The sequence below is a fragment of the Phoca vitulina genome, unplaced genomic scaffold (genome assembly GCF_004348235.1).
Source record: "Phoca vitulina isolate PV1807 unplaced genomic scaffold, GSC_HSeal_1.0 scaffold160, whole genome shotgun sequence".
NCBI classification, from domain to species: Eukaryota; Metazoa; Chordata; class Mammalia; order Carnivora; family Phocidae; genus Phoca; species Phoca vitulina.
In genome coordinates, this window is record NW_022589863.1 from 1 (window position 1) to 72,089 (window position 72,089).

At 38.9% G+C, this 72,089-nt stretch overlaps 2 protein-coding genes and 1 pseudogene across 9 annotated transcripts; all 3 read right to left on the minus strand.

Annotated features, from left to right (window-relative positions):
- Nucleotides 1–6,093: 6,093 nt before the first annotated feature.
- Nucleotides 6,094–33,535, minus strand: ARMCX5 (armadillo repeat containing X-linked 5). Of its 8 annotated transcripts, XR_004298680.1 has the most exons (5): nt 33,186–33,278; nt 32,896–32,954; nt 30,845–30,944; nt 28,992–29,048; nt 20,422–20,456 (listed from the first exon to the last, which is right to left on the minus strand). XR_004298680.1 is itself a non-coding variant. In XM_032399277.1 (3 exons), exons 1-2 carry the CDS (start codon nt 30,447–30,449, stop codon nt 20,418–20,420), a joined length of 1,497 nt encoding a protein of 498 aa, XP_032255168.1. In that variant the 5' UTR covers nt 30,450–30,568; the 3' UTR covers nt 6,094–6,128; nt 20,416–20,417. The 8 variants fall into 8 exon arrangements, 1 of the variants encoding a protein (XP_032255168.1); XR_004298685.1 differs by lacking the exons at nt 28,992–29,048; nt 30,845–30,944 and adding an exon at nt 6,106–6,128 and having other exon boundaries at nt 20,416–20,456; XR_004298683.1 differs by lacking the exon at nt 30,845–30,944 and having other exon boundaries at nt 20,423–20,456.
- Nucleotides 33,536–52,507: 18,972 nt separating this feature from the next.
- LOC116628974 lies at nt 52,508–53,770 on the minus strand (annotated as a pseudogene).
- A 3,598-nt stretch (nt 53,771–57,368) lies between these two features.
- On the minus strand, nt 57,369–60,016 carry LOC116628970 (nuclear RNA export factor 2-like). The gene is given in 10 exon segments (XM_032399276.1): nt 57,369–57,533; nt 57,692–57,799; nt 57,917–58,000; nt 58,074–58,078; nt 58,129–58,198; nt 58,319–58,399; nt 58,516–58,622; nt 58,731–58,812; nt 59,381–59,510; nt 60,012–60,016. Coding segments are annotated over 10 exon segments (837 nt in total).
- Between the last annotated feature and the right edge of the window lie 12,073 nt (nt 60,017–72,089).

A 72,089-nucleotide genomic window follows, 5' to 3' on the forward strand; every position in this document is an offset into this window, starting at 1 on the left:
AACACAAATGAAAGAAATCTCTGTTCTTGTGGAAGCTACATTTACTTGTAGTTTCTTTCTTATTCAAATTCTTATCCTAGAATTTTATGGTCATACCAGCATAATGTTGTCTGGTAATTCTCAAGGTGATCCAGTATTGAATCCAAGATATTTACTGACAGGGGAGTGGACCTACCACAAGCTGAGAGAGTACACTATGAAAATTTGAAATTTTGTTGGACAATTTGTTCTCAATTCATTTACTGAACAGGCCCTATGGCTGTTTAATAGTTATTAAACTGAGAAAAGTCCTCTTTTAAGCTCTGCATGTGTTAGCACTTTATGTGTATATATCAGATTACTTAAATGTCATCTTTAATATCGGAGAGCATATAAAGGATTGAAACAGGATGCTGACCTATGTCTTTGTGGCTGCTAAGTAATAGTCTATTTACTTCCTTCTAAAATGGATTCTGGTCTGATTACAATAGCCATAGTTTCACTCCCCAGTGTCTCCACTAGCACCTGTATAACACTGACTAGCCTCTGAAATCTAAATTTCTGTAGTGTAAGTACTTGCCATTGAACTTTTGATTGCCAAGGCATCCACTTCAAAAGACATCCATTATACTATATATAGAAAACTCTATAAATAGTCCAGCAAGAATGGTTAGAACTGATAAAGAAATTCAGTAAAGTCAAAGGATACAAAATCAATGTATGGAAATCTTGCATTACTATATAGCAATAATGAAGCAGCAGAAAGAGAAATTGTGAAAACAATCCCATTTACAATTGTACCAAAATAATAAGATACCCAGGAATAAACCTAACCAAAGATGTGAAAGACCTGTACTCTGAAAACTATAAAACACTGATGAAAGAAGTTGAAGACAACATGAAGAAATGGAAAGAAATTCCATGCTCATGGATTGGAAGAACAAATATTGTTAAAATGTCTATACTACCCAAAGCAATCTACACATTTAATGCAATCCTTACCAAAATACAACAGTAATCTTCACAGAACTAGAACAAACAATTCTAAAATTTGTATGTAACCATAAAAGACCCCAAATATCCAAAGCAACCTTGAAAAGGAAAAGCAAAGCTGGAGGCCTCATAATTCTGGACTTCAAGTTATATTACAAAGCTATAGTAGTCAAAACAGTATGGTATTGGCACACAAATAGACACATAGAGCAATAGAACAGAATACAAAACCCAGAAATAAACCCGTAACTATATGGTCAATTAATCTTCAACAAAAGAGGCAAGATTATCCAGTGGGAAAAAGATAGTGTTTTCAAAAAATGGTGTTGGGAAAACTGGACAGCAACATGCAAAAGATAGAAACTGGATCATTTCCTTTCATCATATATAAAAATAAGTCCAAAATGGATTAAAGACCTAAATGTGAGACCCGAAACCATAAAAATGCTAGAAGGGAACACAGGTAGTAGCTTCTCTGACATCGGCCATAACAAGTTTTTTCTAGCTAGGTCTCCTGAGGCAAGGGAAACAAAAGCAAAAATAAACTATTGGGACTACATCAACGTAAAAGGTTCTGCACAGCAAAGGAAACAATCAACAAAACGGAATGGGAGAAGACATTTGCAAATGACATATCCAATAATGGGTTAGTATCCAAAATAGATAAAGAACTGATACCACTCAACATCTAAAAAACAAAAAATCAATTAAAAAATGGGCAGAAGACATGAAAGGATGTAGAGAGCAAAATGGAGTCTCTCATGTTAAGCAGGAGTCTGTGTTAAGCAGGGGCCTGTGTCAAGCAATGATGCAAGTAGTTAAAGATACTGCAGCCACAAGATATTGCTGGGATCGGCATCAGCTGACACCCCAGAACTGATAACAAACAGAACTAGAGGAGGTCTGCAGGGGCCCAAGACCGATTAAATCCCTTTAAAAAAGGGGGGATTTTTGCAGCAAAATGTCAGACTCTTCAGACATGACCCCTCTATGTCTGACCACTTAAAAAAGGCAATTGCCACCAAAGTCTCTGCCCAAATGATCTCCGAACAGAACTGAGATCCTTCACTGCTTGAACATCAGAAGCAGTTAGTGCCAAGAGCTGACCTGGACTGGACCAAGACCTTATCTCAACTGCACACCCACAGACTGACTTCGTGTTTGGTTCATTAACTTCCTACACCCTTCTGTTATCTTGTTGTGTGGTTTGTCTTCTGTTCTGCTCTGTGTGCTATTTAAGAAGCCAAGTTTAATCACATGGTGAAATGTCACTGAGTTTAGAATCTGGAACCTGCTTTATAATTGTGATTAACTTTGTCTTATGATTGAATAAAACTGACATTGTGGAAAGACACAAATTGTGTGTGCCTTCATAGTGTGCTCATCATAACAGACATTTTCCCAAAAAGACATCCAGATGGCCAACAGACACATGAAAAACGCTCAACATCACTCATCATCAGGGAAATGTAAATCAAAACTACAATGAGATTTCACTTCACACCTGTCAAAATGGCTAAAATCAACAACGGAAGAAACAACAAGTGTTGGCGAGGATGTGAAGAAAAAGGAACCCTCGGTATTGTTGGCAGGAATGCAAACTGGTTCAGCCACTGTGGAAAACAGTATGGAAGTTCCTCAAAAAGTTAAAAATACAACTACCCTACAATCCAGCAGTCTCACTACTGGGTATTTACCCAAAGAATACAAAAACACCAATTTGTAGGGATACATGCACCCCTATGTTTATAGCAGCATTATTTACAATAGCTAAAATATGGAAGCAGCCCAAATATCCATCGGTTGATGAATGGATAGAGAAAATGTGGTATATATACAATGTAATATTATTCAGCCGTAAAAAGATTGAAATCTTGCCATTTGCAATGACATGGATGGAGATAGTATAATGTTAAGCAAAATAACTCAATCAGAGAAATACCATATGATTTCACTCATAGGTGGAATTTTAGAAACATAACAAATGAGCAAAGGAAATAAAAAGAGAGAGAAAGACAAACCAAGAAACAGACTCTTAATTATAGAGAAAAAACTGATGGTTACCAGAGGAGAAGTGGGTAGGAAGATGGGTTAGATAGGTGATGGGGATTAAGGAGTGCACTTGTGATGAGCACTGGGTGGTGTATGGAATTCTTGAATCACTAAATTGTACACCTGAAACTAATATAACACTGTATGTTAACTAACTGGAATTAAAATAAAAACTTAAAAAAAGACATCCATCTTGAATAGACACGTGAGTCGGTGTATGACCCACCTACTAGCAAAACAACCAGATAAGGAACTTGGCCACCCCCATCCATGAAGTTACCTTTCAAAAATGTCCTACTGAGCCCTTGACTCATCCTGCTTTTTCCTTCCCAGCCCTAATTCCCATTCTCATGCCTTAAATTAGCCATAAGGAGTGTACTTGTGGAACCCTAGGCTCCCCATCCTCAGAGCCTAATAAAGGAAGAGTCCTAGGTCTGTTCTCCCTCCCACCCCCCACCATATGCTTGGGTCCTATGGAACAACTTTAGAACAAAATAATCCTCCAAGCATTAAGCCAGGGATACAGAAGAAGCTGTGCCCCCAGCCCCACCCCCATCTTCCACATACACACATGTGAACTTTCTAACTAGCATATCCCTTACTTGTGCCGGTCAAATGATTTCCTCTTGTCTCTCTCAATCATTGGAATCATGGACCTGCTTTTTGCCCATTTAAGTTAATTTGCCTTTCTTCTGTCCTTCATGTGCCTCAGGCAAACGTTCCTTCTGGGATCTCCTTTTTGTCTAAGATTGAGCCAAAATCTGTGCATTCTTAGAATTTATCCATTCTCCTATCCCTGAGTTTCAGGAGCTTTACACAGGAACTCAAGTCCCTTACATTAGGACCAAGCAAGCTGGGTTGGATTCTTGTGAAGTATCTGATGAAATTGGCTCAAGAAGCTTACAAGCCTCAGGGAAAGATCTCAGCCTGTGTCCACTACTTGAGACAAGGCACATCTAGAAAACTTGTGGGGAGGCCTGACCCAAGAATATTTTCAGGTCACATTTGGAGTGGGTTCTGCCTTAAGAGAATTTATCTTGAGGGAAAACAGAGCCAGGCACAATGACCTCAGTCCAGAAACAACATCTTGTCATTAGGGGAGTATAGCTATTTTAATGGCCACACTGGGATTAGGACTTCTATTTTTGCCTGGTCTAGCAGATGCCCTCAACTATATGTCTGTTACAACAAAGGCAGGTAAAACAAAACAAAACAAAAACAAAAACAACAACAACAAAAAGCAGGTTATCCCAGAAAGAACTGTTGCAGATCCATTCTGTAACACTCTGGTGTGCAGATCCCATTTATAAAGTGTAACATAAAGAGGGGAAAATATACTCCTCTACAACATGGATTTAAAGTTTAGAGTAGTACTCAGTTCTGACATCATGAAGACTCTGAGATAAGAAAATTAGAGGGAGCATTGGAGGGACTTAAATGTTTGTGACAGTAAAGCTTAATGTGGCAACACCTGGAAAAATCATGTAAAAAGCATCAAAATTCAGGACATAGGAAATACCCCTTGAGGATTTCTAGAATTAAAGGGGCTGGTAAGGTTAGGTTATTAACTTCGAAGGAATAAGAAATCCTGAATTTCCACAATGTCAGCAAATACTAACAGTTAACTGAATGTCAAATTACTTTTTAAAATAGAAAAAAATATATAAGTCCATAGTACATTTTGTATGTTTCTCATTTCCTAACCATCATTTATTGCCTCACTATGACAGGGCATCATCGATGTCTGCTTCCAGACAGCAAAAATGGGAGGGGGGGGAAGAGTAGAGGTAGTCCACACACTTCTCAAAATCCTTGGTCAAGAAATGCTTACATTTCCACTCACATTCGATTGACTGGAATTCAATCACCATTTATTTAAAATACTGTCTGTTCACAAGCCAGGACAACTAGATATCCACATGCAGAAGAATAAAGTTGTCTCAGCAGACCAGGAATACAGCAAAACTTCCTTGACTTGATAAAGAACATCTACAAAAACCCTATAGCTAACATCATACTTAATAGTGAAAAACTTAGAAGATTTACCATTAAGATCAGGAAAAAGCCAAGGATGTCCCTTCTCACCACTCCTTTTCAACATTGTACTGGAATTCCCAGTTTATGCATTAAGACCATGAAAGAATATAAAAGGAATACAAATTGGGAAGAAGAAATATAACTGCCTTTATTTGCAGGTGATATGATTGTCTATATAGAAAACCTGAAAGAATAGACAAAAAACAATCTTGGAAGTAATAGGTGATACTAGCAAGGTTTGAGGATAGGGTTAATATACAAAAGTCAATTGCTTTCCTATATACCAGCAATGAACAAGTGAAGCTTGAAATTAAAAACAACAATATCTTTTATATTAGCACTCCAAAAAGGGACGTACATAGGTATAAATCTAACAAGTATGTACAAGATCTATATGAGGAAAACTACAAAACTCTGATGAATGAAATCTCAGAAGAACTAAATAAATGGAGAGATATTCCATGTTCATGGATAGGAAGACTCAAGATGTCAGTCCTTCCCAACCGGGTCTATAGATTCAATGCAATCCCAATCAAAATCCCAGCAAGTTATTTTATGGATATTGACAAGCTGATACTAAAGTTTATATGAAGAGGCAAAAGACCCAAAATAGCTAACTCAATATTGAAGGAGAAGAACAGAGTCAGAGGACTGATATTACCTGACTTCAAGACTTATTATAAAGTTACAGTAATCAAGATGGTGTGATATTGACAAAAGATTGGACAAATAGATCAATGGAACAGAATAAAAAGTCCAGAAATGTACAGACATACAGTCAATCTTTGACAAAGGGGCAAAGGCATATGATGGAGCAAAGATAGTCTTTTCAACAGATGGTGCTGGAAGAAATGAACATGCACATGCAAGAAACTGAATTTAGGGGCGCCTGGGTTGCTCAGTCGTTGGGCGTCTGTCTTTGGCTCAGGTCATGATCCCGGGTTCCTGGGATCGAGCCCCGCATCGGGCTCCCTGCTCTGCAGGAAGCCTGCTTCTCCCTCTTCTACTCCCCCTGCTTGTGTTCCCTCTCTCGCTGTGTCTCTCTCTGTCAAGTGGATAAATGGAGTCTTTGAAAAAAAAAAAGAAAAGAAACTGAATTTAGACACAGACCTCACACCCTTCCAAAATTAATTCGAAATGATCACAGAGCTAACTATAAAAAGGAAAACTATAAAACTCCTAGAATATAGGAAAAAATTTGATGACCTTAAGTGTAATGATGACTTTTTAAAACAGTTTTATTGAGATACAACTGACATATTAAAAACTGCATATATTTAATATACATAGTTTGGTTAGTTTGAACATATGCATACACTCGTGAAACCATCATCACAAAGTAATAACATATTTATTTCCTCCAAAAGTTTACTTGTGCCCTGTTGTTGTTGTTGTTGTTATTGTAGTTATAAGAATACATAACACAAGATCTACCTTCTTAACTAAATTTTAAGTGCACAATACTGTATCGTTAATTATAGGCATTATGTTGTACCATTCTCTAGGACATATTCATCTTGCACAATTGAAGCTTTCACATCCTCAACAACTCCCCATTTCTCCCTCCCCCCAACCCCTGGCAACCACCACTCTATTCTCTGCATCTATGAGTTTGACAATTTTAGATATCACATATATGTGGAATCTATCCCAGTCATGATGTGGAATCATGTGGTATTTGTCCTTCTGTGACTGCCTTATTTCACTTAGCACAGTGTCCTACAGGTTCACCCATGTTGTCACAAATGGCAGGATTTCCTTCTCTTTTAAGGCTTAATAATATTCAATTCTAGGTATACTGTATTTTCTTTATTATCCATTTGTCAATGGACATTTGGGTTGTTTCCATATCTTGGATATTGTGAATAATGCTGCAGTAAGTAAGAGAACAGAAATCCTTTTGAGATCTTGATTTCAATTTTTTTGGATGTATACCCAGATGTGGAATTGCTAGATGATATGGTAGTTATATATATATATATATATATATATATATATATATATATATATGTATGTATTTATGTATGTATGTATCTATGTATTTATTCATGTGCGTATGTTTTAGGAACATCCATACAGAATTCTATAGTGGCTGCACCATTTTACATTGCCACCAATGATGTATAAGTATTCCAATTTCTTCAAATCCTTGCTAATTGATTACCACTTGTGACTTTTTTTTTTATAATAGCCATCCTAACAGGTATGAGGTAATATCTCATTTTAGTTTTGATTTGCATTTCCCTGGTGGTTAGTGATGTTGGGCACCTATTCATATAAATGTATGCCATTTGTATGTCTTTTTTTTAATTTTTTAAATTCTTTATTTAAATTCAATTTAGTTGACATATATTATATTATTAGTTTCAGGGGTAGAATTTAGTGATTCATCAGTTGCATGTAACACCCAGTGCTCATTACATTGAGTGCCCTCCTTAATGCTCATCACCCAATTATTGCTTCCCCCCACCTACCTCCCCTCCAGCAACCCTCAGTTTGTTTCCTAAAATTCAGCATCTCCTATGGTTTGCCTCCCTCTCAGTTTTCATCTTGTTTTATTTTTCCTCCCCTTCCCCTATGTTCATCTGTTTTGTTTCTTAAAGTCTACATATGAGTGAAATCATATGGTATTTGTCTTTCTCTTACTGACTTATTTTGCTTAGCATAATACCCTCTAGTTCTATCCACAACATTGCAAATGGCAAGCTTTCATCTTCTTTATCCATTTATCTGTTGATGGACATCTGGGCTCTTTCCATATTTTGGCTATTGTGGACATTGCTGCTACAAACTTTGGGATGCATGTGCCCCCTTTGAATCACTATGTTTGTATCCTTCAGATAAATACCTAGTAGTGCAATTGCTGGGTCATAGGGTAGCTCTTTTTTTAACGTTCTGAGGAACCTCCATACTGTTTTCCAGAGTGGCTGTACCAGTTTGCATTCCCAACAGTGTAAAAGGGTAGAGAAATGTCTATTCAAGCCCTTTGCCTATTTTTCATTTTTTTTTTTTTTCTTTCTTTTTTTTTTTTTTTTTTTTTGCTATTGAGTTGTGGGAATTCCTTATATATTTTGGGTATTAGCCCCCTAGATATATGGTTTGTCGACATTTTCTCTCATTCTGTAGTTCGCCTTTTCATTCTGTTATTTCCTTTGTGGTGCATAAGCTTTTTATTTTGATGTAGTGTCATTTGTCTATTCTTGCTTTTGTTGCATGTGGCTTTGGTGTTATATCCAAGAAATCACTTCCAAGAACAATATCAAGAAGACTTTCTCCTATGCTTTTGTCTAGGAGTTTTACAGTTTCAGGTCACATGTTTGAAGTCTTTAATCCATCTTGAGTTGATTTTTGTGTATGTTAGGACACTAACGTATCTTTTTTGGAGGACACAATTCAACCCATAACAGATGATAAAAATTTTTGAGGGGCGCCTGGGTGGCTCAGTCATTAAACATCTGCCTTCGGCTCAGGTCATGATCCCAGGGTCCTGGGATCGAGCCCCATGTCGGGCTCTCTGCTCAGCGGCAAGCCTGCTTCTCCCTCTCCTACTCCCCCTGCTTGTGTTCCCTCTCTTGCTGTCTTTCTCTCTCTCTGTCAAAATAAATAAATACATCCTTAAGAAAAATTTTAAAAAGGGGCGCCTGGGTGGCTCAGTTGTTAAGCGTCTGCCTTCGGCTCGGGTCGTGATCCCAGGGTCCTGGGATCAAGCCCCACATCAGGCTCCCTGCTCCGCAGGAAGCCTGCTTCTCCCTCTGCCCTCCCCCTGCTTGTGATCCCTCTCTCACTGTGTCTCTGTCAAATAAATAAAATCTTTAAAAAAAAAATTAAAAAAATAATTTTTGAAATAGTGGTAATGGATGTATAACTGTGAATGTAATTAATACCACTTAATTATTCACTTAAAAACGGCTGAATTGGAAAATTTTGTCACATATATTTCACCTTTAATAAAAAAAAAAAGATATCACACCTTCTCTTCTCTTCTCAGACCCCAATTACTTCCTATCTCAGCTGATGACCTTGCTTATTCCATTGAAAAAGCAAAAGCAATTTGAATAGAACCTCCACAGACTCCTACCACCATATCTACTCACCACTTGCATCTGTGCCCATAAATTCTACCTTTTCTAATATTCTGTGAATGAACTGGCCATGCTCCTATCTTTAAAGTCAGCCTCTACATGTGTCCATTGGATGATGTCCCATCTCTTCTACTCATGGTCATTGTTCCAAAATTTTCTTCTTTCTCTCCTTTATCATAAAAATTTCCCTCTCTAGGGATGCCTGGGTGGCTCAGTTGGTTAAGCATCTGACTTCAGCTCAGGTCATGATCCCAGGATCCTGGGATTGAGCCCCGCATCGGGCTCCTTGCTCAGCGGGGAGCCTGCTTCTCCCTCTGCCTGCTGCTCCCCCTGCTTGTGCGTGCTCTCTCTCTCTCTCTCTCTGATAAATAAGTAAATAAAATCTTTAAAAAAAATTCTTTTCCCTCTCTAGTGAAACATCCCTATCAACATTCAAACACACTGTACTATCTCCTACCCCATTTCTTTAGCTGCAAAATTCCTCAAAACAGTGGTCTATAGCTACCATATGACACTGTCTCCTCCTTTTTCTTTGTTTTTTTTAAAGATTTTTTTTATTATTTATTTGACAGAGAGACATAGCGAGAGCAGGAACACACTGCTTACTTTTCATCTCCATGTGTATATATAAAAGGCATCTCAAATTCAACATGCTCTAACCTGAGCTCCTGAGATTCCCCCTAAAACCTGCTCCTCCCAGTCTTCACCCATCTTAATAAATGATTACTCAGTTGCTCAGCTTCAAAATCATCATTGATCCCTCTTTTTCTCTTACTTTATATTCAATTCATCCACAACATTAATTGGTTCTACCTCCAAAATACATGCCAAAGCTGGACACATATCACCATAAGTGTCTAACACCTTAGTCCAACACCTAACAGCTAACACCTTAGTCCAAGCCACTATCATCTCTTACCTAGACCACTGACTGCTTCCTACCTCCAAATTTTTCTCCATTTTCATTCTTGTTTCCCTAGGGTCCATTCTCTTCACAGTAGCCAGATTTATCCCTTAAAAACATAAGTCATATCATGCTGATCCCCTTGTCAAAATCCTCTAATGACTCCCCATAACCTTTAGAATAGTACCCAAACTTCTTTCCATGGCCTACAATATCTCATAAGATCTGGCCCCTGGCTACCACTCTACACTCATGTCCCACCATTCTCCCTTTGCTTGCTCCATTTGAGCCACACTGGCCTCCTTGCTATTTCTTGAACAAGCCAAGCATATCCCTACCCAAGGAGCTCTGCATTTGTTGTTCCCACTGCCTATAATGCTTTTCCCTAAGATAGCTTCATGGCCCATTCTCTCATTTCATTCAGGTACTTGCTCAGAGTGAATTTCTCTGATTATCCAATCTAAAACTGTATTCCCCTTTGAATATCCTTTATCCCCATACTTTGTTTTATTTTTCTCCATAGCATTTATCACTATTAAATGTTATATTGCATATTTTATATATTGACTTTATTATCTGTTTCCCTCCATTCTTAAATGTAAGCTCCACGAATATTCTATTCTATATAATCCCAACAACTAGAAATAGTGCCTGCCACATAATAGATTGCTCAATAAATATTTGCTGAATATATAAATGCCTCTGGAACCCTGAGGTGTTTTTTGTTGTTGGTTATATAAATCATATCAGTTTACACCATAATTTAAAATCTGGGCAGAGTTATTATGCTTTATGCTTCTATCATTGACCAAATAGACTTAGAAGCACCCCATTAAAAAATCTTTAGACTATTTTGTTGGGAGATAATATTTTGTGCTGGTGAAGGTGAGAGTGTCCCACACAGTGTTTTCCCCCCCTATTCTGCCATCTAAAGCAGGTGGAAAGCTAACACACTGGAACATAATACTAAAAAAAAAAAAGCTGTAGGTTTGGTAAGATTTATACAGTTTGGAATTTTAAAGAAACTTCCACAAAATTCTACCCATTTACCACAAAGATGGGGCTTCTTTTTTCTCAGGCTGATGTATGATGCTGAGCCAATAAATGAAAGTTTGAGGATGTATAGGTTTGCTGGGGCTACCATAATAAAATACTACAGACTGGGTGGCTTAAACAACAGAAATTTATTTTTTCACAGTTCTGGAAGCTGGAAGTCTGAGATCAAGGTGTCAGCAGGTTTCGTTTCTCCTGAGGCCTCTTTCTTGGCTTTCAATGGCCACCTTATTGCTATGTCCTCATATGGTCTTTCCTCTGTGTGCATGCATGTTTGGTGTCTGTGTGTTCAAATTTGCACTTGTTATAAGGGCACTTGTAGAAATGGGTTAGGGCCCAGTCTAATAGCCTCATTTTAACTTAATCACCTCTTTGAATGCCCTGTATCCAAATATAATCATATTCTGAGATACCAGAGGTTAGGGCTTCAACATATGAATTTGGGACAACTCAGCCCATAACAGTGGGTTATCATGGAAAAGAGAGTGTTAAAATGAACCCCTATCATATTTCCAGGAACTCCACCAAAGGACATGTTTCCAAGTTGTTTTATAGTTCATTGTGAGGTGAAACTTAGAGTGGTCAAATTTCACTTTGTTAAGGAAATCTGGGGAGTTTGACACTCATCTGTTTTTACTTATTATAACATACCCTTTTATGAATTCATGGATGGTGACATGGTGATGACTGGATGTAAGTCTGTCATTATTATAACATACCCTTTTATGAATTCATGGATGGTGACATGGTGATGACTGGATGTAAGTCTGTCAAAGATGTCTATATAATGCTCAAAACCCAAAGTATATGAGTAGCCTGCTTTACCACAGCACTTATTTACCCATCTGGAACTTGCTTTACCTTTTCTGTGACTACTGCCTTTACTGTAAGTAGTGTGGTAGGTTAAATAATGCCCCTCCCCAACAAATATGTCAATGACCTGATCCCTGGAACCTATTAGTATGTTACCTTACATGGCAAAAAGCTACTTTGCTAATGTAACTAAATTAAGGCTCTTGAGATGGGAAGATTAATTATCCTGGATTATGCAGATGAGCCAATGTAAGTACAGGATCCTTAAAAGAGGGAGACAAGAAGGTAAAAGATAGAAGACAGAGATGGGGCAATGGAATCAAAGGTTAGAGTGATGCAAGGAAAGGGCCATCAGCCAAGGAATGCAGGCAGACTATAGAAGCTCAAAAAAGGCAAGAAAATGGATTGTCATCTCACAACCTCTAGACGGAACCAGCCCTGCTGATACCTTCACTTTAGCCCTGTAAGACTAATTTTGGACTTTTTTGACTTACAGAACACTAAGATAATAAAGTCATATTTGTAGTAATTTGTTATAGGAGCAATAAAAAGAAACTCAGTCAAAAACTGTTAGAAGAGACAACATTATATATTGAAAATAAAGGGCCGATTCACTAAGGGGATGTGACAATTATGAACATATGCACAAAACATCAGATTTCCAAAATATATTTAAAAAAATCACAGAATTGACAGGAGAAATGGACAGTTCTATACTAAGATATGAGTAACCCCACTTTCAATAATGGATAGAAAACCAGACAGAAGATCAATAAAGAAATAGAGGACTTGAATAACACTATAGACTAACCGGATCTAATAGACACATACAAAACATGCCATCCAACGATAGCAGAATACACATTTTTCTCAAGTACACATGAAACATTCTCCAGAATAGACCATATGTTAGACCACAAAACAAATCTTAATATTTTTTTAAAAGGATGACATCATACAAAATACCATTTCTGATCACATTGGAATGAAACTAAAGATCAATAATAGAAGAAAACTGGGAACTTCACAAATATGTGAAAATTAAATAATACGCTCTTCAACAACCAACAGGCCAAAGAAGAAATCACAAAGGAAATTAGAAAATAACTGAGGAAATGAAAATTAAAACAAAACATACCAATACCTATGGGATGCAGGAAAAGCAGTGCTATAGTTCTAATTACTTACATTTAAAAAAGAAGAAGGATCTCAAACCAACAACTAAACCATATACCTTAAGGAATTAGAAAAAGAATACCAAATGAAACCCAGAGCCAATAGATGGGAGAAAGTAATAAACATAGAGAATAGAAAAACAACAAAGAAGATCAATGAAACCAAAACTTAGTTCTTCAAAAGATCAACAAATTTGACAAACCTGTGGCTAGATTAACTAAGATAAAAAAACCAGAAGACTCAAATTACTAAAATCAAAAATGAAAATGGAAACCTTACCAATTTCACAGAAATAAAAAGCATTATAAAGGGATACTACGAACAACTGTATACAAAGCAAATTGGATAATCTAGGGGAAATGAATACACTCAAACAAAAAACAAACACAACCTACCAAGACTGAATCATGAAAAAATAGAAAATGTGCATAAACCTATGTTTAGTAAAAAGACTAAATCAGTAATCAAAAACCTCTTCCTTCCAAAAAAAAAAAAAAAATCACCCTGGGCCAGATGCCTTCACTACTGAATTAACAGTAAAAGGAGAATTACAGTAAGCCTTCCCAAATTTTTCCAAAAAAAATGGAGAAGGGAACACTTCCTAACATTCTAATAGGCCAGCATTACCTTGGTACCAAAGTCAGATAAAGACACTGCAAGAAAAGAAAATTACAGGGGCACCTGGGTGGCTCAGTTGTTAAGCGTCTGCCTTCGGCTCAGGTCATGATCCCAGGGTCCTGGGATTGAGCCCTGCATCGGCCTCCCTGCTCAGCAGAGAGCCTGCTTCTCCTTCTCTCTCTGCCCCTGCTTGTGTTCCCTCTCTCGCTGTCTCTCTCTCTATCAAATAAATTAATAAAATCTTTAAAAAAAAGAAAAGAAAATTACAGTCAAATATGTTTTATATTGTTGATGCAAAATTCTCCAATAAAATGCTAAAAAAGCAAATTTAGAATATTTAAGGAATTCTACACCATGGCCAATTGGGGTTTACTTCTGGAATTTAAGGATGACTCAACATATAAAAATCAATCATATTGCAACACACAACATTAACAAAATGAAGGCAAAAAACATATCATCATCTCAATTCATGTAGAAATAGCACTTGATAAAATTCAACACCCTTTCATCAAAACACTCAACAATCCAGGAATAGAAGGAAACTTCCTCCACACAATAAAGGCCAAAAATGAAAAGCCCACATCTGAAGATCATATTCAATAGTGAAAGACTGAAAGCTTTTTCCTTAAGATAGAGAATAAGACAAGGATGTCCACATTCCCCACTTCTATTCAATATAGTATTGGAGGTTTCAGCTGTAACAATAAGGCAAGACAAAGAAATAAAAGACATCTAAATTGTAATGGAAGAAATAAGATGATCTGCGCTCACAAATGGCATGGCATATATGTAGAAAACCCCAAAGATTCTGCAAAAAAATCTTAGAACTAATAAACGAATTCAGCAAAGCTTCAGGATTCAAAATCAACACACAAAATAGGTTGCATTTCTATACAATAACAATGAACAATCTAAAAAATTAATTAAGAAAGCCATTTCATTTACAATAGCATCAAAAGAATATAATACATAAGAACATAATGAAGTAGGCCAAAGACTGTACACTGAAATCTACAAAACATTGCTGAAAGAAATTTAAAGACATAAATATATGGAAACATATCTCGTGCTCATCAACTGTAAGATTCCATAACTACCCAAAGTGATCTGTAAGATCCACTGCAATCCCTATCAAAATCCCAATGATAGGGGTGCCTGGGTGGCTCAGTTGGTTAAGAGTTCAACTCTTGATTTAGGCTCAGGTCATGATCTCAGAGTTGTAAGATCAAGACCTGAGTTTGACTCTGAGCTCAGTGTGGATTCTGCTTGTCCCTCCCCCTCTCCCGCTGCCCCTCCCCTTGCTGGTGGTGGTGGGAGGCGCTCTTGCTCTCTCTAAAATATTAAATAAATAAATAAATAAATAAATAGAATCTTTAAAAAAATCTCAATGACATATTCTGCAGAAACAGAAAAACCTATCTTAAATTCATATAGAATCTCAAGGGATCCCAAATTAACAAAATAATCTTGAAAAAGAAAAAAAAGTTGGCACTCACTCTTCCTAATTTCAAAGTAAAGGTATTCTGGCACCAATTCCAATGTGTGTGTGTGGGAGGGGTTCCAAAACCACTAAGAGATGCTTGGACACCAGCAGGGTGCCCTACAATTCAACTCAATTCTGATACTATCAACCTGGAAATAACATGAGATCCCACAGGTTAAGCGCTCAGTCCTACAGGACTGCACTCCCCCACCCTTTGAATTACAGTCTCAAATCCAGATTACCATTTCTGCTTCCCACTGACAGGCTATAGATGGGAGGTTTCAATGACCCCCTCCTTAAGTTTGATTAATTTGATGGGGCAGCTCACAGAACTCACAAAAACATTTTATTTATTCGATTACCATTCATTAATAAAAATATATATGTAACTCAGGAATAGCCAGATGGAAGAAATGCATAGGGCAAAGTATAGGGAATGGGTATGGAGCTTCCATGCTCTCTCCCAGCACTCCAGTCTCCCAGAATCTTCATGTGTTCACCAATGCAGAAGCTCTCTGAACCCTGTCCTTCTGGGTCTTTATGGAAGTTTTATTACATAGGCATGATTGATTAAATTGTTGGCTGTTGGGGATTGATTAAACTTCTAGGAGTTCCAGGAAGGAGTTCCAGGAAGTAGGGGTGGGATGGGGCGGTGGGGGGTTGGACTGAAAGTTCCAACCCTCTAATCACATGGCTGGTTCCTCTGGAAATCAGCCACCATCCTTAGGTACTTTCCAAAAGTCACCTCATTAACATAAACCCAATTGTGGTAAAAAGGTACTTGCTACGAATAACATGATACCCATTTCATGTTAATGGCTCTAAAGTGAATTTCAGGAATTGAGGACAAGAGACCAAATATTATGACAAAAGATGTCCCCATAGCTCTTATCACTCAGGAAATTCCAAGGGCTTTTGGGAGCTGTGAGCCAGGAATCATGGATAAAGACCAAATATATATTTCTTATAAACCACAGTATCACACAGAGCTTCCTACAATAACTTCAGTAATCTAAACAGTACGGTACTGGCATAAAAACAGACATATAAACCAGTGAAATAGAACAGAGATGCCAGAAATCAACCTTTGTATATATGGCCAAATAATTTCTGACAAGAGTATCAAGACCATTCAATGGGGAACAGATATTCTTTTTAAGAAATGGTATTGGGAAAACTGGAAATCATATGCAAAAGAATAAATTTGGACCCTTACCTTACACAATATACAAAAATTAACTCAAAACCAATCAAAGACAAACTTAAGAGCTAAAGCTTTGAAACTTTTAGAAGAAAACAAAGGGAAAAACTTCATGACATTAGGTTTGGCAATGATTTCTTGGATATGACACCAAAAACATAAGCAAAAAATAGATAAATTGGACTTCATCAAAATTAAAATCTTTGGCACATCAAAAGACCCTTTGAAGAAAGTGAAAACACAACTCACAGAGTGGGAGAAAAAATTCTGAATCATAAATATGATAAGGGGTTAATATAAAAAATATATAAAGAACTCCTAAAACTCAACAATGACAACAAAAAGACCAAACAACTCTATTTTAAGGGTTTATTTTTAAGGGCCAAACTCTTGGATGGGAACTTTTTCAAAGAAAACATACAAGTGGCCAATAAGAACATGAAAGGATGATCAACATCATTAGTCATTACGGAAATACAAAGCGAAACCATGAGATACCACTTCACACACATTAAGATGGGTATTATCAAACCACTGAAAACAACAAATGTTGGCAAGGATGTGGAGAACTTGAAACTCGTGTACTGCTGGTAGGAATGTAAAATGGTGCAGCTGCTTTGGAAAACAGTATGGTGGTTCCTCAAAAAATTAAACACAGAATTAACATATGATGTAACAATTCCACTTCTAGTTATATACCCGAATGAACTGAAAGCAGGTACTCAGATATTTGTACAACCAGTGTTCTTAGCAGCATTATTCACAATTGCCAAAGAGTGCAAACAACCAAAATACACACAGAGATGAATGGATAAACAGAATGTGATATATATTTTAAAATATTACTCAGTCTTACAAAGAAATGAAATTTTGACACATTATAAGGATGAACTTTGAAAACACTAAGCTATGTGAAACAGCCAGACACAAAGTAACAAATATTGTATGATTTCACTTTTATGATGTATTTAGAGTTGGCAACTTTCTAGAGACAGAAAATAGAATAGTGCTCATAAGTGGCTGACCAGAAGTGGGTAGTGAGGAGTGGGAAGTTATTGTTTAATGGATACAGAGGTTCAGTTTGGGATGACAAAAAATGTTCTGGAGATGGACAGTGGTGATGGTTGCACCACAGTGTGGATGTACTTAATGTCAATGAATTATACACATAAATTTGGTTAAAATGGCAAATATTATGTTATGTATATTTTACCACAACTTAAAAAAAAACAGAAATGTACAACACAAAAGGTGAACACTAATGTACACTAGAGACTTTAGTTAACAATAATGTAGCAATATTCATTAATCAACTGTAACAAATATATCACACTAATGCAAGATGCTAATAATATGGGAAACTGTGGGGGAAAGGGTGGTGGGAGAGAAGTAGTATATGGGAGCTTTCTGTACTTTCTGCTTAACTTTTTTGTAAACCTAAAACTGCTTTAAAACAGTCAAGTAATTTTTTAAAGCCAATATTATTGCATTTTTGGTTTGTCATTTCTTGTTTTTTTTTCTAGTGTATTTTAAAAGCCAAATGCATAAAACTATAATTAAAGATCTGTGTTAATGGATACACAATGTATAAAGATCTAATTTGTGACAATAACATAAAGAGGGAACCAGAGTTGTAAAGGAACAGAGTTTTGTATACTATTGAAACTAAGTTGACATTCATTCAAACCTGGGTGTTATACACTTAAGATATTAATTATAATTGCCAGAGTAATCACTAAGAAAAAAAAAACTAAAAACATACAGAAAAAAATAAGAAGTAAGTCAAAATGGTAGAGAAAATGCCAAATTGCTTTGCACAGTGGCTGTACCCTTTTACATTTCCACCAGAATGTACAAGGGCTCTGGTTTCTCTATATCCTTGCCAACACTTGCTATTATTCACTTTTTAAAGAATTATAGTTATTTAGTGGGTGTGAACTGATATCTTGTGGTTTTGATTTGAATCATTATTGATTATTTGAGTATCTTCTTTGGAGAAATATCTATTCAAATCCTTTGCCTATTTTTCATTGTTTTATTTGTCTTTTTATTGAGTGGTAAGAGTTCATTTTATATTCTGGGTACTAGACCCATATCATATATATAATTTGCAAATACTTTCTCCTATGCTATGAGTTGTCTTTCTACTTTAGTGATGGCATCATTTGAAACATATTGCTATGTTTAAAGCCAAATTGAGTCAGCCTAATAGCTTTGCTCTAAAAAGTGCTGAAGGAAAATACTTTGGAAAACAGTATGCATTATATTAATTCAGTATTCAATATATTCATAACAGTATTCAATATATTAATGTTCATTATGTTATATTCATTATATTAATCACTAAACCCTGCTATTGATGTAGTGAAGCCAATACTTAAGTTACTCAAGATATCCATGCCATTGATTTATTGAATACTTGCAACTCCGGGATATTCTGATACATTTAGTTTTTGGGACAAAGATGCCAGAACAAAAGTACGTATTTCAGAGAAATTTGATCAACCCAAACTGACATTTTGCTTCAATCACAATAGAAACCTATCTGTATAAGCTTCTAGTTATGACTGGTAAACAAAACATATTTTATAGTCTGTGTAACAAAAAGGCTGGCTCCATTTTTTGATCTTTGACTACTGTCAGCTTTTAAGCTTCACCCCTCCTTCTATTCTGCCCCACATATAAATAAGTTAATAACTTCTTGTGTCACTTCTCTTTAGAAAAGTTTGGTGATCTTACTGCAAAATCATCATTTATCACACTAATTATTGATGATTTATATTAATGATTTATATAATTATCTGAACAGTATCTCCACATATTTGAAACAATTAAAATAACAAAATATCTTATAACTCATAATAGTAAACTCTCAAATTTTTTAGCACTTCTTATCTTTTCTTGGCATACTAGGGATTTGTGAATCTTAAGTTCATGCAAAAAAAAAATTTTTCTTTTCAGACTTTTCCATAGCCCCCAAAATGCTGCTAAGAAGCATTTAGCTGCTTACAAATTGAGTTGTATTTTCTTTTTTTTTTTTAAGATTTTATTTATTTATTTGAGAGAGAGAGAGAGAGAGGAGGGACAGAGGGAGAGAGAGAGAAGAGCACAGAGCCCAATGCGAGGCTTGATCCCATGACCCTGTGATCATGACCTGAGCCGAAATCAAGAGTCAGGCGCTTAACTGACTGAGCCACCCAGTCACCCCTGAATTGTATTTTCTTAAAGGGGAAATTCATATTCCTCCTCTGTTTTTTTTCTGTGAGTTAACGGAACTTATACATTTTCTTCAATATTAGTAAAATTTTAATTAAAACAAAGTGATACCATTTTGCATCTATCAGATTGGCAGATATGTTTAAATATGCAAATACTCAGAAATGTTAGTGGATGTGTGGGGAACCAGGGACTCTCATATACTGATAGTGTGTAAAATGTTATAATCCCTTTCTAAGGAGATTTCAAATGTCTATTAAAATGAAAAGTACCTATGACCCAGAAGTCTACTCAGAATCACCCAGAGAAACAAAAATGATATTGCAATACATGAAATTTGATACAGCACTAAGAAGAAATAGATATATACTTACATGGAAAAAATCTCTAAATCATACTACTGAAAAAAATGTTAAAGAATAATACAATACTATGATAAAATTTAATACTTTAAAAAATTCTCAGGATACTTGCATATCTTTGTATGTAGGCAATGCATAGAAAAGTTCTAGAAACTGACAATATGTGTTGCCTGTAGGAAGGAGACTGGGATTGGAGTTGTATTCAAAGAGGTCTTTATTTATGATGTTTAATTTTTTGAAACCAGAATGTATTAAGATATTGCACGATTAGAGGTTTGAGGGACCAAGTAAATATCTGTCCTCTTCCCCTACCCATACTCTAGATAAAATGAGTAAAAATAATAAAGTAGGGAGTGATGTCAGCAACACAGATGCATAGGGCTTTCTAGTGCTCAACCACCTCAGAAATACCAACTTGAATAACTATCCATGCACAAAAATACCTTCAAAAGAGCCAAGGATTCCAGTTGAGGGACGACAGCACCTGGGTGAAGCACAGAAATAAGAAAAGATGTATTGAGGAGGGTAGGAAAGATAGATTCACATTAACTCTATCACCTTTCCCCCAAAACCCAGTAGTCCAGCATGGAGAGATACCCTTCCTATGGGAAATGGAGAGTGAAGCGAGTGCCCAATTTCACCAGACTCCACAGCCGAACTGTCCCAGCACAAGGTCAACCCTTGTGGCCCTAAGTGGCTCTCTGCAGGCTCCCACAAACCCAGGCCCCCAGCTCACTGCAGTGCCTTCCAGACCCACAGCTTTAGGCATCTCCCATGATACCAGGCTCACAATCAGCTCCTGCAAAACCAGGCTCTTGGCTCACCTCAGTGCCTATCAGCTCCAGCATGCTCAAGTGACTCCCATGACCCAGAGAGCTTCCAGAGCACCAGACTCTTGGCAGCCTCCCACAAACCCCAGCCTCTGACTCATCCTGGTATTTGCCAACTCCTGTGGCTTCAGGTGGCTTCTGTGGCACCAGGATCCCAGAAAGTTCTTATGAACCCAGGCTTCTGGCTCACCCTGGCAAAAACCAGCCCCAGTGGTCTGGGGTGGTATCTGTGGGCCCACGCTCATAGCAGGCTCCTCCTGCACACCTAGGTTCCTGGCTTACCATAGTGCTGGCTGGCTCCTGAGGCCATGAATGGCTCTGTGGCCCAGGCTTTCAGCATATCCTCCTGCTTGCCAGCTCCCACAGCCCCAGGTGACTCCTGTCACCTCAGGCAACCGATCAGCTACTATGAATTCAGGCTCCCACCTGGGCCCAACACCAGGCTGGGTACTGTGGACCCAGGCTTTTGAACCACCCCAGCACCAGGCTAGCTCCTGCAGCCCTAATCCCCCAGCCCACCCCAGTGCCAGACTAGCCCCTGCAGACTTAAACTCTAGGCCAGTTCCTATGGACTCAGGCTCTTAGCTTGCCCCAGCACCAGGCCAGCCTCTGTGGTCCAGCCTCAAGGATAGCTCCCACATACCCAGGGGCCTGGCCTTCCCCAGCACCAGAGCGGCCGCAATGGCCCCTGCCTTTAGGCTGGCTCCTGTGAAGCCAGGCTCACAGCTTCCCCTAGTACACAATTGACCCCTGTGGGCTGAGACGTCAAGCCAACTCCAGTGGTCCCTGGTGCCTATTAGGCCCCAGTGAACCTAGGCTCCAGGCCTGCCTCCTTGGACCCAGGCACCAGGTGGATCCCCATGTACACAAGCATGAGATTTGCCCACTTGCTTACCCGGACACCAGACCGGCACACTCAGAGTCCAGCAGAAAGCCCACCATGGACACCACTGGATAGCCCACCCAGAATCCCTGGATGAGTTGTTGAATGATGGGCTTTGTCTGCAGAAGCAGTCTATAAAGACTAGAAGAGGTTCTAATTCCTCAAATGTGCAGGCACTAAAACAAGGCCACAAGGATCATGAATAATCAAGGAAACATGACTTTACCAAAGGAAACTAATACAACTCCAATGACTGACTCTACAGAAACAGATCTATGAACTGTCTGACAAAGAATTCAGAATAATCCTCTTATATTCAGTGAACTACATGAAAATACAGGCAAGTAAATGAAATTAGAGAAAAATAAACAAAATGAGAAGTTCAATAAAGATACAGAAACCATTAAAAAAAGCAGAAATCCTAGAGTTGAAGAAGACATTAAATGAACTGAAGAATTCAAAAGAGAGCTTCAACAGCAGACGCAACCAAGCAGAATTAGTAAACAAGAAGACATTTGAAGGTCATTTGAAATCTTTCAGTAAAAAGCGAAAAGAAAGAATAATGAAATAGGGTGAAGAAATGCTACATGAATTATGGGATACCATTAAAAAAAAATCTCTGCATTATTGGAGTCCCAGAAGAAGAGTGGGAGAAAGGAGAAGAAAGCTTATTTAAAGAAATAATGACTAAGAACTTACCAAATTTGGGGAGAGATTTGGACATACAAGTTTATGAAGGTCATAGGCCAGCCCCAAATTTCAACCTAAAACAAGCTTTTCTAAGACACATTTTAATAAAACTGTCTAAAATTCAAGGACACTTTGTCATTGTCAAAGACAAAAAGAGAATCTTAAAAGCAGCAAAGATAAGAAGATTGTAACTTACAAGGGAACCTCCTTGCTATCAATGGATTTCTCAGTGGAAATCTTGCAGGCCAAGAGAGAGTGGGGTGATATATTCAAAGTGCTGAAAGAAAAAAAAACTGCCAACCAAGAACACATTACTCAGCAAAGTTGTCTTTCATAAATGAGAGATAATTTTCCAGAAAAACAAAAGCTGAGGCAGTTCATCACCATTAGATCTACAAGAAATGATGAAAGGATTCATCATTCAGTTCTTTTTTTTTTTTTTTAAAGATTTTATTTATTTATTTGAGAGAGAGAGAATGAGAGACAGAGAGCATGAGAGAGAGGAGGGTCAGAGGGAGAAGCAGACTCCCTGCCGAGCAGGGAGCCCGATGCGGGACTCGATCCTGGGACTCCAGGATCATGACCTGAGCCGAAGGCAGTCGCTTAACCAACTGAGCCACCCAGGCGCCCGGTCATCATTCAGTTCTTTAAGTTCTTAAAGGATTCAATTTTTTTTTTAAGATTTCGTTTATTTATTTGTGAGAGAGAGAGAGAGCACTCAAGCAGGGGGAGCAGCAGGCAGAGGGAAAAGCAGGCTCCCTGCTGAGCAAGGACCCTGGGATCATGACCTGAGCCGAAGACAGATACTGAATGGACTGAGCCACCCAGGCATCCAAAAGGATTCAATTCTTTAAGCTGAAAATAGGGGCATCTGGGTGGCTCAGTCATTAAGTGTCTGCCTTCGGTTCAGGTCATGATCCCAGGGTCCTGGGATCGAGCCCCGCATCAGGCTCCCTGCTCAGCTGGGAGCCTGCCTCTCCCTTTCCCTCTGCCTGCTGCCTCCCCTGCTTGGGCTCTCTCCCTCTCTCTCTCTGTCAAAATAAATAAATAAAATCTTTAAAAAAAGCTGATGATAACAGGAGGAAAACCTGAAAATTCACAAATAAGTGGAAATTAAGCAACATCCTCCTGAGCAACCAATGGATCAAAAATAAAATCAAAAGGTAAATTTAAAAAAATCTTAAAACAATGAAAGTGGAAACACAACATACCAAAACTTGCAGGATGTAACAAAAGCATGTCTAAGAGGAAGACGGGTAGTAATAAACCCCTGTGCACTGTTGGTGGTAAGGTAAATTGGTTTAGCCACTATGGAAAACAGTAGGGAAGTTCCTCAAGGAATTAAAAATATAACTACCATATGATCTAGCAATCCCACTTCTAGATATATATCTGAAGGAAATAAAATCACTATCTCAAAGAGACACCTTTACCTCCATGTTCACTGAAGCATTATTCACAATTGCCAAGACATGGAAACAATCTAAGCGTCCACTGACGAGATGAATGGATAATGTGGTGTATATACAAAAGAATATTATTCAGCCATAAAAATGGAAATCCTCCCTTTAGGGACAATAACAATGGACCTTGCACCATGTGAAATAAGCCACACAGAGAAAGACAAATACTGTATGTTCTTACTTATATGTGGAATCTAAAAAAACAACGCACAGAAATAGAGAGTAGCATGGTGGTTGCCAGGGGCTGGGGATGGGTGAGATGAGGAAATGTTGGTCAAAGGGTACAAACTTCCACCTATAAGATGAATAAGTTCTGGTGATCTGATGTACAGCATGGTGACTATAACTAACAATACTGTATTACATACATGAAAATTGTTAAGAGAGTAAATCTTAAATGTTATCACCACAAAAAAATTGGTAATCATGTGATGGAATGGTGGTGTTAACTAACCTTATAGTGGTAATCATCTCACAATATATATGTGTATCAAATCATGATGTTATACAACTTAAATTTACCTATGTTATATGTCCATAATATCTCTGTAAAGCTGGGGAATAAAAGAATCTTTGTTACTGACAAATTTGATACAGAGGAATGTGACTTAGAATTTTGGACAATAGTGTTCCTAAAAATAAATCCAAGAATTTGCTACAATATCCCACCCAATTAGAAACTGGGGATCTATTTCAATGTACACATGAAAACTTGTATTATGGAAAAGCAAAGTAGGACACAGCCCTTTGTGGTAAGGCAAACTTTCAAGGAGAAAGGGAAGATGGAAAAATAAGAGTGAATAAGGGTGAGGGCAGAGAAAAGTGTTGTCATTCTAATGAAGTCCCACCACATGGAAGGATACAACAAAAGTGGAAAATAAGCATTAATCTCTAACACCATGCTTAAATAAAATATTTTTAAAATTAAATTGTCCCGGGGCGCCTGGGTGGCTCAGTTGTTAAGCGTCTGCCTTCGGCTCAGGTCATGATCCCAGGGTCCTGGGATCGAGCCCCGCATCAGGCTCCCTGCTCTACGGGAAGCCTGCTTCTCCCTCTCCCACTCCCCCTGCTTGTGTTCCCTCTCTCGCTGTGTCTCTCCCTGTCAAATAAATAAATAAAATCTTTAAAAAAAAAAAAATAAATAAAATAAAATTAAATTAAATTGTCCCTTTTGTTTAGGGAAGATGAGAGCTTTGGTGACTTTGAGTGCAGAGTTTCAGTACAGAAAAGAGAAAGAAACTAGACTGTATCTGTGTGAGGACTGAGTAGAAGATGAGAAAGCAGGAAAAAAAAACAATGTAGAAATGTAGAAAACACTGTTGTGAAAGGGTAGAGAAAGATAGGATGGTAGGTGGAAAAGTGTGTGGAGTTAAGAGTTGAAGAAATGATTATTCTTTTTCATATATATATATATATTTTTTTTTTTTCCCCCATGCAGATACAGAGGAACTTATAGATAGAAAGGGATTAAAAACAGTAAAAATAGAGCAGAGATCATCAGGAAGTAAAAATCTCTAAGAAGCAAAATTGACTGAATTGAAAGGAGAAATAGACAGTTCTACAATAATAGTTGAAGACTTCCAACGTCGCACTCAATGGGTAGAACATTTGGTGAGAATATCAAAAAGGAAACAGAGGGTTGCAACAGTGTTATAAATCAACTAGACTTATCAGACATATATAGAATTCTCCACAAAACAACAGCAAGATATACATTTTCCCCAGGTGTACATGGAACATTCTCCAGACATGTTAGGACATAAAACAAGTCTCAATAAACTTAAAAATGATTGAAATGGTATGAAGTATCTTCACTGACCACAATAGATGAAGCTAAGAACCAATGACAGAAGGAAAACTGGAAAATTAACAAATGTGGAAATTAAACAACATACTCTTAAACAGCCAGTGGGTCAAAGAAGTCACAGGGAAATCAGAGGATACTTAGACATGAATGAAAATGAAGTTGGCCAAGTTATTTACCCAATCAGTATCTCAGTTCTCTCACACGTAAAATGTGGATGGGGGACCTACTCCATAGGGATGTTTTAGGAATTAAATGAGTTAATACAAGTAAAGCACACAGGATGGTATCTGGCACATAGTAAGCACTTAATAAATGTATAAATGTTAATAATCATTATTACTATACATAATACAAAGTTCAGGCTTTGGAATTCAGACATTCCCAAAGCCCAAGCTTCCCCCTCTATGCTATCTCTAAACACAAGCTCCAACTTACTAAGATTCCAAGGCATAGTATAAAGACACAAATGCGGGGCGCCTGGGTGGCTCAGTCGTTAAGCGTCTGCCTTCAGCTCAGGTCATGATCCCGGGGTCCTGGGATCGAGCCCCGCATCAGGCTCCCTGCTCAGCGGGAAGCCTGCTTCTCCCTCTCCCACTCTCCCTGCTGGTGTTCCCTCTCTCACTGTGTCTCTGTCAAATAAATAAATAAAATCTAAAAAAAAAAAAAAAAGACACAAATGCTAAAATTAGAGGAGTAAATAAAAAACTTTGGAAATGCAGAAGGGGCTATTAATTCCAACATGGAGACAAGGAGGATAAGCATGTCAGGGAAGACTTCAAAACAACCTGGCATTCTTGAGCTGAGCTTAAAAAGAATGAGTAAAAAGCAAAAAAGAAAAAAAAAAAGTTGTAAAAGCATTGCAGAATGAGTGAACAGCCTAAGCAACTGCACAAAAGCAGGAAAGTGCATAATAAGTCAGGAAACAATAGCCCACTGTGGCTTGAATGTAGGTCACATGGTGGGATATAATGGGAAAAATGGAAAGGTGCTGAAGGATACACAGCTTTGAAAGCCTTGCTGGGGAATTTGGTGATATTGTATAGATGAATTCCCATTGAAAATTCCTCTTTTAAAATTGAAGGTATAGTAAAGTTTGGTCACTGTGTGCTAACAGTCCAGGTGTGTTGTAGGAAGATCACTTGCTTTACTTCATGAGAGGAAAGATGAGAAATCCATCCTGATTTTTACTCCCAGGCAGCAACTTTTTAAGAGAGGTAATATCAGATCAGCCCTGATACCACATGGAGTTGCCTGAATTATTTTTCCAGGAAAGGAGTGAAACAAGGGATGAGCAACAGGGTTTTGACTTCAAGCACACCCCAGAACAATTTGGGAAATGACTGTCTCCCATAATTCCCACCTAAGGAGAGACCATCAGCTTCTTGCTTTGACACAAATACCTGCATACCCCATACTCATTCTTCTCTTTAGCCAATGGGAAATTCCATAGCTGATTGTGTGCTCCATAGGGCATTTGAGACACAGAATATTTCCAAAGGGTCTGGTCCAATTGTATTGTGAAGACCCCAACTCTGAAATTAGTACACATAGCTGGAATTCCAGGGGATTAAAAAACATTATAAACAGGCGCCTGGGTGGCTCAGTAGGTTGAGCGTCCAACTCTTGATCTCAGCTCAGGTCTTGATCTCAGGGTCGTGAGTTCAAGCCCTGTGTTGGGCTCCACACCGGCGCGGAGCCTACTTAAAAAAAAAATTACAAAGAACTTCAAAAATCATCTGAGCTGCAACTGCACATTGCAAAAATCCTACTTTTTTCACCCTTTAGTGCACATGTGTAGCCAGTTGTCCTTCATTTTAACTCCTAGATGTATAAAAAAGAGGTTCAGGACTGACCTTAACCGAAAAACTAGGCATGGCTTCTAAAACTAGGAGTACCTGAAACCTTGTTGAGATTTTTCAGTTTAGGCCTTCCCCAAATACAAAAATTAGGAGCAAGAGGAAGTTCAAAAGAAAGACTAATATTTGTACACTGATCCTAATATCTATATTTCCCAATTCTTGGCAGTAAAGGAAAGGGGACAGTAACAGCAAAGGAGGCAGAGGTAACCCCAGATCCCAATCTATACTCTGGCATTCTATTTCAGTAACCCCTAGCCAGAACCTAGCTTTTGTTAAGTATAAACAGGAGGACCTGAAGCAGTATAGACCACATGGCTTCGGCTCTGTAAACTGCACAAATAGATAGATAGGATAATGGAATTAGGGAAATTAATTTCTTCCTAACTACACACCCCTAAAGGACTTCGGAATCCTGTAGCTATCTCACTGAGCTCAGCTCGATGAACTCTGGCCAAAAGGGATCAGCACAAACAAGGTGCTACCACCAAGGATAGGTGCAAATTACAAAGCCCAAAGCATTGGCCAGCAAACAAAAGCAAGGATGAGAGTAAACAGTCACCAAGGCATGACAAGTGAGACTATCCATGAAGCAGCTTCTGCAGTTGGTCTCCAGGAAGACCTTCCTCTGAGGTCCAGGACTACAGGGAATGAAGCAGTAAACCTGGCACCTTGATGGGGGTACCCAGAGTTTGAGGGCATGGTGGGGCTGGGTCCTTTCAGAACCATATTTCTATGGCTTTGCTGAATGGGGGTGAGAACCAGGAATCCTTCTGGGAGTTAAAAAGCTTCAAGATATCCTGATGAGAAATCCTATGTTAAAGGGTGAACCCAAGTGCTGGGACTCAGACTGGAATGAAAGAATCTGTGTTCCTTTTCTCCTAGGTCTGTGTCCTCAGCCCTTTCCCCAGATCTGCCCAGATGTCATCTAGTAGCACGGTCCTGTCTTCTTGTGTGGAGTGATTCCATTCTTCGAACATGTTGAAACTAAAGGATCTACCAATGTAAACTTGTTTTGTTTGTACCCTCCTACACACACAGACAGTGCCCTTTATCATCTTTGTGGTAATTGTGCTTTATCCTTCTGACTAGACTTCAACTGAAGAACTAGGACAATGTTTTCACCAGTTTTAGCATGCAACTTTATTAACATGTAAATAAAGTCTCAAATGAATACACTTATGTCAATATAAAGCACAGAAGTATAGCTTACTCAGAATGAATAGGTTCATTATCAGGTAATGTTGCAGAAATACTAAAAATATCTCCACTTATATAGCACAATGAAAATCAACACACATTCAAGCTCTCAAGATCATTTGGTATCCATAAGGTTGCCTCCTTCAATCAATACAAATAACATAAATATTGAACTTACAATTATAATACGCGTGGCTTCATATTACAACACCAAAAAAATTGTTCATGGTTTTGTGAGAACATACAGCCATTCAGAGTTTGAGTATTAATCGTATAACTTTATCTCTCACCTCAGGATCACTGTGCTCTGCTAAGTCTTGGAGTTTCTGACCAAACTCTTTTGCTTCCTGGAATATGGAAATAAGCTCAGATTTAGTGAACTCTTCCTTGGTAAACAGCTTCACCTTCTTTTTGAATTGGAAATTTATATTCTCAAATATTTCAATGATATTAAGAATATTGGCCTTTGACTCATTCTTGTTAAAGGGCGCAACCAATGATGATAGTACTTTGGCACTAATCAGTTCTCTTGTATTGGCTTGATTTTTAGACAAGCGCAAAAACACTTTTAAAACATAAAACTTGGTTTTGACACTTCCCTTGTTTAACAAGGTAAGAAAATCTGGAATGTAATTAGCAATTATACGGTGATCCTCAAATTTCACACTCAGGTGCACTAATAATTTTAGTCCAGCCAGTTGCACAGGGGAGTTCAACGGGTAAGAGATTATGTCCTTACAAACTTGATGTATATATAACTCTGCTGGTTTTGGTTCTTCAGAAGACTCAGAGTTGTCATCTACCATATTTAAAGCTCTAGGGTGTTCTGTAACATTGGGATTATTGACCAAGTTTTCAATCATAACAGTAATACCTACGTCATGAATTATATCTTGGGTAAATGGATAAGCAGGACTGATGCCCATTATCATAGTAGCTATTTCATGAATAAAAGGATCCTTAGTTAACTTAAGTAGGGCAACGAGTTTATCAAACTCTTTAGGCTCTAAACTAAAGTCACGTGATTTACAGCGGCAGGCTCTTGGATTGGGCCCATACTTTTCCCTATACTTAACCTGGTTTTTGATCTCAGCTAAGGTTTGGAAGTAAGGCCCATTATAGGGTGGGATCTTGGTCAGAGGCCGAATCCCCAGAGGAGTTTCAATCAAGGTCTCAACCAGAGTCCAATTCCCTTCTGCAGGCAAGGATGGCTCCCCTCCTTCTATTGGGACTAGGACACTATACCTGGCCCTTGACCATGCTGCTGCTTTTTGTTTTATAGTGAGTTCTGGTTTGGGTATGGGCTTGGGCTTTTCCTGGATCTTAGGTGGAGGCTTATAAACTTGAGAAGGAGTCTCCTCTTCAGGCCAGAACCAGGATCCTACACTAGGCTCTTCTCCGGTCCAGAACCAGGAGCAGACATTTTCTTCATCCTCATCACTGGACTCGATTACAATACCAGCTCTGTCCCCAGCCCCAGCCCTGAATTTGATGCCGTCCTCTCTCTTTCTCTGGGGCCTGGACTCAATATTGGCCTTATCATCAGCCTTGGCAAAGGACCTGATATTGGCTTCACGTCCAGCACCAGCCTTGACTTCGTACTTGGTCACTGCACTGACCCTGGCCATAGGCATCACCTCTGGCTTGGTTTGGGGCACTATACCAGGTTCTGCCATGGATTTTGCCTTAGTCTCAGTCATGACTCTATTCTTAGTCATAGCTTCCATCTTGCCCACATCCCTTGTCATAGTCACGGCCTCAGCGTAGGTCACTGTGTCCTGGCCACTGCTCCATCCCCAGCCTTGGCCTGGGGCACTGGTCCTGTTTTCAGTTCTGCCTCAGCCACTGCCTTGGCCTGGATCTTAGCCTTGGCCTGGAGCTTAGCCTTGGCTCTAGTGTTGGCAGGGCCACTGATTGCAGCTTTTAGGGCAGCCCCAGCCCCTGCTCTGCCCCTGCTTTAGCCTCAGAGCCAGTCATGATCCAAGTTAAAGGCAAGGCCAGGTTATATACCCCAACCCCATCTCAACCTTGACTGAAGGTCTGTCCCAGGTTGGTGTTTTCATACAAAGTCCATTCGTCACTCGGCCCCCTTTCCAACTACAGGCTCTGCCAATGATATAAACAACGTGCAGAGGAAGCTCACTCAGGTAAGGGAAGAATGGCTGTGTGCCTGAGCGCAGCCCTGTGGAGGGTGGTGGTCTTCAGCCACTCCAAGGACACCAGATCTGCCACTGAAGTTGGACCTAGGGGTGGAGGAAGGAAATGGGGGCTTTGAGTCTTTTCCAATTTATTTCTTATGTTGATTAGCACAGAGAGACAGAAGAGTATGGACATTCAGTGCTAAACGGCAGAGGTAGATAATTATCAAACTCTCTCCTCATTTCACACTCTACAAAACTGCAGGTGCTACTAATCTTTCCAGACACAAACCAGGAATATGGAGAGTGGGAAAGCTTAATGGAGGTGAGAGAGACTAAGGAATCCCTAGACTGGCTCTTTATCCCTGCTGGACTACTACTTCATCTTACAGGTCTACTGGGAAAGTCTCCATACTCATACCAAACTTCACTGCTCTGGAGTAATTTTCTCCTCCTTTCCTTGCTTCCAATGTTGACAAGCCCTACAGCAGACCTACAAGCACAAATAGGAAGATATGGAAACTGACCTCCTGGTGGAAAGACCTTGGTCCCTGGTCCCTATATTTGTAGTTTGTCTAGTGTTTCCTTCCTTCTGTCCTATACCACCACTGCCCTAATTCAGGACTGATCCTCCTTCTCCCTGCTGCCCACCATTTTACTGTTCAGTGACTGCTCTTGCATTTCTCTAGTTTAAAATTGGCCTGGGTGAAGCATAAGAATAAGAAAAGCCAGCGGGAAATCAGAAAAACAAATGTTACCCTTCTATACTCAAAGCTTTCAAAGACTCACAACTAAATCGGCAAGGGACCAAAGAGGGGTTAGTAAACTGGCAAAACAAAAGAGAATAGAATTCCTAAGTCTTAATCCTCTCCTGTCCATCTACCCTCTCACCAATCCTAACAGACACAGGGCATGTTTCTCTTCTTCATTATTTCCTAGGTTCAAGTTGGGTTACCATTTGCAAACTTTCACAGCTGAGAGTTCCACAGACCTGGGGATGGGTCTATACCCAGAGATTCACAAATGCAGAGATAAATAAATCAACACACAGGAGACAATGGAGACTGAGTCCTTGGTAGAGATCAGCACCTGGGACACTGATCCTTTCTGGAAACAGGTACCTGTTTGCCAAAATTTTCTGTGGCCCTTTTTTCCTCCTTCTCCCTCCAAGTTCCTCTGCTCCATTCCAAAAGTCTGATAATTCTCCTGCACAGACAACTCAAACATCCCTGCAAGATAGTGGTGGTAGTAGTAGAGATGGAATGCTCAGACAAGCCATGGAAGTTGGCTGGGAATCAATGAAAAGTATTATCTCCAAATTTCATCTAAGCTTTTATGTTTCCTTCCTCTCCCTAAAGCCTATCATTTTCTGCAACACAACAGGAGTAAGGGAGGACTGTTTGGAAAGCATGCTGAAAGGATATCTGGAGTTTCCCCCAGACTCCTGCCTGTTCTAGTCCTAGCCATCTACCAACTCCAAGCACTGCCCACTCCGCAAAAATTAGGCCAGGTTTCCTTTTCTTATCCCCTCCCTTTGAGGTCCACGGCCTTCTACAGATCTTTACAAAAACATGCGGTACCGAAAACTTAGGAACAGACCTAAATATATAAACGCATGATACACATCCAAGGACCAAACGAAAACACAGTGGAAGAGACTCGGTTTTTAACGGTCAGACTAGTAACCAGGACATGAGACCATTTTCTAATCCAGGGCCTTGATTATCAAACACTTCTTTTTACACTCTCCCTCCCAGGGCTCCCGACAACTTGTTCTCACCAACAGCAGCAGCCCCTCCTCCTATCATATAAACCGCCATTTCTCCGCTAGAAGCCGCTACTATACTCCTTTACCTTCCCAAACACGGTCGGAGGTGATTAGTGTCTGGAAATCAAGCTAGGAAGATCATTTTAAATTTATAGTTGCGTGCCACTCAAATTACCCCTGTCCCCCTCTCCCTCTCACCGCCCGCGCCCCACGACCAGATCACGTATCCCGCATTCCTCTCTGATACCCATTTCCACACTCCCAAGCGATGCCCGCCTTCTCACTGACCTGCTCTGCTTGGATCAGAGGCAGTTTTCTTATTTCCTTGCCTCAAGGGGTGCCGTGCCCTACAGAAAGAGGGACGGACAGTCAGAAGGACACGAGGACACGAGGACACGAGACAATGGCGGCGACTGTGTCTGGGGATTGGCCCGGCACCTGGGATTTAGGACGCGATACCTGCTTTGTCAGATTAAGGGCCGGAACTGGCAAACAACTGCCACTTTTTCGTATTCCCTTCCTCCCGTCCCCAAAGCTCCTCTGGGACCCACGCCTAGTGACTAATTAACAACAGCTACCTTTTCCTCCGCAGACTTTGCTTTGCCACGTCCCCAGTACCCAAATCTGCAGCGGGAGGAGCTAGAGCGCAGTGTAAGGGGATCCGGCCTGATGGAAGCGGAGTGATACCAAGCTTTGCACAGCGCCACCCCGCCCTCTGTCGGTGAGCTCAACCCTAGCTTTTTCTCATCCTGGTAAGGGCTGGGGCGACATCTGAACATAGAGGAGGCAGCGCGATACGGAGAGAAGCTTACCAATATCAAAGGGTCTCAGCATTAGTTGCCCTCTTTTAGGATCTCCCCCAACCGAGACTACATTTTTTTTCATCTTGAACTGAAACGCATGCGTGTATGGGGAGGTGGCGTCGCTGAATCCGCTCTGGCCCCATCATGCGGAAGGATACCGCAGTGTCGTGTTAACACGTTCACTTCTCCAAAGTCCTAGGCCTACCTAAATAGGCGGGTTGGGGGAGGGGATAAGAGGGTTGGGAAATCAGAGTGCAAGACTGAGAGAAGAGGGTACGTTCTAATCTATTCCAAAAGCCGTGTCCCCTCTATGAGAGAAGACCCTCCAAGCTGCTGCTCCAAGCACTTAATTCTCTGCACGAATTGGGCTCCTGTGGGCTTGGCGTCTGGAAAACCACTCTGGTTTGACTTGCTGATCTATGTCAAACATCTTAGTCTTTTATTGCTCCTCTCCTCTAAGTCTCTCATCTTATTGCCTACCATGTTTCTTGCATTGAAATAGTCGAAGGTAAGGTGGGATAAAGATATAGGGAAAATAGTGATGGATAAGAGAAGCATATTAATACCAAACTATCTCTGTGTGTGCATATGCCATTCTCAAGCCCTGCCTCCCCTCCTGATGTCCACAATACTTCCTGCAACTAGATATGCATGGTCCTCAGCATGCACATGAGGAAAACAACTCTGTACTAATTAAAGAGACTTAATAGTTAAATAACTTTGCACCTGTAAACCACTTGCGCTGGAGGTTCTATGGTAGCCTTCCCAAGTTTTTTCATTGCTCATGGGGTGATGGAAGGGAAGTAGATGGGAAGGGGCTTCTGTGGAGGCCTCACCACTGTCTTTCTTCTAAAGGAAAGCAGACCTTGCCCTCTAACCCAAAGAAACAAACCACTGGTCTGTGCCAAGTCATTCTTTCTGCCACACTGCTTTTTTTCTCACTCAAAATGGTAGCACACTGTGCCATTTCCAGGTCACCACAATTGCCCAAGAAAAAGGGCCTGTTTCTCAACTGAAACAAAAGCAAAAATGAACTTTTGGGACATCATCAAGATAAAAAGCTTCTGCACAGGGACACCTGGGTGGCTTAGTAGTTAAACATCTGGCTTTGGCTCAGGTCATGATCCCCGGGTCCTGGGATGGAGCCCGGCCTCAGGCTCCCTTCTCAGCAGGAAGCCTGCTTCTCCCTCTCCCACTCCCCCTGCTTGTGTTCTCTCTCTTGCTGTCTATCTCTCGGTCAAATAAATAAATAAAAATCTTTAAAAAAAAAAAGTTTCTGCACAGCAAAGGAAACAGTCAACAAAACAAAGAAGCAACCCACAGAATGGGAGAAGATATTGCAAACGACACTACAGACAAAGGGCTGATATCCAAGATCTGTAAGGAACTTCTCAAACTCAACCCCCAAAAAACAAATAATCAAGTCAAAAAATGGGCAGAAGACATGAACAGACACTTCTCAAAAGAAGACATACAAATGGCTAACAGACACATGAAAAAATGTTCATCATCATTAGCCATCAAGGAAATTCAAATCAAAACCACATTGAGATACCACCTTACACTAGTTAGAATGGCAAAAATGGACAGGGAAAGAAACAACAAATGTTGGAGAGGTTGTGGAGAAAGGGGAACCCTCTTACACTGTTGGTGGGAATGCAAGTTGGTACAGCCACTTTGGAAAACAGTGTGGAGGTTCCTCAAAAATTTAAAAATAGAGCTACCCTATGACCTAGCAATTGCACTCCTGGGCATTTACCCCAAAGACACAGATGTAGTGAAAAGAAGGGCCATATGCACCCCAATGTTCATAGCAGCAATGTCCGCAATAGCCAAACTGTGGAAAGAGCCGAGATGCCCTTCAACAGATGAATGGATAAAGAAGATGTGGTCCATATATACAATGGAATATTACTCAGCCATCAGAAAGGATGAATACCCAACTTTTACATCAACACGGATGGGACTGGAGGAGATTATGCTAAGTGAAATAAGTAAAGCAGAGAAAGTCAATTATCATATGGTTTCACTTATTTGTGGAACATAAGGAATAGCATGGAGGACATTAGGAGAAGGAAGGGAAAAATGGGGGGGGCAATTGGAGGGAGAGATGAACCATGAGAGACTATTACTAATACTAATACTAATACTAATACTAATCTCTATCCAGATCTTCTTACATCTCAGGTTGGTTTTGTGGGTGCTCGGAGTGGTCTGGTAGTTATCCAGCTCAATTCCGGGGACCAGTTGAAATAGGGTCCCCTACTCTTCCGCCATCTTTCCCCTCCTCTCTCCCTGTAGTTTTTAATTTGCATTTCCCTAATGATTTCTGATGTTGATTATCTTTTCATATGCATATTGGCCATTTACATATCTTCTTTGGAGAATTCCCTATTCAAGTGCTTTGTTTATTTTATTTATTTATTTATTTATTTATTTATTGGTCTTTTCAGACTGGCTTCTTTTATTTTATTTTTTAAATTTTTTTATTATGTTGTGTTAGTCACCATACAGTACCTCATTAGTTTTTGATGTAGTGTTCCATGATTCATTGTTTGCGTATAACATCCAGTGTTTATCGCAATATGCGCCCTGCTTAATACCCACCACTGAGCTAACCCATCCCCCACCCCCCTCCCCTCTAAAACCCTCAGTTTGTTTCCCAGAGTCCATAGTCTCTCATGGTTCATCTCCCCCTCTGACTTCCCCCCCTTCATTTTTCCCTTCCTTCTCCTAATGTCCTCCATGCTATTCCTTATGTTCCACATATAAGTGAAACCATATGATAATTGACTTTCTCTGCTTGACTTATTTCACTTAGCATAATCCCCTCCAGTTCCATCCATGTTGATGCATGTTGGGTATTCATCCTTTCTGATGGCTGAGTAATATTCCATTGTATATATGGACCACATCTTCTTTATCCATTCATCTGTTGAAGGGCATCTCGGCTCCTTCCACAGTTTGGCTATTGTGTACATTGCTGCTATGAACATTGGGGTGCATGTGCCCCTTCTTTTCACTACATCTGTATCTTTGTGGTAAATACCCAGGAGTGCAATTGCTGGGTTGTGGGGTAGATCTATTTTCAACGTTTTAAGGAACCTCCATACTGTTTTCCAAAGTGGCTGTACCAACTTGCATTCCCACCAACAGTGTAAGAGGGTTCTTTTTGTTGTTGAATTGTAAGAATTCTTTATATATTTTGGATCCAAGTTCCTTATTAGACATATTTTTCATAGAAATAGACAACCAGATTATCAAATTTATTTAAAAATTGAAAGGACCTGGAATAGCAATTATAATATTGGAAAAGAAAAACAGTGTTGGGGCGCCTGGGTGGCTCAGTTGGTTAAGCGACTGCCTTCGGCTCAGGTCATGATCCTGGAGTCCCTGGATCGAGTCCCGCATCGGGCTCCCTGCTCGGCAGGGAGCCTGCTTCTCCCTCTGACCCTCCCCCCTCTCATGTGCTCTGTCTCTCTCATTCTCTCTGTCTCAAATAAATAAATAAAATATTTAAAAAAAAAAAAAAAAAAAAAAAAAAAAAGAAAAAGAAAAACAGTGTTGGAGGACTTACACCACTGATTTTAAGCTACAAATGAGGCATTGGTGTAAGGACATAAATATGGATTAATGAAGCAGGTCTAGAAATAAACACATATAAGTGGTCAATTGATTTTTGAAAAAGGTACTCAGATTATTTGAGTGATCAAAGGAATTAACAGTCCTTCTAATAAATGAGGCTGATACTACTGCATATCTATTTTTTGGGGGGAGGGGAGAATGAACCTAGAACCTTACCATAACTTTTCCAAAACATTTACTTGAAATTTATTGTAGACCTCAAAATAAGAGTTCAAACTATAAAGCATCTACAAGATAACGTAGGAGAAATTCTTTGTAACCTTAAGGTAGAAAAGATTTCTTAGGACAAAAAGTCATGAACCATAAAAGAAAAAAAAATTAGACATCTTAAAATGTTTTACTCCTAGAAAAACAGCATTCAGATAATGTAAAGACTTGACAGAGGTATCTAACAAAGGACTTGTATGCAGAATATATAAAAAGAAAAGTTACAAATCAATAATATGAAGACAGACAACCCAATATAAAGTCAAATATAAAATATTTAAAATCCAATAAAAATCCAATCCAATATAAAATCCAAAAAAAAAAAAAAAGAATATCAAATGTGCAAATGACTTGAGTGCGTTTGTCACAAGTGGAGATATACACATGTTCAATGAGCACATAAAGAGATGTTCAACATTATTTATTATCATGGAAATGCAAATTAAAACTAAAATGAGAAAGAGAAACTTGTATGAAATCCCTATAATTGCTAAATTTAAAAAGGCTGACAATATCAGGTGTTGACAAAGGTGTGATGCAATTGGAAATCACATACATGTTTGTTGGAAATATAAAATGGTACAGCAATTTTGGACAATGGTTGCGTAGTTTATTATAAAATTAAAAATACACTTACCATAATATATATCAATACCACTCCCAGATATCTACTCAAGAGAAAAAAAGTTTATGTTCATACAAAAACCTGTACATGAAAGTTTATATTGGCTTTATTCAGTCATCAAAACTAGACACTACCCAAATGTCCATCAATATGTGAAAAAAAAATGTGGTATATACATTTAATGGATTGTGTAGCAACAAAAGAAACAAAGAATGAATAATACCCTCCAGTTCCATCCACGTTGTTGCAAATGGCAAGATTTGATTCCTTTGATGGCTGCAAAATATTCCATTGTATATATAATACCACATCTTCTTTATCCATTCATCTGTCTATGGACATCTTGGCTCTTTCCATAGTTTAGCTATTGTGGACATTGCTGCTATAAACATTGGGGTGTACGTACCCCTTCAGATCACTACATTTGTATCTTTGAGGTAAATACCCAGTAATGCAATTGCTGGGTCATATAGTAGCTCTATTTTCAATGTTTTGAGGAACCTCCATACTGTTTTCCAGAGTGGCTGCACCAGCTTGCATTCCCACCAACAGTGTAAGAGGGTTTAAAGGGGACTCTATTAATGGAAAGGAAAGACCAAAAAGTATGAAAAATAAAAATCATAAAAGCAGTAAAAATAAATATATTTGTACAAAGCAGTCAAGGGATTCACAAAATGAAAGGATGCAGAATATGACACCATTTACCTAAAATATTTGGGGGGGGACAAGAGTACAGAATGGGTTCAAACTTACACAACTATCAACTTAATATAGACTGCTATATGGAAAAAATTATATACAAACTGAATGGTAACAACAAATCAAAAACCAGTAATAGATATGCAAAGAATAAATAGAAAAGAACCCAAGGATATCACTAAAGAAAGCCAACAAGCCATGAGAGAGAGCAGGAGAAGAAAGTATCAGAGAAATACTACAAAAAGAATAAATAGAAAGGAACCCAAGGATATCACTAAAGAAAGCCAACAAGCCATGAGAGCAAGAGAAGAAAGTATCAGAGAAATACTACAAAAACAACCACAAAACAAGTAAAAAAAATGGCAATAAATACACATCTAGCAATAATTACTTTGAATGTAAATGGACTACACACTCCAATCAAAAGACAGAGTGACAGAGCAGATTAAAAAACAAAACAAAACAAGACCCATGTATATGCTGCCTACAAGAGACTCATTTCAGACCTAAAGACACGTGCAGTTTGAAAGTGAGGGGGTGGGGATATATTTATCATGTAAATGGTTGTGAAAATAAAACTGGAGTAGCAATACTTATATCAGACAAACTAAACTTTAAAACAAAGACTAACAAGAGAAAAGAAGTACACTATATGATAATAAAGGGGACAATCCAACAAGAATATGTAACAACTGTAAATATTAATGCACCCAACATGGAAGAACACAAATACATAAAACAGTTAATAACTAACATAAAGGAGCTAATATATAGTATTACAATAATAGTAGGGGCTTTAACACCCCACTTACATCAATGGACAGATCATCCAAACAGAAAATCAACAAGAAAACAGTGGTTTTGAATGACACTTTGGACCAGATGGATTTAACAGATATATTCAGAACATTCCATCCTAAAAAAACAGAATACACATTTATTCTAGTGCACATGGAACATTCTCCAGAAGAGATCACATATTTTTAAAATTATTTTGTATTTAAATTCAATGAATTAACATATAGTGTATTATTAGTTTCAGAGGTACAGTTCAGTGATTCATCAATCTTATATAATACCCAGTGCTCATTACATGATGTGCCTTCCTTAATGTTCATCACCCAGTTACCCCATGCCCCACCCCATGTCATCTGCAAAGAGTGAGAGTTGGACTTCTTTGCTGATTCTGATGTCTTTTATTTCTTTTTGTTGTCTGATTGCTGAGACTAGGACTTCTAGTTATATGTTGAACAACAGTGGTGAGAGTAGACATCCCTGTCATGTTCCTGACTTTAGGGGAAAAGCTCTCAGTTTTTCCCCATTGAGAATGATATTCACTGTGGCCTTTTTGTAGATGGCTCTTATGATATTGAGGTATGTTCCTTCTATCCCTAAAGTGTGAAGAGTTTTAATCAAGAAAGGATGCTGCACTTTGTTAAATGCTTTAGAAGAGATCACATATTAAGTCACAAAACAATTCTCAACAAATTCAAGAAGATCAAAGTCATACCATGAGTCTTTTCTGACAGCAACAATATGAAACTAGAAATAAACCATAAAAAAATCTGGAAAGAGCACCAAGACATGGAGGTTAAATAACATGCTACTAAACAAACACCCATCAGCATGGGTTGACCAGGAAAGAAAAGAAATAAAAAAATACACGGAAACAAATGAAAACGAAAACACAGTGGTCCAAAATCTTTGGGATGCAGCAAAAGTGGTTCTAAGAGAGAAGTTTATAGCAATACAAGCCTACATAAAGAAGCAAGAAAATTTTCAAATAAACAATCTGAACGTACACCTAAAGGATCTAGAAAAAGAAGAACAAACAAAACCCAAACCAGAAGAAGGAAGGAAATAATAAAGATTAGAGCAGAAATAAGGAATAATAGAAACTAAAATAATAATAATAATAATAATAGAACAGATTAATGATACCAGGAGCTAGTTCTTTGAAAAGATCAACAAAATTGATAAACCTATAACCAGACACATCAAAAAAAGAAAAAAAGACAGAGAGAGAAGATGGCAGAGTAGTAGGGGGACCCTATGCTTGCCTTGTCTCTCCAGCGCAGCCTGATAAATATCAAATTATTCTGAACACAAAAGAAATCAATCTGAGGATAGAGAGAACAAACTCCAAATCTAGAGGGAAAAAATGGCCACATCATGGAAGGTAGGAGCTGTGGAGAGTTGATTTGGGGGAGAAAAGAATTGCGGGTGCTGTGGAGGGGAGGGACCCCTGATCACGGAGAGAGGAGAGAGAAAGAAAGAGAGAGAGAAAGAGAAAACAGCATTCAGGGGATTGAACAAGAAAAGCTCTTCCTGAAAACCATTGACTGGGAAAAGGAGAAGGTCTGATTATTGCAAGTTTTTACAATCAGTGGAGCTCAATGTCTGAAGTTTTAGAAATCCACACCATTGCTGGGGTGGTGCCTGACTGGCCTAGCAGTGCTCCTGTGGGGAAGAAGGCAGAGTTGCAGGACCATATACCATGCTCTAAGGATCTCCTGGGTCACAGCGAGAAAAAGTTCTCCCTTTTTGGAGTGCATTTGGGAGGGGTGGCATTGCCTCTCAAGGGACAAAAGAGATGGGGGGGCACCATTGAGCGGCTCTGTTAATTAGCATAGCAGCAGAGGCACCTGCTGAAGGCAGCTAACCTGGAAGCTAGCTTTTGGCTGTGCTTTAACATAAAGTGAGCTCCTGCATGGTTGTGTGACTGATTTTCTGGGACAAACCAGTACCAGCTGCAGCATGGTAAAACCCTCCCCCAGAGGATCAGCAGGAGTCCCTGCCATGCAGGGTCTCTAGAATTTTGAGTTTTTGAAACAGAGTATTGTGCTGCCAGGCAGGCAGACAGCTCGGACACAGACAGGGTGAGAGCAGGGTATTGATGGAAGTCTGGGACACAAGAGGGGAGATTGTTAGCCTTCTGTGAGGGCTTCCTAAACAGTGGTGGGTGTGAACTCCCCTCTCCAGGGAAGAGAGAGCCAGGCAATACTATTTTCCCCCACCCACCCATCAGCACAGGCAGACTTCAATGAGCAGCACAGGGCCCTCAGTGGAGGCCAGAGTCACTTATATCAAGCACCACCTCACTGTGCCTTACAGGTGCATCTTTACTAGGCCAAGTCAGCCTGAGAAACAGCACAGCAGGCCCCTCCCCCAGAAGATAAGTATAAATCCCTTGCATGCGCCAAGTCTACTGATCAGAGAGTGCTGTAAAGGTTCAGCTCTATGGGAAATAGGATCAGGCTTATTTTAACAAGCAGACCAAAGCACACCTAGTTAAAATGCCATGCACTGGACAAGGTCCAAACACTCCCCACTGCAGGCAAGGAGAAACTGCAGAGGACTGACCTGAGGGAAAAAGAGCAACCAAAACACAGCAACACTCTAAAACACTTCCTGAAGTGCCAGGCCCTGTTCAGTATAGGACCTCTTCTTAATATTGCCATTACTCTCAGAAGCAGGAAATATAACAGACTATCCTAACACACACCCCCAAAAACAGTGACCTAGACAAAATTCCAAGACTGAAGAACTCACACCAGAAGAAAGAACATGAAGAGATCATGGACAGGGTCTAATCAAAACAGTTATAAGTAATATGCCTGAACCAAAATTTGAAACAACAATCATAAGGATACTAGCTGGGCTTGAGAAAAGCATAGAAGACACTAGATAATCCCTTACTACAGAGATAAAAGAACTAAAAATTAGTCAGGCTGAAATAAAAAAATGCTATAACTGAGATCCAAAACCAACTGGGTGGATGTAATGACAACAAGGATGGAAGAAGCAGAAGAATGAATCACTGATATAGAAGATAAAATTATGGAAAATAATGAAATTGAAAAGAAGAGGGAAATAAAAGTATTGGATCATGAATGTAGACTTAGGGAACTCAGCCACTCCATAAAGCATAATAATATTAATATCACAGGAGTCTCAGAAGAAGAAGAAAGGGGGAAAGGAACAGAATGTTTATTTGAGCAAATTATAGCTGAAAAATTCCCTATTCTGAGGAAGGAAACAGACATCTAAATCCAGGAGGCACAGACAACTCCCATCCAATTCAACCAAAGTTGGCCAACACCATGACATATGGTAGTAAAATGCTTAAAATATAGAGATAAAGAATCCTGAAAGCAGCAAAGGAAAGGAAATCCCTAAATTACAAGGGGAGACAAATTAGGTTCACAACAGATTTATCCACAGAAACCTGGTAGGTCAGAAAAGAGTGGCATGATATATTCAACATGATGAAGGGGAAAAATATGCAGCCAAGAATACTTATCCAGCAAGGCTGTCATTCAGAATAGAAGGAGAAATAAAGAGCTTCCCAAACAAATGAAATAAAGGAATTTGTGACCACTAAACCAGCCCTGCAAGAAATATTGAAGGGGACTCTTTGAGTGGGAAAGAGAGACCAAAAGCAAAAAAGACTAGAAAGGAGCAGAGAAAATCTCTAGAACCAGTGACTTTAGGTAATACAATGGCACTAAATTCTTATCAGTAATTACTCTGAATGTAAATGAACTATGTGGTCCAATCAAAAGACATAGGGTATTAGAATGGATTTAAAAAAAAAAAACAAGACCCATCAATATGCTGCTTACAAGAGACTCATTTTAGACTTAAAGACACCCCCAGATTGAAAGTGAGGGGATGGAGAACCATCTATCATGCTAATGGACATCAAAAGAATGCCAGAGTAGCCATACTTCTATCAGACAAACTAGATTTTAAACCAAAGACTGTAACAAGAGATGAAAAAGGGCACAATATCATAATTAAGGGGTCTATCCAACAAGATCTAACAATTGTAAATCTTTATGCCCCCAACTTGGGAGAAGCCAAATATAGAAACCAATTAACAACAAACACAAAGAAAATCATTGATAATAATACAGTAGTAGGAGGAAATTTTAACACCCCACTTGCAGCAATGGAGAGATCATCTAAGCACAAAATCAATAAGGAAACAATGGCTTTGAATGACACACTGGACCAGATGACTTAACAGATAACATTTCCTAGCAACATAAAAGCTACCAAAACTGAAACAGGAAGAATTAGAATTTTATTAATTCTTTCATAGTACCAGCTCTTAGTTTTGTTGATCTGTTCTAGTGTGTGTGTGTGTGTGTGTGTGTTGTGTGTGTATGTTTAGTTTAGTTTCTATGTCATTTATTTCTTCTCTAATCTTTATTATTGCCCTTCTTCTGCTAGCTTTAGGCTTTATTTGTTATTCCTTTTCTAGCTCCTTTTAAGTGTAAGCTTAGGTTGTGTATTTGAGACTTTTTTTTTTTATTCTTGAGGTAGGCCTGTATTGCAGTATACTTCCAGAATAGATCACATGCAGGGTCACAGACTTATCAAAAGAGAAAAGACCCAAATTAGTAAAATAACAAATGAAAGAAGAGAGACCACAACCAAGACCACAGAAATACAAACAATTATAAGAGAATATTATGAAAAATTATATGCCAACAAACTGGGCAATCTGGAAGAAATGGATAAATTTCTAGAAACTTAGAAGAAATAGAAAATTTGAACAGACCCATAACCAGCAAATAAATTGAATCAGTAATCAAAACTCTCCCAATAAACAAAAGTCCAGGGCCAAATGGCTTCACAGGCGAATTCTACCAGACATTTAAAGAAGAGTTAATGCCTATGCTTCTCAAACTGCTCCAAAAAATAGAAATGGAAGGAAAATTTCCAAACTCATTCTATGAGGTCAGCATTACCTTGATTCCAAAACCAAAGACCCCACTAAAAAAGAGGATTACAGTCCAATATCCCTGATGAACATGAATGCAAAACTTCTCAACAAGATACTAGTAAATTGGGTCCAACAGTACATCAAACAAATTATTCACCACAATCAAGTGGGATTTATTCCTGGGCTGCAGGGGTAGTTCAATATTTGCAAATCAATTAATGCTATACACCACATTAGTTTTTTTTTAAAAAATAGAACCATATGATCTTCTCAATAGATGCAGAAAAAACATGTGACAAAATATAGCATCCATTCTTGGGAAAAACCCTCAATGAAGTAGGGATAGAGGGAACAAACCTCAACATCATAAAGGCCATATATGAAAGACCCACAGCAAATATCATCCTCAACTGGGAAAAACTGAGAACTTTTCCTCTACAGTCAGGAACAAGACAGGGATGTCCACTCTCACTGTTGTTATTTAACATAGAACTGGAAGTCTTACCCTCAGCAATCAGACAACAAAAAGAAATAAAAGGCATCTAAATCAGCAAGGAAGAAGTAAAACTTTCACTATTTGCAGATAAGTGATACTCTGTGTAGAAAACTTGAAAGACTCGACCAAAAAATTACTGGAACTGATACGTGAATTCAGCAAAGTTGTAGGATATAAAATCAACATACAGAGATGCCTGGGTGACTCAGTTGGTTAAGCATGTGCCTTTGGCTCAGGTCATGATCCCAGGGTACTGGGATCGAGTCCCACATCGGGCTCCTTGCTCAGCGGGAAGCCTGCTTCTCTGCCTGCTGCTCCCCCTGCTTGTGCTCGCTCTCTCTCTCTGAAAAATAAATAAATAAAACCTTAAAAAATAAAATCAGCATACAGAAATCTGTTGCATTTCTATACACCAAAAATGGAGCAGCAGAAAGAGAAATCAAGGGAATGATTCCATTTACAATTGCACCAAAAACCATAAGCTAAGAATAAACTGAACCAAAGAGGTAAAAGATCTGTACTCTGAAAACTATAGAACACTGATGAAAGAAATTGAAGAGGACACACACAAAAAATGGAAAAACATTCCATGCTCATGGATTTCAAGAACAAATATTATTAAAATGTCTATACTACCCAAAGCAATCTACACATTTAATGTAACCCTTATCAAAATACCACCAGCATTTTTCACAGAGCTAAAACAAACTATCCTAAAATTTGTACAGAACCACAAAAGACCCTGAATAGCCTTTTCTTGAAAAAGAAAAGCAATGTTGTAGGCATCACAATTCTGGATTTCAAGCTATAATGCAATGCTGTAGTCATAAAGATAGTATGGTACTAGCACAAAAACAGACACATAGATCAGTGGAACAGAATAGAAAACCCAGAAATGGACCCACAACTGTATGGTCAACTGACATTCCAGAAAGCAGGAAAGAATATCTAATGGAAAAAAATTCTCTTCAACAAATGGTGTTGGAAAAACTGGACAGCAACATGCAGAAGAATGAAACTGGACTTCTTTCTTACAGCATAAACAAAAATAAATTCAATATGAATGAAAGACCTAAATGTGAGAGAGGAAACCATCAAAATCCTAGAGGAGAAAACAGGCAGCAACTACTTTGCCCTCTGCCATAGCAGCTTCTTACTAGACAAGTTTTGGGAGGCAAGGGAAACAAAAGCAAAAATTAACTATTGGGACTTCATCAAGATAAAAAGCTTCTGCAAAGCAAAAGAAATAATCAACAAAACTAAAGGCAACCTATGGAATGGGAGAAGATATTTGCAAATGACATATCTGATAAAGAGTTAATATCCAAAATCTATAGAGAACTTATCAAAAACACCCAAAAAATAAATTATCCAGTTAAGAAAGGGGCAGAAGACATAAATAGACATTTTGCCAAAGAAGACATACAGATGGCTAACAGACACATGAAAAGATGCTCAAAATAATTCGTCATCAGGGAAATACAAATCAAAACCACAATGAGATACCACCTCCCACCTGTCAGAATGGCTAAAATTAACAACACAGGAAACAACAGATGTTGGCAAGGATTCAGAGAAAGGGGAACCTTCTCACACGGTTGCTGGGAATGCAAACTTGTGCAACCACTCTGGAAAACAGTATGGAGGTTCCTCAAAAAGTTAAAAATAGAACTACCCTATGACTCAACAATTGCACTACTAGGTATTTATCCAAACACACAAAAATTCTGATTTAAAGGTGCACATGCACCCTGATGTTTACAGCAGCATTATCAATAATAACCAAATCATGGAAAAAGCCCAATATCCATTCACTGATGAACAGATAAAGAAGAAGTAGTATATATATACACAATGGAATATTATTCTGCCATAAAAAATGAACTCTTGTTATTTGCAACAAAGTGGATGGAGCTAGAGTGTATTATGCTAAGTGAAATAAGTGTCAGAGAAAGACAAATACCATATGATTTCACTCCTATATGTAATTTAAAAAACAAAACAGATGAACATAGGGGAAAGGGAAAAAAAGAGGGAAGCAAACCATAAGAGACTCTTAACTGTAGAGAACAAACTGAGGGTTGATGGAGGGAGGTGGGCAGAAGAAGGGCTAAATTGGTGATGGGTATTAAGGAGGTCACTTGTGATGAGCACAGGATATTATACGTAAGTGATAAATCACTAAATTCTACACCTAAAACCAATTTTACCATATATGTTAACTACCTAGAATTGAAATAAAAATATTGCAATATTTAACACAAAAGAGAGAGTACCCAAATAAAATCACAACCAAAAGAGGAGAAATAACAACCAACACAGAAATACAAAGGATTATAAGAGAACATTATGAAAAAATTAAATGCCAACAAACTGACAAACTAGAAGAAATGGATAAATTAATTCCTACCAAAACTGAAGCAAAAAGAAATAGAAACTTAAGCATACAAATTACCAGCAAAGAAATTGAATCAGTAATCAAAAAACTCCCAACAACAACAAAAGTCCAGGACCAGATGGATTCACAGGCAAATTCTACCAAACATTTAAGGAAGAGTTAATACATATTCTCTCAAAATATTCCAAAAAATGGAGGAGAAAAGAAAACTTCCAAATTCATTTTATGAGGTGAGTATTACCCTGATACCAAAACCAGATGAAGACACCGCAAAAGAGAAATACAGGCCAATATGTCTGATGAACATAGATACAAAAATCCTCAACAAAATACTAGTAAACTGAGTCCAACAATACATTAAAAAAATCATTCACCACAATCAAGTAAGATTATTCCTGGGATGCAAACATGGGTCAATATTCACAAATCAATCAATGTGATACATCATATCAATAAGAGAAAGGATAAAAAACATATGACCATTTCAATAGATTCAGAAAAAGCACTTGACAAAGTACAACATTCATTCATGATAAAAACCCTCAGCAAAGTAGGTTTAAAGGGAACATACCTCAACATAATAAAGGTCATATATGAAAAACCCACAGTGAACATCATATTCAATGGGAAAATACTGAGAGCTTTCCTGTTAAGGTCAGGAACAAGACACAGGTGTCCACTCTTACCACTTTTATTCAATATAGTCCTGGAAGTCCTAGCCACAGCAATCAGACAACAAAAAGAAATTAAAAGGCATCCAATTTGTGAGGAAGTAGTAAAACTTTTACTATTTGCAGATGACATAATACTACATATAGAAAATCCTAAAGACTCCACCAAAAAACTACTAGAACTGAAAATGAATTCAGTAAAGTTGCAGGATACCAAATCAATGTAGTAAAATATGTTCCACCCTTATACACTAATAATGAAGTAACTGAAAGAGAAATTAAGAAAACAATCCCACTTACAATTGCACCAAAAACCATAAGATACCTAGGAATAGACCTAACCAAAGAGGCAAAGGATCTGTACTCAGAAAACTATAGAACACTCATAAAAGACATTGAGGAAGACACAAATAGAAAAACATTCCATGCTCATGAATTGGAAGAACATACATTGTTAAAAAGTCTATGCTTCCCAGAGCCATCTATACATTCAGTGCAATCCCTATCAAAATACCATCAACTTTTTTTCATGTTTTCATCCTATTTTATTTATTTATTTTTTATTATTATTTTATGTTAATCACCATACATTACATCATTAATTTTTGATGTAGTGTTCCATGATTCATTATTTGCGTATAACACCCAGTGCTCCATGCAGAACGTGCCCTCTTTAATACCCATCACCAGGCTAACCCATCCTCCCACCCCCCTCCCCTCTAGAACCCTCAGTTTGTTTCTCAGAGTCCATCGTCTCTCATGGTTCATCTCCCCACCATCAACTTTTTTTCACAGAACTGGAACAAATAATCCTAAAATTTGTATGGAACCAAAAAAGACCCTGAATAGCCAAAGGAATGTTGAAAAAGAAAACCAAAGCTGGTGGCATCACAATTCTGAACTTCAAGCTGTATTACAAAGCTGTAATCATCAACATAGTATGGTACTGGCATAAAAACAAACACATAGAACAATGGAACAGAATAGACTGCCCAGAAATTGACCCTCAACTCTATGGTCAACTAATCATCGAAAAGCAGGAAAGAATATCCAATGGGAAAAAAAAGACAGTGTCTTCAATAAATGGTGTTGGGAAAATTGGACAGCCACATGCAGAAGAACGAAACTGGAGCATTTTCTTACACCATATACAAAAATAGACTCAAAATGGATGAAAGACCTAATGTGAGACAGGAATCCATCAGAATCCTAGAAGAGAACACAGGCAAGAACCTGACACATGAAAAAATGCTCCACATCACTTGGCATCAAGGAAATACAAATCAAAACCACAATGAGATACCACCTCACGCCAGTCAGAATGGCTGAAATTAACAACTCAGAAAACAACAGATGTTGGCAAGGATGCAGAGAAAGTGGAACCCTCTTACACTGCTGGTGGGAATGCAAGCTGGTACAGCTACTCTGGAAAACTGTATGGAGGTTCCTCAGGGAGTTGAAAATAGAGCTACCCTATGACCCACCAATTGCACTACCAGGTATAAACCGCAAAGATACAAATGTATTGATCTGAAGGGGCACCTGCACCCCAATGTTTATATTAGCAATGTCCACAATAGCCAAACTATAGAAAGAGCCCAGATGTTGTCCATCCATAGATGAATGGATAAAGAAATGGTATATATATATATATATATATACACACACACACACACACACACACACACACACAATGGAATATTACTCAGCCATCAAAAAATTGAAATCTTGCCATTTGCAATGATGTGGGTGGAACTAGAGAGTAGTATGCTAAGCAAAATAAGTCAATCAGAGAAAGACAATTTTCATATGACTTCACTCATATGTGGAATTTATGAAACAAAACAGAGGAACATAGAGGAAGGGAGAGAAAAATAAAACAAGACGTAATCAGAGAGGAGACAAACCATAAGAGATGCTGAACTCTAGGAAACAAACTGAGGGTTGCTGGATGGGAGGAGGGGGGGCGTGGCATAACAGGGTGATGGGCATTAAGGAGGGCATGTGATGTAATGAGCACTGGGTGTCATATACAACTGATGAATCACTGAACTGCACCTCTGAAACTAATAATATACTATATATTAATTAATTGAATTTACATAAAAAAGAAAATGCTTCTATCCCCAGGAGTAAAGATGTTAGTTGAAAAAAATTAAATTCTAAGAGTTCTTTATTTACTCAGGATACACATCCCTTATCAGATATGATTTGCAAATATTTTCTCTGATTCTGTGGGTTGTCTTTCCACTGTATTGGTAGTTTCCTTTGATGCAAAAAATTTTATATTTTGATGAAGTACAATTGATCTATTTTTTCTTTTTTATTTTGTGCTTTTGCATTATATTTCAGAATCTGTTGCCTAATTCAAGGTCACAAAGAATTTACCCCTATATTTTAAGATTTTTTTTTTAAAGTAAGCTATATGCCCAATATGGGGCTTGAACTCACGACCCTGAGATCAAGAGTTGCATGTTCTACTGACTGAGCCAGCCAGGCACCCCTCTTTTAAGTTTTTGTTTTTGTTTTGTTTTTGTTTTTGTTTTTTTTTGTCTGCAGTGATTTTAACAGAGAAATCAAGCTGCAATATGTCTATATGATTAGAACAGATGGTGGTTATCTTTCCAAAAGGTGAAGTGTGAGCCCAGTTGCCAGCACACAAAGGTTAAAACCAAAGCCCAGATATCCTCTTTCCTGGTTCTGCCCTGCATCACCAGCTCATGATGTGAGATGAGAGACTACACAACCTCACTGAATGAAGTAAGAAGTCCAACTGGGCAGAGGCAACATCCTGACAGAAAAAATTAAATGATCATTGAAAAGGATGCTGAAATTAAGTTCAGTTACCTACTCTCTGATTCTTTGATGAGGAAGGTGAGGATATTGGATGGACAGTAAATTATATTCTTCATTCTTCAAGTAAGTAAATCCTATAGGATGGGGTGGGTGGTCAATCAAGCAGTAGAATAGAATGAAAACCTACGCTAGTTATAGATCTCTGTGCCTAAAGAAAAGAACAGCAGTGATAAAGGAGTAGAGAGGAACATTAAAATGCCTGAAAGTATTAAAAAGAAGAGCTTTTTTTTCTTAAATAAGACAGGAAACAGCATCTTTTATTTTCCTCACTGCAGTGGCAGCAGACTTGTTAGTTTTCATGAAACATGATTTCTGAAACAAGGTCTGTTGAGACACTTCTCAAAAGAAGACATGTAAATGGCTAACAGACACATGAAAAAATGTTCAACATCATTAGCCATCAGGGAAATTCAAATCAAAACCACACTGAGATACCACCTTACACCAGTTAGAATGGCAAAAATTGACAAGGCAAGAAACAACAAATGTTGGAGAGGTTGTGGAGAAAGGGGAACCCTCTTACACTGTTGGTGGGAATGCAAGTTGGTACAACCACTTTGGAAAACAGTGTGGAGGTTCCTCAAAAAATTAAATATAGAGCTAACCTATGACCCAACAATTGCACTACTGGGTATTTACCCCAAAGATAGATGTAGTGAAAAGAAGGGCCATTTGCACTCCAATGTTCAGAGCAGCAATGTCCGCAATAGCTAAACTGTGGAAAGAGCTGAGATGCCCTTCAATAGACGAATGGATAAAGATATATATATCTTTATGTATATATATATATATCTTTATGTATATATATATATATATATATATATATATATATATATATACACAATGGAATATTACTCAGCCATCAGAAAGGTTGAATACCCAACTTTTACATCAACATGGATGGGACTGGAGGAAACTATGCTAAGTGAAATAAGTAAAGCAGAGAAAGTCAATTATCATATGGTTTCACTTATTTGTGGAACATAAGGAATAGCATGGAGGACATTAGGAGAAGGAAGGGAAAAATGAAGGGGGGGGGATCTGAGGGGGAGACGAACCATGAGAGACTATGGACTCTGAGAAACAAACTGAGAGTTTTAGAGGGGAGAGGGGTGGGGGGATGGGTTAGCCCGGTGATGGGTATTCAGGAGGGCACATACTGCATGGAGCACTGGATGTTATATGCAAACAATGAATCATAGAACACTACATCAAAAGCTAATGATGTACTGTATGGTGACTAACATAATAAAAAAACAAAAACAAAGAAAAACAAGGTCTATTGATAAGCTTGTTCAATCACAGGAGGACAAACATGAGGCTGACTGCTAATATTAGAACTAGGTCTTCCCACAAAGCCTCTTGTAGGTGCTATTCTCATGCTGGATCTGCAGAGGTGCCCCCAGCACCATAAGGTGCTTCAGTTAAAGCTTCTGAAATATTGATTGCAATGGCATGATTGACAGGTTTTTTGGGGGACTATGTCTTTCTTGTACACATAAACTGTTTTGGAACAGCTGGAGTTAAAGATGAGCAGGAGTTTGGTTTTGAGAGACAAAGTTTCAGACACCAGCCACAGATGCCTCTGCCCTATTTCACTACATGTTCTTTTCTGAGAAACACATTCAATGGTTGAGTGTTGAGTACTGTGGTTGAAAGAAATGACCTGCTCACCACCATCTACCTTCCTTCTCCCTCCATGTGAATCTCACAACAGCAGATGCTGTAGACAAGAAGGTTTTCTGTGTTCCCTTTCACCAGGGAAATTACTTGGTGACCTGGTGAATGGCATGGGCAAGATAGCCCACATTGTCCAAGGTGACCCCTGCCATAGAGATGTGGCCATCCTTTGTCATGTAGATGGAGAACTCTTTGGTCAGCCTCTCCGCCTGTTCAGGTTTAGTCCTGTGAAACAAAACATGCCAATCTGGTCTGTGATGTGCTGTAAGTAGTATGGGGAGCCCTCCTTCTTGAGGTTGGAGACCAGTTGAGTCCACATGCTAATGATGTGGTGGTCCATGCCTTTTACTTCCTGCAACCATTGTATTCACAGGTCAGGGCTGGTCAGGATGGTCAAGGCAATCCAGGCCCCACCTATTGGAGGGTTTAAATACATGGAACAGATGAAGATCTTCAACTGTGACTCCACTCTTTTGGTTTCATCAGTATCTTTGCAGACCACAGTGAAGGTTCCCACATGCTCACTGTATAAGCCCATGTTCTTGGCATAGGATTGGCAGAGACAAACATTAATGCCTTGTTCAATGAAAATGAAGTGGCATATAGCCCACACATCCTTGTTGTCATCACCACTGGCAAAACCTTGGTAGGCCATGCCAAAGAATGCAAAAAGATTGTTTTTGCTCAGGGAGGTCCATTCCTGTGGGATTGTGGACACACACATGCAGAAGAACATTTTGCTGTAGCATTTTTGAAATATCCTCATAGTGCCTATGAAGTCACAGCTGCATGTCTTGGGGTCTTAGTATCAATAACCATGTAGCTGCATGCCAGTGTCCCTGAAGATGGGTGTATGATTCCCCTAGGATGTGTTGGGCAGAAAGACATCTCAGTTAAACTTAAAAAATCTTTGCAATAAACTGTCTCCAATCCTCAAGGTCCTGGTTGCAGAAATGGTCTGCATAGTGACATACTGGCTACTTTTCAACACTTCATTGTTCTCACCCAGGGCTAGTTCTGCAGATGCCTTACAAAATTCAGCAAGTCCCACAATGGGCAGGTATTCTTTGTCCAAATTTTTTGCAGCAATCTTGGCCTTTGCCTTCCAGACACTAGGGAGCACATAAGGCTTTCCATTATCATCATGGTAGGCACCAAATTCCAGATTCTTTTTTTTTTCCTCTGGTGTCTCTCTTAAAGGCTTCTGTGACTCCCAGGATGGGCTCTGGGGGCCCCATCTCCACATGGCTCCACCAGGAGCTGTCTCTGGTGGGAGTCATGGCAGTGAGGCCTGGGTGGAAAGCAGTGGCTACCCAAGACAGGATTTGGCTGGAGTGCAGGAGGGCCATGGTGGGTGGTGAGAAGGCAGAAGGTAGCTACAGGATGGAGCAGCAGGCACAGACACCTTTTTAAAGATTTTTATAGTAATTTATGTTTGTATATGGTGTGAGATAGGGGTACAAATTAATTCTTTTGTAAGTGGATATCCAGTTGTTCCTTAATGAGTTGTTGAAAACACTATTCTTTATTCTGAATATTTATGGCACTCTGGTTGAAAATAAATTGTCCATAAAGGTGAGGGTGTGTGTGTGTGTGTGTGTGTGTGTGTGTGTACTTTAATTCTATTACATTAATCTGTATGATATCTTTAAGTCAGTACCATATTGTATTGATAACTTTAGCTTAGTAGTAAGTTTTGAAATAGGGAATTATGAGTCTTCCAACTAAGTTCTTCAAGAACATTTTGTCTATTCTGTGTCCATTGCATTTTCATATGAATTTTAGGATTAACTCATCAATTTCTATAAAGAAACAAGCTGGGATTTTTATATGGATTGCACTGAATCTGTATATTACTTTAGGGTATATTGCCATCTTAACAATATTAAGTCTTCTGATTCAGGAGCATGGGATTCTTTCTACTTATTTAGGCCTCTTAAAATTTACTTCAACAATGTTTTGCAGATTTTGGAGTATACATTTTTTATTTCTTTTGTTAAATTTGATTCCTAAGTATGTTATTTAAATTTTTTATTGAAATATTGTTGACACACAATGTTACAGTAGTTTCAGGTGTACAACATAGTGATTTGACAAATCTATACATTATGCTATACTCACCATAAATGTAGCTACCATCTGTCACCATACAATGCTATTATAATACATTGACTATATTTCCTATGCTGTACCTTTTATCCCTGTGACTTATTCATTCCACAACTGGAAGCCTGTACCTCCCACTCCCCTTCACCCATTTTGACCACCTCCCCACCCCCCTCCCTACCATCAATTTGTTCTCTGTATTTATGGTTCTGTTTCCTAAGTATGTTATTTTCAATGTTATTATAAATGGAACTGTTGACTTAATTTCATTTTCTGACTGTTCATTACTGGTGCATAGTAATAAAATGTATTTTTTATATTGATTTTGTATCCGGAAACAATGTTGAATTTGTTTATTAATTCTAATAGTTTTTTGGTAGTTTTCTTAGAATTTTACATACACATGCTCATGTCATCTGAACATTATATTGTTTTAAAATTACATATATCACAATAAAATTAATATATATTTTTCATGAACTTACTTTTTTGGAAGCACAACATCCAAATAGTTATTTTGTACAAATTAACTGCAAGTTCCTATTATTTACTCCTTCACTCCTTCATTCCTCCCAGCTCCCTCCTATACTTTGAGACTCTAAACACTCACTTCTGAGACCACTGGAGGTTTGTCCCAGACTGAATGGAGAAAGCCTGCATCATTTCCCACTGATTCTGGGAGAAGGTTAGGCATGCAGCTTGCGGAGGGTGAGGGCACTGGAATGGAGAAGGTGCTCTGAGTTTCTTTGGTCCTGGCATTCCCCACAATCAGTTCATCATTCACAATGCACAGACTAGAAGAAAGTTGGACCCTTAGACAACTGGAGAAATGGACAAGCCCACCCCCAACAACCATCCTGCTCCCATTGCCACTTGGCAACCAAATTCCTTCCATACCCCTACTGTGCGTGATCCCTGGATTCCTTGGCTGGTATCTCTGGCCCCCCCACAGCACCCACTTTTGAAGGATTGTCTACCAGCTTCACTAGATTTGTAGATTTAATTCTAATGTATTTACCCTTTACAGAGGCACAAGGAATGGACACTCCAATCCCCATTTTCAGAGTAAGACAGTGAGTCACTGAGGTGTTATAACCTGACCAATGTCACTCAGCTAGCTAGTGAGTGTTGAGGTCAGGAAAAGAATCTGGTATTCTGACTCCAGAGTCCACACTCTTAACCACTAACCTAGACCTCTCCTTAGGTCTACCTGCTGGCTTTCCACTGACGAAACCTCTAGGCTGTACCACTACATTCCTACACCATTGTCCTCAGGCTGGGATGGGTGTTTGTTCCCATTTTGCACCCACAACACAGCACTTACCTGGAATTGCTGTCAGAAGTCAAAATGAAGATCAAGGTGAAAGCATGGACAGAACCTTGAGAATATCCTTCCATTTCAATGACAACAAACAGCAATATCCCCTTAGAGTTGTACATATTTTTCACACAAGCAGGATTCCCCTTTCAAGGACTTACTTGATAGTCTTGCAGTACCCTGATGGGAGCCAGACAGGGACAATTTTTCACTGGGAGATAGGAGGGGGCTTCAAGGACTGAGAGGGTAACAATAGGGATAATCAACTCCCAGGGGTAGGACCCCCAACATGTATCAGATCCTCTGACAAATACATGTTCACTTGATTCATTTTTAAAGCAGCCCAAGATAAGGGTATTACTAGCTTGTTTTGCAAATGAGGAAACTGAAAGGTTAGATAATCGGCCCAAGGTCACAGAGTAAGGAATTGAGATGAGAGCTATAAAATGCCACAGCCTGTGCCTCTAACATGTAAGCTGTGTTGGGTCAGAAAGGCATGGATGTATGTCAGACCAGGATAGTCTGGGGGCAAGGCGGGGATGGGAGAACACAAAGGGAATCAAAAGGAAAGGGAAGGGAATCAAAAGGGAAGGGAAGGGAAGGGAATCAAAAGGGAAGGGAAGGGAAGGGAAGGGAAGGGAAGGGAAGGGAAGGGAAGGGAAGAGCTGTGACCCAGCCACAGGGGCGGGAGACCTACCCCAGAAGGAGTAGAGGGTCAAGCCCCAGGTCAGCATGGGGCTGAGGGTCTGTGGCCCCCTCTTATGATCACCGCCTTCCCTCCTGATGGCCCCAGCACACCTGTGCTTCTCTCAGTCTGTTCCTAGCCTGAGGGATTATAGTCGTGTCGGGCTACCCAGGGCTTCTCTGAAGGACCAGTCAGGTTGATGTGATGTGTGGAAGGAAGAGAGGGGGAAGTGCCTCTGAGAGGCCTGTCCTCTCTCCTCAAGCACCTCTGCCCTCTGCCTTCCATTCCTGCCTCAGAAAGCCCTCTGCTCACTGGCAGTCACCCACTTCTGGCCCCCTGATTCAGGGAAGCCTGGTTTCTCCCAAGGAGGGCCTAGCTCCTGACATTGGGCCAGAGGAACAGGATCTTGAGGAAGAGCCCCCCCAGGACCTCAGCCCTCAGCATGGGGCAGGAAAGCCACCGTGGCAGCCTGGAATTAGAAAGGGGACCCAATTGTTTCAAGGGAAAGAAGGCTCCTCTTGGGGTGAGGGAATCCCCATCTCAGCAGGGAGTAGGAAGACCTGTCTCAGCATGAGGTCCTGGCTGGAGGACCCTTGGCAGTTCAGTTCATAGCATCTGGCTCAAAGTGGTCACTTCTAGTCCTGGAGAGGAGGACTCCTGCTTCCTGGAGCATTCTCATGGGAAGGAATGCTAGAGACAGCTGGGTGCAGAGTGGAGAAACAGAGCCCAGACCTGGAGAACAAGTGAGCAGGTCATAGGAAGGAAAAGACTTCTAAGCACAGGTCAGGGACACAGAGAGAGGAGAGAGGGGGCCTATAGTCCTCCTAGAGGTGGCAATTCAGGTTCCCAAGGTACAAATGTCCTCAGGAGGCATGACAGAAGTTACCACAGACCTTACATAGGTGGGCTGGTTTGGGAAGGTGCCACACAGAGGGTTCCCTTTCAGCCACAGCTCTTCAAGCTTCAGCCCTTTCATCTTGCCTAACTCCCAGGCTGACTGCACCTGAAAAATATGGGAAAGAAACCGGAAAAATGTCCTAGGAATAGAGACACTTGGGCCCTCCCTCCTGCTCTGGTATCTTCTTCTGCCTCTTGTCATCACTCTGATGAGCACAACCACCCACTGTCAACCCCAACTTTGATCTGGCTCCCTCTTCCCACATCATTTTTGGAGAGGTTCAGGATCTTGACTGTGGGGGCCATCTCTATAATGTCAGACAGGCCATCCAGCCCGTACAGTTTGTTGTTGCACAAGTTCAAGGACAAAAGCTTTTGGGGAAGGAGTTAGAGTGACAGTTACTATCTATGGCCTCAGAGACAAATCTTCCCTCTATCCCATGTGTTCCACCCCCTACCATAATACCAGCAGTGGACATAAGGCCTCACCGCAGGGAAATTCTTTTTGATGATCTGCAGGGTGGCAGCCATGCAGTTTCTTCAATTCAGGATTATATCTATATCATGGTCCATCTTCAAAAAGGTGAGAGGAGGCATCAGAAGGCTGAGAAGGATCCAGGGCCAGCATCAACCTTTCCCTCATTACCATCCCTCAGTCTCCCTTCCAGGCAGACCCCCAGAATTGCTACTATCAGTTGTACTTGGGTCAAAGTAGAGTTTATGGAGGTCAAGAGCTTTTTGGGAGATATCATAGCGTTTACTCATGGTCAGCTGCAGAGAAATATGGTGAGAGCCACTGTGAGTCTGTCATGGTGATAGGGAAATTGGGGGCTGGGGAAAGAAGAGGTAGGTCTGGGTGTGGGCACACAATGGGCCTTGAGTCTTCATTACCTTTAGCTGCTCCATTTCTTCTGGCTCCAGTTTATTCTGTACAGAGTAAGGTACAGCAGAGGGATTGACATGTATAGATAGCTATAAGAAGGAGAGGTGGGGTAAGCACTAGGAACTCTCATTTTAAGATGACTGGCCACTGACTGGCTTGTCTTCCTGCACTGGAGCTAGGTATGGGTAATATCCTCAACACATACCTTTTGATTTTCCTCATCACAAATCTTGTAGTTGATATCCTTCAATGCAGAGGCAGCCCTAGCATCCTGAATAAAGAACTGGGTCTGGTCTTTAAAGTAATGGAAATACAGGGATTGAAGGCAACAGCAATAGTGTCAGAGGCCAGTGGCCCCTGCTGAGCTATCTCTCCCTCTTCCCTGTTCCCACTCATCCGGATTCACCACCTGTCTTACATCGACCATGGTGAAGGGGACACTGCGATGGCTCTGTATTGAATTTATTAGCCATGTCTTGTTATACTTTATTCCATAAGGAGTCTAAGGATGAAAAGAAGGGATGGGAGAGAAGGGAGACAACAGGGCAGTAAGACTGTAGAACAGACCCAACCTGGTGTTCTATTCCAACCTTCTACTGAGCTTTAAAAGGCTTCCAAAGTAGGGACTATGGACATGATTTTAATTTTTTCTTTTGCCAGACATGGATTTTCTAATTTTCCATTCTCCCTATTTGAATATTTAACTCCCAAACAATCAAATTTAGATATTTAAAATGATTTTCCTTTAATAAGGTAACAGGAAATCCTATGTGTTGAAAACCCTACCTGTTCCTCTGACAAGGAATTTGGAGAGTATAGACCTCCACACTCAGCTTGAGCCAAACTGTGGCATCTGGTGAGGAGTTGCTCCATATCCTTGGCAGTAGTTTCCACCTTTGCCTTTAGTCAACTTCCTCTGACCTTCCTTCAGTCAACCTGTTCCCTTTGAATTGGTTGTGTGAACCTGCCCTTTGTCCTCAGCAAAGTTCCTACCATCTCTATATGAGACCAACACAACTCCCCTTGATCTGCCTCTCCTGCACATTCCCTATTTTTGTCAGGATACTTACTGTGATCCTGAACCAGCCCCCTGGGTTTCCATCCTGTGTGTTCTCCATATCCCTCTCTGGAAATGTTCTGTCTTGGTATTCATTATGCCATTTCACACAGCTATTGTTGGGTTGGAAGGTAGAGAGAGTGCTGTGGGGAAGTGGATAGAAGGGAGTGTCCATAAATATATAGAAATGCTACAAAACCTTCTATATACTCTCACCTCAATAATGCCAGTTCTAGAATTAGGATTGCTCAGTTGTTATTCCAGTTCTATCACTCTTCACTTTCAGTGAGAGAAAAAAAAAGACTATGGAGAACAAAAAAGTTGCAGTCCCAGGGGCTGCTGCATGCAAACCAGGCTGCCTGATCACTTACTGTCTTATTTGAGGGTCCTACTGGGAATCCCTCATTGCCATGTTTCCATCATCCTCCTGAAGTTGGGAAGGATGAAGCTCATATCCACATGTTCATAATGAAGGCTCCCTTTGCCAAAATTACCCTGGGGAGAATCCCCGCCTTTATTTTTCTTTAAGGAGAGTTACCTTCATTTTTATTTTAAATAAAAAATAAATTTAAAATCAAATTTATTTTAAAGTTAAGAAAAAACATACAAGTTTGAAGGCACATCAGTGGTCTCATACCATGTACCTCATCTTGGCCTAACATCATGGTAGGGCAAGCAAAGTGTCAACCTGCCTATATAGAACAATCATACAAACCCCAGAAAGCAACCTTCTCTACCTGTCTATATATGGGAGCCTTATTTGACAGATGGCATAATCAGGGAAGAAATCTTGAAGTAGAAGGTAACTATGTAGAACCATTTAGAAAATGGTGCGGCATTTATAAAGAATAGAAGTATGAACATTCATGAGTTATACACTAGGAAGGCATCTGAATCTTGCCTTCTTTCAGGCCTCTCTAATCTAACAACTTCACCACAACCTGGTAGGCAACCTCTCTCTCACCTCCTAAATCCAATAAACTACCAAATTGACTTCATTAACATCAGCAAGCTGTACTTTCTTTTCTAGTATAGTACAAGCTTTAATGTCAGGTGAGACTGATGTAACAGCCTTCTAAACTGTCCCTCTCCTTCTAGCCTTGCTCTCAACAATATTCCGAAATATCCTGAGTGAGCTTTCTTTTGTTCAGCCTGAAATGTCCTTCAGCTAAGGAGACAATTATTTCTAACCTCTGGTCTTTTATAACAAGGATCTGAACAATGAACTGGAATGATAGATGTCAACTACAATTTCCAAGTGTTTAGATACTTTTCTGTTTACTTTCTGTTGTTATATAGATTGATTCCATTATGGTCAGAGAACATACTCTGAAAAGAACTTTCAGTTCTTTTACATTTGTTGAGGTTTGTTTGATGGCCCAGGAGATGGTCTATCTTAATGAAGTTGCATGGGAACTTGAAAAAATGTATACTCTGCTGTTGTTGGGTAGAGTATTCTGGTATACGTCATGTAGATTCTGCTACTGTATTGATTATATTATTCAGCTCTTCAATATTCTTGATGATTTTCTCTCTAGTAATTCTATTACTTCCTGAAAACAAGGTGTGGAGATCCCAACAATAATTGTGGATATGGTCATTTCTCCTTTCAGCCTCATCAGTGTTTGCTTCATGTACTTTGAGATTCAGTTGTTTGGATGTGTATACATTAAAGATTGTTATGTCTTGCTGGTGAATTTATCCTTCTACCATTATGTAATATCTTCTATGTCTCTAATTTTCTTTGCTCCAAAGTCTCCTTTATCAGATATCATGGCCTCAGGTATGCATATAAACATGTTTGTTTGTTTGTTTTAATATTTCACACTATTCACTCCTACAGTTTTTCTTTTTTGGCCCCCACACTTGCCACCACCAACATATCTAGTTCACCATGTGGCAGGATTTGGAAGTTTTTTCTGGAATCTACAGAAGTAAGATTGTCTCAATTATCTCTCCCAAAGGTAGGGACACTAAGGGTATTTTATTTTTACTATATTCAGCTGAAACAATGTACCAGTTGGTAGTAATACTAGTGGTTTTGGGGGAGGGAGGATTAAGGCAATTAGATGGTTAGAAACCAGATTTTCTTTGGGTTTTAACATTTAAGGTTTTCTAGGTTTGTGTGTTGCACATTGTACATTAATTACTCCACATTGTCTCAGAGCATGCTTACAAGTAAAGATCTATTCATTCCTGGTCACTCCATGATGCACTGATTATGAACAGGCCTTGAATTAACTCCTTTGGGAAGTGGTTACTTTCTACTGTGTGACCTGCTGTCAGAAAAGTCCTGCTACTCACAACTTTTGATCTTTTCCTTGTATGGCACATGGAAATGAAATTAAATTATTTGAACCAGAAATTCCATATGCTTAGTGTCCAAAACTTGGAGTTAGCCTAAGTATTCTCTTTCTCTCATACCCCACACCTAACTTATCAAAAAATTCTCTCGGCTTGCCCTCAAAATATGTCCAAAGTCTAGCTACTTCTTACCCCTTTATTGCTACCAACCTGGTTGTTACCAACATCAATCTTCTGTATTATATTGCCTTCCAACTGGCCCCTCTGTTTTCACCCAGGCTCCCTCACTATCTATTTTTAACTCAGCAGGCAGAGTGATATTTTAAAGTGAGTGATATTTGATATAAGTCAAATCTTACCAGTCTTTTGCTATAAAAATCCTATAAAAGGATTTGAAGCCCATCAAAATGTTAAAAGGTGAGTTCATCATGATAACAACAACAACACAAAGAAACCTTATTGTTGACATTTGCAGAAGCCCAGCAAATCAATTTAGTTTTATGAAAATTTATAAAGAGGAAGAATCAAATATTTATTCTTTTTTTTCTACATAAGCTGTACATAAAGATAGCAAATTTATTGAGGATGGAGTTTCTCTTTATAAGTGTATTCTAGCTAATATAAGAAGGCATGATAGAATTTGAGCATCATCATTTTAAAACTCATAATTAAGTAAGGAACCTATACAATGGTGATAAATGGCTGGTAAATATCACACACACACACACACACAACACCAATCAGACATAATGTGCTATGTTATAGGCACTGTCTATAAAGAAGTCTTGTCAAAAGCATCAAACCTGAATCTGATCAAGTCTTTTAATTTCTTGTTTCAGCATTGGAATGCAATGAACCAGTTTCTTTAACAAACAAATGTGGGGGAAGGGTATGTGAATATATTTGGTACTGTATATTTGTATGCTATGGGATATATTATGCATTTATGCAAATATATATATCTGTATTTACATATAGATATATATATATAAAATATAATCATGCAGTAAAAATATCTGTAACCTGCACTTTTTATTTAACAAATTTTTGATGTCATTTCATGTTCAGAAATATTTAATAGATTTTTATCATTTGGCAAATTAATATGTTTTTTCTTTAATGACATTGTAGAAATTAAAGCTAAGGTCATTTATTCACCAGAGCAAGAACTGAGGGTTGAATTTCATTGAGCTGGAAGCTCAGGAAAAAATAAATAGGATTAATCTGAAACATATCTTTTTTATATTTTAAAAAGGCGGAAATAATTTCTGATTTTCATATAATTTGTACATTAGATTATCATTTCAGTTAGAATCTTAATTGTCACAAACTTTAACCTACTAATACAGTTTCAAATTTTAACAAATCCAAGGTTTTGCTACAATAAGCTATTATGAAAAAGATTATACACACATTCTATATATTTCACAGTTTTCCATGTAATAATTCTCATAAGTTGATTATTTTGGTCAAAACATGAATATTTTCAATTTTAAGAAATTTTTATAAGTGATATATATATATGTATATATATATATATACTTACACCTATTTGCATGCTAATCAAGAGTGAGCTTATTTACTCACCAGTGTTTACTTGCTGATTAAACAATTATCTTTTGAATTTATATTTGGAATAGCATTGAGTCTAATAAATATATATATTCATATAAAACAGGAAGACATAGCGGAGTGGGGATCCAGAATCTATTGTCAGTGGAATAGTTGAAATATGAGAGTGTCTGAAGGCTGGAACTGACCTGAGGGCCTCAGAAGAAGGAGCAAATAGTCAAAAATGGGAGGATAAGATGATGATGTGCACTTGTAATACAATAAAACAAGAAAAATGTCTGAGGTACTCTGTGCTGGCCAGACACACCCATCTGGAAAACTTAATGAAGAGCATATTACATGTGTTTTCCTGTTCTTGTTACCTTATCTTCTAGCCATTAGAGAAAGCACAGTGCAGAAGATAGCAATTATAATAAGGACTATGCCAAACTAAGCATGAAAAAGAAATAAATTTAAAGTTTTCCTTCCAGTACTGACAGATGAGCTAACTTGGACCAAACTTCCAACTAAGAACAACTAGAAAAGTGTGAAAAATCATTTAAAATAAAATATTTGAAGGCATCAAAGAGCTAGCAATGTCATAAGATGTTACAGAGCAAAGATCAGAGGGAAAAAGAAACTCCAGAAGGCAATCCCAATGTTTGGGGCTACTTTTCTTTTAGCAGCAATTGATGATTCCTAAGGAGACATGTAAAATGCTTAAATGCTGGCAAGTTTGTGACAGATTTTCTACAGAGTCATAGGGCTAAGTACATAAATGTTGAAAGTGGGGCTTCCAAGGGGAGAAGATCCTGGCAAACCACTCAGGCTTAGATAGGGACCTCTAAGATCTATGCCAGGCAAGTAAGGGCAAACTGGAACTAGATCAGTCCCCCAAGGGACTGAAGTCCAGATTAATAATCTCAACCACCAGTGGGATTAAAGGGATTTGGGGTTGTTTGTTGCTGTCTGGCAGTTTATCAGGAAAAACAAACAAATAAACAAAAACCTTTTTCATGAAGAAAGATAACTTCATTATAAGACTGAAGTAAATAAATCTACAATGTATTACATATAGTTCCCTGAAAAAAAATTAGAATAACTAGTTTAAAAAAGAGATAAGATAATATGATTAAAAATCGAGGAATGAAAAAAGACATTAAAAACAATCCACATGAAATCCAAATAATGGCATTATTAGATATAAACTTTAATCATGGTGATGGGTATTAAGGAGGGCACGTACTGCATGGAGCACTGGGTGTTATATGAAAACAATGAATCACGGATCACTACATCAAAAACTAATGAAGTATGGTGACTAACGTAACATAATAAAATAAAATTAAAAAAATAAAATAACCATGCTTATAATTGTCAAGAAAATATTAAAAATTGAAAATTTTAGCCAAGAATTTGAAAATATAAAAATGATTGAGGGGCGCCTGGGTGGCTCAGTCGTTAATAGTCTGCCTTCCGCTCAGGTCATGATCCCGGCATCCTGGGATCGAGCCCCACATCGGGCTCCCTGCTCCGCGGAAGGCCTGCTTCTCCCTCTCCCTCTCACCCTGCTTGTGTTCCCTCTCTCGCTGTGTCTCTCTCTGTCAAATAAATAAATAAAATCTTAAAAAAAAAAAAATGATTGAAAATTCTAGAACTCAAAAACACAATACCTGGAATTAAGAACAATTATGGTATTAGCAGCATATGAGACACACTGAAGGGAGATTTAGAGAAATAAATGAAGGGTCTGAAGAAAATATCCTGAATGAAGTATGGAGAGACAAAATGATGAATGATATAGAAAGAGATGGAACAATTTAAAAGGGATGCAGTAAATATATCAAACATGCTTAATTGGAGTCCTATAAAGGAAAGAGAAAAATGCAGAATAGTATTTCAAGATACAATGTTCAAGAAATTTTGGAAAAGTAACATAAGACATCAAGTCACAGATGTAAGAGGAAGTATATATGCCAAGCATAGTGGGGTATGAGGAAAACCAAACCCAGGTCCATCACAATAAGGCTGTTGAAACCCAAATAAAGAGAGAAAATATTTAAACAGGACAGAGAAAAACAACAGATTATCTTAAAATGAGCAAAATTAAGACTGACATATAATGTTTAATCAGAAATAATGAGAGCTTAAAGAAAGCAAAATTCTATCTTCATAGTGTTGAAGTAAAATAACTGTATACTTAGAATTCTGTGTCTATAAAACACTTACCTTTTGGGAAATGGAAGTTAAATAAGTAGACATTTTAATGCAAACAAAAGCTAAGCAAATCTGTCACCAGCCAACTCTGTCATTTTGATGAGCACTATTGTTCTTAATTCCGGGTATTGTGTTTTTGAGTTTTGCTTCAGCCCATTTCTTCAAAAGAGTAAAAAATAGCCTGGGCCCTTGCTACTCCCCTGCCAGGCCATCTAAAGAGGGCTTGGCTGGGTGTCTGTGGCTTAAGGTGGGGGAGGAGGCTAGAATCCTTCCAGCTCTATGAGGATCTGAGAACAATGCCTCATGTTGACCAACTCACCTATGGGGTGACCTGAAGGCAGTGACCTGTCACCACTGTCCTCAAAGGGTATTTGTGAAGAGAATCTGTGGGGTCTAGAGCTGGGAGTTTGTGGCAGATCTGATTACAACTCTTGAGGATGGTAGGAGCAGACCCTAAATCCTTATCAAGGCCATGCAAGTAAGGTGGAGTTCTTACAGGAAATTCCTTCCCCAAGGACATAGATAGGAGAGTCCTGGCAGCCAGAGGAGATTAACTTCCTGTTCTTACTGCCCCCCTGAGTTGGCTACCAGCCTAACACTCAGGGAACTCTTTCCAACCTAGGGATCTCCACAGAGGCATTAAATAAAGAGGACTGGATAACAGATACTTGTAGCTGCAAAGGGAGAGAACTCTGAGGCTCAGCTGTAACCAGGCTCTGTGGGGGCTGCATTACATTGTGTTCCTTCGTGAATTCCTCACAAGGAGACTCTTTTTATTAAATTTTATTTTATTATGTTAGTCACCATACATTACATCATTAGTTTTTGATGTAGTGTTCCTTGATTCATTGTTTGTGTATAACACCCAGTGCTCTGTGCAATACGTGCCCTCCTTAATACCTATCACCAGGCTACCCATCCCCCTCCCCCAAAACCCCCAGCTTGTTTCTCAGAGTCCATAGTATCTCATGGTTCATCTCCCCCTCCTATTTCCCCCCCTTCATTTTTCCCTTCCTACTATCTTCTTTATTTTTTTTTTAACATATAATGTATTATTTATTTCAGAAGTACGGGTCTGTGATTCATCAGTCTTACACAATTCACAGAGCTCATAATAGCACATACCCTCCCCAATGTCCAGCACCCAGCAACCCCATCCCTCCCAGCCCCCACCACTCCAGCAACCCTCAGTTTGTTTCCTGAAATTAATTCTCTTATGGTTTGTCTCCCTCTCTGGTTTCGTCTTGTTTCATTTTTTCCTCCCTTCCCCTATGCTCCTCTGTCTTGTTTCTCAAATTCTTCATATCAGTGAGATCATATGATACTTGTCTTTCTCTGACTGACTTATTTCGCTTAGCATAATACCCTCTAGTTCCATCCACGTCATTGCAAATGGCAAGATTTCATTTTTTGATGGCTGCATAATATTCCATTGTGTGTGTGTGTGTGTATATATATATATATATATATATATATATCACATCTTTATCCATTCATCTGTTGATGGACATCTTGGCTCTTTCCATAGTTTGGCTATTGTGGACATTGTTTCTATAAACATTGGGGTGCACGTACCCCTTCAGATACCATTACATTTGTATCTTTGGGGTAAATACCCAGTAGTGCAATTGCTGGGTCGTACAGTAGCTCTATTTTCAACTTTTTGAGGAACCTCCATACTGTTTTCCAGAGTGGCTGCACCAGCTTGCATTCCTACCAACAGTGTAGGAGGGTTCCCCTTTCTCCTCATCCTCGCCAACATCTGTCGTTTCCTGACTTGTTAATTTTAGCCATTCTGACTGGTGTGAGGTGGTATCTCATTGAGGTTTTGATTTGTATTTCCCTGATGCTGAGTGATGTCAAACAATTTTTCATGTGTCTGTTGGCCATTTGGATGTCTTCTTTGCAGAAATGTCTGTCCATGTCTTCTGCCCATTTCTTGATTGGATTATTTGTTCTTTGGGTGTTGAGTTTGATAAGTTCTTTATAGATTTTGGATACTAGCCCTTTATCTGATATGTCATTTGCAAATATCTTCTCCCATTCTGTTGGTTGTCTTTTGGTTTTGTTGACTGTTTGATGTGCAAAAGCTTTTTATCTTGATGAAGTCCCAATAGTTCATCTTTGCCCTTGCTTCCCTTGCCTTTGGCAATGTGTCTAGGAAGAAGTTGCTGTGGCTGAAGTCGAAGAGGTTGCTGCCTGTGTTCTCCTCTAGGATTTTGATGGATTCCTGTCTCCCATTTAGGTCTTTCATCCATTTTGAGTCTATTTTTGTGTGTGCTGTAAGGAAATGGTCCAGTTTCATTCTTCTGCATGTGGCTGTCCAATTTTCCCAACACCATTTGTTGAAGAGACTGTCTTTTTTCCATTGGACATTCTTTCCTGCTTTGTCGAAGATTAGTTGATGATAGAGTTGAGGGTCCATTTCTGGGCTCTCAATTCTGTTCCATTGATCTATGTGTCTGTTTTTGTGTTAGTACCATACTGTCTTGATGATTACAGCTTTGTAATAGAGAGTCCGGAATTGTGATGCCACCGGTTTTGCTTTTCTTTTTCAACATTCCTCTGGCTATTCGGGGTCTTTTCTGGTTCCATACAAATTTTAGGATTATTTGTTTCATTTCTTTGAAAAAAGTTCATGGTATTTTGATAGGGATTGCATTAAATGTGTAGATTGCTCTAGGTAGCATAGACATTTTCACAATATTTCACAAGGAGACTCTTATCTGTAGAATTGCCACTCTTTGCCCTTCTTGAAGTTGCTAAGGCTTAAAAAAAATGTAGAAAATTGGAGTAATTCAGACATTATGTGGGCATGTAGACACTGGAACTGAGCTTTATAGAATGGGCATGATCCCACCATGCATAGCTTTAATAAGCTGTCTGTGTGATATATCAGATTTACTTAAGAAAGAGCAAAGTTAAAGATCTGAAAATAGTCACACGGCAGGAAATAACTCCAGTTCATCTCAGAGAGGTCATACTAGAGTCTGACCAGTAATTTATAAAGGAAATAGCAAACAGAGTTTGGTGGGATACTGAAATGAGAGTTAAAAAAAAAAACAAAACATGCCTTTTCCTTGTGGGGGGGGAGGGGCAGAATAAAAGTTATGTAGAAACATTCCCCCTGGCGGTCAGGGCCAGGATTGTAGCTCTGAAGGTCTGACTAGAAGACTTTGTAAAGGGAGGGAAGAGAGACAGGGGCCTGGACTCTAGTGCACCAGCCAGAATTTTCTGATATTTTTCACCCTCCTTGTAGCAGTCTCTTCCTGGGTTTCTATGCCCTGAAAGAGGACATCCAACTTCTGAGTGAGCTGAAGAGAAATAAGCACTTAATAATGTAGACATTTGGGGTGAGGGAAGCATTAGGACAGAAACATATACACATACATAAACTGTCAAGCTGTATTTTTAAGTGTTTCTCAATAAATTTGCCTACTTATAAAATATTAAACAATATTAAATATGTACTTAGAAAATAAAATCATCCTGCATCTTTCATCTCTGCGATCTCCTCACCATGACCCAAAGATACTCACTGTAAATAGATTGGTGCACATTTTCTAGATGTGTAAAATAGGTGTTTACCTATCTTAAAATATTTGTTAAGTCTTATATATACACACATAAATATATATGTATATATTCAGTGATTCATGTGATTGCAAAATTTAAAAATAATATACATTGGATTTTTCACTCATTGAGACATCTCTGGATTTTCATATCTACAGACATTTATTGGACAATCATTCTTCTTTTTAATTAAATTAACTGCTGGTATCTTTGTCTCTCTCACTCCTGATTAGCCAAAGTCCTTTATATATAGGCATATTAGTACAAAGTCTGCAATATTATTTGCATATATGTTCTCCCTGCTTCTCACATTTTAATTTTTTTTCTTTTGGAACTATAGAAAGTATTTCTAAATTTTAATTGAATTTATGGTTTAAAAATGACATAGGTCATTCTTGGGGGTAGAGTGGGGACTGAAAAACATAGAGGGAGTAGAAAGAAAAGGGAAGGGATCAGAGATGCTGAGAGGGTTCTCAGAGGGGGCCCAGGCAGAGGGGAAGGGAGAAGTAGGGCATCAGGGGAGAGGGCTCTATGCACATTTAGCTTCCTTGAACACTCCATTGACAGAGAAGCAGAACACCATCTCCTGAAAGGGAAGAGCCCAAGTGCTCAGTCACCACCTAAACTCCCTACCCACCTGTGGCTTTCTGGGGCTTCTGAGGGAGGAAGCAGGTACTCACCATCTGGAGCCACATGTCTACCATGAAGGAGCTGAGGTCATGCTGAGTTTTGCACAGCACACAGAGGGATCCCATATGTCATGTTTGTCTGCTTCAGCAGCTGAATCTGCAGGCCCATGGCGGGAGGAGAAGCAAACAAAGGTCAGGGGTTGCGACACCCTGGGCCCTATGATTGACTGTTTCAAACCCTCTTTCCCCACTCAATCTTGCCCATCACACACACACACATACACAGGAGTCTTGAACCTATTTATATTCCTGCTACCCTTGAAGTATTCACACAAGCTGCTTCTATGAGAGAAAAAGGAACAGAAAGTGGCGGTCTGGCCAGTGTAGGTATTTCTCACACTGTCTGGTGGGAAGTCACATGGCCCACAGTCAGGGTCATGGATCAAGTAGTAATTGTGGGAGAGTAATGAGAACAGTCTATCTCTGTGGTCTGGACCCCAAATGAGATTTTAAAGACCCTATCAGCAGTTCTGACCTTGGATGACCTCACCTGTCACTCTGATGAGTACTACCACCCACTCTCAACCCAATTTTGATCTGACTTTCTCTTCTGACCTCACTTTTGGAGAGGTTTAGAATCTTGATTGTGTGGGCTATCTGTATAATATCAGACAGGCCACCCAACTGGTATGGTTTGTTGTTTCACAAGTTCAAGGACAACAGCTTCTGGGGAAGAAGAATTAGAGTGACAGTTACTACCTAAGTAAGACCTTGGAGACAAATCTCTCTTTCTTTTGCATTTCATTGGTGTACTCCTTCCCTCCTCTCCCCCATTCTTTGACCTCTGAGGAACTTCGGCAATGTCAAGGAAAATAGCATCTTGATTTCTCTGGAGGCTGATTAAGAAAGGTGTTCAGCAGAATAATTGGTAAGTGTGAGTCTGCATAGAGAGAACACTGGGATGAAAACCAGACCTATTTCTTTTTACAGGATATAGATCACTTTCCGTCTCATGTCCTCCAGTCTTACATAGGACAGACAACACATACTACTATATTTGTGTGTGTTTGAGGGTTTGTGTATCATAAAGATGTAGAAAATTGCTGATATTGCTAAGTAAGGGAGTAATCATGATTGGTTTCTTTATATTTTTATTTGCTTTTAAATTTTAAGTTTATTGTATTTAAACTTCATAATATAAATTATGTTTGAAAAATACTCCCCCACTTAAATTTTATATAATTTACAGACCCCCAAACTTGCAGAAATATTTCTAGGAATTCATCATACATACATTCTTATTTTCTGAATTTTATTAATAAAGATGCTATTATGAAAAATTTAACATACACCAAATAATATAAAACTACACTTTCCAATAAGATAGCCACTAGTCACATGTGGCTATTGAATATTTGAAATGTATCTTATCTGGATTAAGATGTGTTTTAAGTGTAAATTACACACCATAAAGAGACTAACACTTATTTTGCATCTACTAAGTTCTGAGATGGTATATTAGGTATATTAAGTTATACTTAATTTAGTATGGGTTTTGAAAAGCCAGGTTTTGGAAAGCTGATAGGGCTTATAATTATATAATCATATAGTAATGTCAAAATATTTCTAGTTATTCCAGACCTAACACTTCCCTTTGATACCACTAGTTCAGTCAATAGATCTTTAATGGGCATTTTTATGTTTAGGGGATAATGTTTGGTGACAGATATAAAAATGACTAAGATGTGATTTCTACTCTTGGTGGAGCTCACAAAAGCATGCACAAGGCAGATACATAAACACATAATGCCCTTATATAAATACTACATTCATCCTGCATTTTCTTTCTTTTTTTATTCTGCATTTTCATAAGCAGCATGAGTCTAATAACATTAGCCAAGAGTTTTGGAGTCAGACTGAAGTGTGTAAAAACAGTTTCATGAGTTATTAATCCTAAGACTTTAATGAATTAAAGAACCTAACATCCATAGTTGCCATGAGGCTTCATGTGAGAGCATATGGAAATTACTACCCACAGTACCCTGTGTGAAATAAGAACTTAAAAAAAAAAAGTTGGTTCTTTTCCTTTCTCTCCCTGATATTTCACATAAATTTTGTAATTTAAAAACACTTTTAAGAAGGTGAAAGTCCTGATTTATGAACCACAGAGTAAAATGCCCAAGGCTGGGAGCCTAATTGCTGCTCTGTTAAGCAACCTACACAGTACGTGGGGATGTGGATCATCTATCTAAAGAAACTACATAAATTTTATAAGTTTTGTTGCTGTGGGAGGGCATTTCCAAGCTGGTTTAATGATGTTATTTAGAAAATAAACTTGTATTCTTTTTTCTTTATTTTCCTGTTAACTAAGTCTCCTCTTGTTTAGAGTCTGATTAGCAGAAATTTTCAGCAAATTTTAAAAATCCTTTAAAAAAACTGAGAGCC

Bases quoted from the DNA above. Each gene is read 5' to 3' on its own strand.
- ARMCX5 (XM_032399277.1), bottom strand. From the start codon at position 30,449: ATGACAAGGGATGTGGGCAAGATGGAAGCTATGACTAAGAATAGAGTC. The intron at 20,457-28,991 runs GTGAGAGATAAA...TGCTTCACCCAG, and splicing joins CAGAGCACAGTGATCCTGAG to GTGCTGTCGTCCCTCAACTG.